Source organism: Coregonus clupeaformis, chromosome 1 (assembly GCF_020615455.1).
Source record: "Coregonus clupeaformis isolate EN_2021a chromosome 1, ASM2061545v1, whole genome shotgun sequence".
In the NCBI taxonomy this organism is placed as follows: domain Eukaryota; kingdom Metazoa; phylum Chordata; class Actinopteri; order Salmoniformes; family Salmonidae; genus Coregonus; species Coregonus clupeaformis.
This window is the reverse complement of record NC_059192.1, coordinates 84675059-84730291: the sequence shown is the minus strand read 5'-3', so window position 1 is coordinate 84730291 and position 55233 is coordinate 84675059. Positions and strand designations below refer to the sequence as shown.

General features: G+C 44.2%; 1 protein-coding gene, 1 long non-coding RNA gene and 1 pseudogene across 3 annotated transcripts; 1 reads left to right on the top strand and 2 right to left on the bottom strand.

The window, feature by feature from the left end:
* Positions 1–2742: 2742 nt before the first annotated feature.
* Positions 2743–22116, bottom strand: LOC121584270. The gene is made up of 3 exons (XR_006003691.1): positions 21890–22116; positions 4819–4892; positions 2743–2827 (listed from the first exon to the last, which is right to left on the bottom strand). It is a non-coding gene; the product is annotated as an uncharacterized LOC121584270 (long non-coding RNA).
* A 3857-nt stretch (positions 22117–25973) lies between these two features.
* Positions 25974–40813, top strand: LOC121584260 (cytochrome c oxidase assembly protein COX11, mitochondrial). Of its 2 annotated transcripts, none has more exons than XM_045225083.1 (5): positions 25974–26064; positions 31479–31733; positions 33868–34023; positions 34567–34692; positions 40259–40813. In XM_045225083.1, the coding sequence occupies exons 1-5, from the start codon at positions 26026–26028 to the stop codon at positions 40457–40459; spliced, it is 777 nt and encodes a 258-aa protein (XP_045081018.1). In that variant the 5' UTR covers positions 25974–26025; the 3' UTR covers positions 40460–40813. The 2 variants fall into 2 exon arrangements, with proteins under 2 accessions (XP_045081018.1, XP_041756024.2); XM_041900090.2 differs by having other exon boundaries at positions 25981–26064; positions 31347–31733.
* Positions 40814–48142: 7329 nt separating this feature from the next.
* The window catches only part of LOC121568023, a 15593-nt pseudogene continuing 8502 nt past the window's right edge, over positions 48143–55233 (bottom strand).

Sequence of the window (55233 nt, the reverse complement as noted above, 5' to 3'; positions counted from 1 at the left end):
CAGTTGTTTTTTTATTCAACGTGTGGCATGCAAGTAGTTTACTCCTGAGTTGAAAACATGTTTGAAAGACAAAAGCCAATGAAACATGCTTTAGAGACTAATAAGTTAAGGATCAGTAAGAATAAACAAGAAATCTAGTGCAGCGTCATTCACACCTTAGGTTCAGAGTCTACCACTGTGCACTACTGACCTACCTCTCGTTGGTTACTCGTCCTCCTAAACTCATATTATTGACTTCCAAAACGAGGTCGCCTGTTCTAAGCCGCCCTGGAACAGAGAGAGATAAAGAGCATTTTGCCATCATCAGCAATAGAGGTTGTTTATCAACTAGGGCTGTCAAACGATACAAAAAAAATATAGAGTTAATTACATGTTTTTCTGTGCAATTAATTCAATTAATCGCGCTACATTGGGTTGTAGGAATAATATATTTTGATTATAGGGGAAGAAAACACATAATAAACTCTATTCTAAGACAATAACAACAGCTCAGCCAGGTCTGAGTTGATGTAAAATATAATACAGCTATTAAATATAGCCTAGGCTACTTATCCATGTTCTTCAACATTAAGTAGTCACAAGCTGCTACTACTAGAATTGGGAGAATTTGCTTAAAGTAACTGTCCAGGGAAAATTGCACTTATAAAAGTTCATATTCTGTTAACTCATACCCAAATAATGTTGTTGACTCATCATATACTCGTGTTTGTGGCCAAAGCATAAATTGGAGAAAAAACACTTGGAACAACTCAACCTCAAACTTGTATCTCAAACAGACCGTTTAAAAAATGGTTGCTATTTCCTCATAGAGGATGACGTCTGAGGAGGATGAGCTGGCCAATCAGCGGTCTACTCACGTTAATGACCGGTATACGCCCACCCCATTCTGTTGTTGAAAAGCAGATTTTTAACATACTTAATAAATACAAAATTGGAAGGAAAACTATTTCACTCATATTTTAATTGACTATTGTATTTCATAGAAATGTGGAAACACTGGATTGTTACTTTAAATCTTTTGACCTGAGAACTACATCAAAAACAGTAGCTAAATGGAATGGATGTTCTGTTCTGATTAAATCAAGAGGCATTCAGCCATGGCATTGTAAACATTCTCGTTTGGTTAGCTAGCTAGCAAACGTTAGCATAACTAGCTGCCAGGGTTTCCTCCTGCAGTTGGACCTCTATTTTTCAACCATCAGCCCGGTTCCATTGGGTCGAGAGAAGGTGTCCGCCCTTGTCTCCTGCCTCTCGGGAAAACCCTCTTCCAGGCAATCTTTGATCACCCCCCCAAAGGAAGAGAGGCAGGCGAGCGGCTGGTCCATCTGAGGCAGGGGACGAGGACCGCGCAGGACTTTGCCCTGGAGTTTAGAACTCTAGCGGCTGGGTCCGGGTGGAATGAGCGGGCCCTCATTGACCGCTTCCGGTGCAGCCTGCGAGAGGACGTCCGAAGGGAGCTAGCCTGCCGGGATACCACGTTGACCTTCAACCAACTAGTGGACATGGCCATCCGGTTGGACAACTTACTGGCTTCGAGAGGACATCCTGGAAGGGTCCTGCCCGTTTCACCCCCCCTCAACCCGGATCACGTTACAATGGAGCTGGGTGGTGCAGCGATCTGGGAGAACAGAGGACGACAGATCCAATGTCACTCTTGTGGCAAGAGAAGACATACTGCTTCACGCTGTCGACAGAGTTCTTATGGGTCTGGAGGCGGAAGGCATGGCACTCTCGCGTCACTCCAGGTAGCACAAACCCACACTCATTCAGAGCCCTGTGCTGCGCACTTCACCAGCCACGTCCACTTCCCTGATTACACGGTAGTTCCCCAGTGTAAGGCGCTGGTCGATTCAGGCGCAGCTGGGAACTTTATGGACAGGTCTTTAGCTAATAGTCTATGTATTACATTGGTTCCCCTACCCATTCCATTGCCCATCAAAGCACTTGACAGTCGACCATTAGGGTCAGGTTTTGTTAGGGAGGTTACAGCACCAGTCACTATGATTAAGCAGGAGGCCCATAGGGAGCAAATCACCTTTATATTATTGAGTCCCCTGATTTCCCTGTTGTGTTGGGCCTTCCCTGGCTAGCACTACACGATCCCACCTTGTCATGGCCGCAGAGGGTTCTCACAGGGTGGTCGCGAGAGTGGAAAGTCCAGACACAACCTCCACCGTGTGCATTCCCCCCGAATACCTCGACTTGGCGCACGCGTTTTCCAAAACGCATACGACCAAATTACCATCCCATCGGGCGGGGGATTGCGCGACAAATCTCAGAGTCATGTACAGTGGGGAAAAAAAGTATTTAGTCAGCCACCAATTGTGCAAGTTCTCCCACTTAAAAAGATGAGAGAGGCCTGTAATTTTCATCATAGGTACACGTCAACTATGACAGACAAAATGAGGAAAAAAAATCCAGAAAACACATTGTAGGATTTTTTATGAATTTATTTGCAAATTATATATATTCACCCGTCTAATATTACACCTCAGTGAGCACAGCAAAGCGCGTGTGTGTGTTGCGCTTAAAAGGGTCCGTGCGGAAACAGACTTTTGGGTGAAGAAATGGAGATGCGATTAACTGCTTCAAAAACATATACGGCATTAAAAATGTCAAAAGTTAACTTCAATTAACACTTTAACTTTGACAGTCTTATTATCAACATAGCAGTAAATGAGACAAAACAAAAGCAAAACAAAAAAACAACAACAACCAGACATTAACGTACCATCCTGAGCAGCCAGACCTCCCGGTAACACCCGCTTGATGAAGATCCCAAACTCCTCCCGTGTTTGATCTCTGTAGCCACCTATGATTTTCACCCCTGGATGAGAAACAAGAGACAGAAGTAAGGTTAACACTTTATATGAACCACCAGTGGATAAAGTCTATAGGGCCTTCTATCAAGCAGATAGTACATTTAGGGCAATTGCGAGGTACAATATCGAAGCTGCCATTATTTAGAATGTTGCAGTGTGTTAGCTAGTTTTTGCGGGGGGAAATGTCGCCCTTAGACTTTATATAATAAACATTTATTACTAGAGCCAAGAGTTTTTCCTACATAACCTGACCAGGGAAACCACTGGGCCCCAGTTATAGCTTTATAAAACATATACAGTTGAAGTCGGAAGTTTACATACACCTTAGCCAAATACATTTAAACTCAGTTTTTCACAATTCCTGACATTTAATCCTAGTAAAAATTCCCTGTCTTAGGTCAGTTAGGATCACCACTTTATTTTAAGAATGTGAAATGTCAGAATATTAGTAGAGAGAATGATTTATTTAATTTCTTTCATCACATTCCCAGTGGGTCAGAAGTTTACATACACTCAATTAGTATTTGGTAGCATTGCCTTTAAATTGTTTAACTTGGGTCAAACGTTTCGGGTAGCCTTCCACAAGCTTCCCACAATAAGTTGGGTGAATTTTGGCCCATTCCTCCTGACAGAGCTGGTGTAACTGAGTCAGGTTTGTAGGCCTCCTTGCTCGCACACGCTTTTTCAGTTCTGCCCACATATTTTCTATAGGATTGAGGTAAGGGCTTTGTGATGGCCACTCCAATACCTTGACTTTGTTGTCCTTAAGCCATTTTGTCACAACTTTGGAAGTATGCTTGGGGTCATTGTCCATTTGGAAGACCCATTTCCGACCAAGCTTTAACTTCCTGACTGATGTCTTGAGATGTTGCTTCAATATATCCACATAATTGTCCGTCCTCATGATGCCTTCCTATTTTGTGAAGTGCACCAGTCCCTCCTGCAGCAAAGCACCCCCACAGCATGATGCTGCCACCCCCGTGCTTCACGGTTGGGATGGTGTTCTTCGGCTTGCAAGCGTTCCCCTTTTTCCTCCAAACATAACAATGGTCATTATGGCCAAATAGTTCTATTTTTGTTTTATCAGACCAGAGGACATTTCTCCAAAAAGTATGATTTTTGTCCTCATGTGCAGTTGCAAACCGTAGTCTGGCTTTTTTATGGCTGTTTTGGAGCATTGGCTTCTTCCTTGCTGAGCGGCCTTTCAGGTTATGTCGATATAGGACTCGTTTTACTGTGGATATAGATACTTTTGTACCTGTTTCCTCTAGCATCTTCACAAGGTCCTTTGCTGTTGTTCTGGGATTGATTTGCACTTTTCGCACCAAAGTACGTTCATCTCTAGGAGACAGATCCCGTCTCCTTCCTGAGCGGTATGACGGCTGCATGGTCCCATGGTGTTTATACTTGCGTACTATTGTTTGTACAGATGAATGTGGTACCTTCAGGCGTTTGGAAATTGCTCCCAAGGATGAACCAGACTTGTGGAGGTCTACAATTTCTTTTCTGAGGTCTTGGCTGATTTCTTTTCATTTTCCCACGATGTCAAACAAAGAGGCACTGAGTTTTAAGGTAGGCCTTGAAATACATCCACAGGTACACCTCCAATTGACTCAAATGATGTCAATTAGCCTATCAGAAGCTTCTAAAGCCATGACATCATTTTCTGGAATTTTCCAAGCTGTTTAAAGGCACAGTCAACTTAGTGTATGTAAACTTCTGACCCACTGGAATTGTGATACAGTGAATTATAAGTGAAATAATCTGTCTGTAAACAACTGTTGGAAAAATTACTTGTGTCATGCACAAAGTAGATGTCCTAACCGACTTGCCAAAACTATAGTTTGTTAACAAGAAATTTGTGGAGTGGTTGAAAAACGAGTTTTAATGACTCCAACCTAAGTGTATGTAAACTTCCGACTTCAAATGTATACACTCACTGTAGCTACATGTATTCATAATGCACATCACATAAGAGGTCAAGTTCTATACTGACCCAGTCCTTTCTTGCAGTCACAGAACTCCAGTCTCTCGATGGCCCGGTTGATGCCGTGAGGTCCCATGATAGTCCTGGAACACACAAACACCTCCTCTGTCACGTCATCCCAACGTTTACCATTTGACAAATAAATATTAAGCCCTTCCTCGTCGACGGAGAAAGAAGAAGACTTATGATGGATAGAGGGAGAGAATGGAAGAGTTAAAGGAAGAGATAAAGCAAGAGAGAAAGAGTGGACACCTCTCACAGTCACAGGGTTCGTCGAATGAGCTTTCATCTTCGGTCTCGAGATGTAATTGAATCATTGTCCAAAGAATTTCGTTAGAATAGGTTCCCAGAGCGACACCAATTAGTTCCATAACCAGCTGTGGACTGGCTTTAGAGACGAGCTGGGATGAGATGTGTCAGGAGCTGCCGCAAGAGTGTGCAGAGAGAGTGTGTGTAGGAAGTGTGTGTGGGCGTCCAGAGCAGCTGCAAGTGTGTGTGGAGAGTTTGAGGTGAGAGTGTGTGAGGCGGGTGTGTGTGTCGGTGCGTTGGGAGTGTATGTGGGGTCAGAAGCAGCCGCCAGACACAGACTGACAGGGTTTTAGCATCAGGGGAAAACAAAAATACACTGTCTCATCTCTTCACAGGGAATTTGACTGGCAGCATCACATCAGCTCAGGCTGTCCAGACCAATCTCCCTCTGAGCCATTCTCAGCATTAAAATGCACCATATGACAGTAATAACCAAGGACTTAGCCCAATCTGAAAAGAAGATTTGTTGTTGAGAATTAATGCCATTATGCTGGTACATTGTACAAGGTCAGAAGTTTTTCCAGGACAGCTCATGTGATCAGGGAAAAGTCTTCGTCGCCCTAATGATTTAATATAGTAAGGGCCAGGAGTTTTTTTCTGAATCCGTCAACAGGAAAAATTCCTGGCCTTATACTGTATACAGTATGAGTACTTCAGTCGATATCTCCCCCCAGGGAAAGAAAACGTGTGTGTGTGTGTGTGTGTGTGTGTGTAAGTTTCATTGCAAGCTGCGTCACCGATAGGAGTAAATAGGTTACAGCAGCAAAGAGCTTCTAGATCTTTTCAATTATGAAAAAGTAATTACAGTCTAAACAGGTGCATTAGGTATTGGAACACACTGCTGCCAATCTGCAGACCTGGGAGGACAGGACAGGGCAGGCAAGGTAATCCTCTGGACAGACACACAGGAAGAATCAGAGGACAAAGGCTTTGGGCTCAAACTAGGGCATTGGATGACTACAGTCAATACAATTGTTTCAAACGTAGTGTACACACAGACGTTGACGTCAGGTGCATTTTAGGTGCTGAATGAAGGGTGAAAATATGTATTTTCCAGACATGAAAAATACATATTTTCCGGACGTTGAAAATAAGCATTTTCCGGACTTTGAAATCAGGTGCATTTTACGTGCTAAGTGAAAATACATATTTTCCGGACATAAAAAATACGTATTTTCTGGACATTGAAAATACATCATTTACAGATGTTGAAAATACGTATTTTTCTGTCATTGATTCTATGGCCAAATTTCAACTGCACATACAGTGCATTCGGAAAGTGTTCAGACTTTTTCCACATTTTGTTAAGTTACAGCCTTATTCTAAAATGGATTAAATAAATACAAATCCTCACCAATCTACACACAATAGCCCATAATGACAAAGTAAAAACAGGTTTTTAGAATTATTTTGCCTTATTTACATAAGTGTTCAGACCCTTTGCTATGAGACTCGTAAATTGAGCTCAGGTACATCCTGTTTCCATTGATCATCCTTGAGATGTTTCTACAACTTGATTGGAGTCCACCTGTGGTAAATTCAATTAATTGGACAGGATTTGGAAAGGCACACATCTGTCTATATAAGGTCCCACAGTTGACAGTGCATGTCAGAGCAAAAACCAAGCCACGAGGTCGAAGGAATTGTCCGTAGAGCTCCGAGACAGGATTGTGTCAAGGCACAGATCTGGGAAGGTCCCCAAGAACACAGTGGCCTCCATCATTCTTAAATGGAAGAAGTTTGGAACCACCAAGACTCTTCCTAGAACTGGCCTCCCGGCCAAACTGAGCAATCGGGGGAGAAGGGCATTGGTCAGGGAGGTGACCAAGAACCGGATGGTCACTCTGACAGAGCTCCAGAGTTCCTCTGTGGAGATGGGAGAACCTTCCAGAAGGACAACCATCTCTGCAGCACTCCACCCATCAGGCCTTTATGGTAGAGTGGCCAGAAGAAAGCCACTCCTCAGTAAAAGCACATGACAGCCCGCTTGGAGTTTGCCAAAAGGCACCTAAAGGACTCAGACCATGAGAAAAAAGATTATCTGGTGTGATGAAACCAAGATTGCACTCTTTGGCCTGAATGCCAAGCATCACGTCTGGAGGAAACCTGGCACCATCCCTATGGTGAAGCATGGTGGTGGCAGTATCATGCTGAGGGGATGTTTTTCAGCGGCAGGGACTGGGAGACTAGTCAGGATCGAGGGAAATATGTCGGAGCAAAGTACAGAGAGATCCTTGATGAAAACCTGCTCCAAAGCGCTCAGGACCTCAGACTGGGACAAAGGTTCACCTTCCAACAGGACAACGACCCTATGCACATAGCCAAGACAATGCAGGAGTGGCTTCGGGACAAGTCTCTGAATGTCCTTGAGTGGCCCAGCCAGAGCCAGGACTTGAACCCGATCTAACATCTCTGGAGAGACCTGAAAATAGCTGTGCAGTGACACTCCTCATCCAACCTGACAGAGCTTAAGAGGATCTGCAGAGAAGAATGGGAGAAACTCCCCAAATAAAGGTGTGCCAAGCTTGTAGCATCATCCCCAAGAAGACTTGAGGCTGTAATCGCTGCCAAATGTGCTTCAACAAAGTAGAGTAAAGGGACTGAATACTTATGTAAATGTTTTATTAAAACATTTGCAAACATTTCTAAAAAGCTGTTTTTGCTTTGTCATTATGGGGTATTATATGTAGATGATGGGAAAAAACAATTTAATACATTTTAGATTAAGGCTGTAACGTAACAAAATGTGGAAAAAGTCAAAGGGTCTGAATACTTTCCGAATGCACTGTAAATCCTCAAGGAAGTAAGCATTATGTCACAATATATTTTTTCAAGCCTCTTAATATAGGAAAGAGGAGCCAACTGACTATTGCAACAGAATATATATTCAAATAACTCCCATCTGTCACATGCACTTAAAACTGGCAGCAATGAAGTTCAAAGTAGTCCAAACTACAGAATAAACCAACAATACCATTTCAACTAAATCAAATCAAAGTTTATTTGCCATATACACAGATTAGCAGATGTTAAAGCAGGTGCAGCAAAATGCTTGTGTTTCTAGCTCAAGCAGTGCAGTAAATGTCTAACAGTACAATACTGATACACAAAAAAAAGATGAAACAAGAAATTAAGAAATATCAGAATGAGCAATATCAGAACGAGCAATGTCAGAGTCCGGAATATGAATAGGTGGTGTGTATAGACAGTATCAACAATATATAAGTAGGAAAAATGTATGTACAGCGGTAGTTACAAAGGATGACCTATGTCGAGAATACAGCATGTATTGGGACTGGCGCCGGAGGAGATGGCTACCGTTTTATGGGCTTCTAACCAATTGTGCTATTTTGTGTGTTTTTTCACGTTGTTTGTAACTTATTTTGTACATAATGTTTCTGACACCGTCTCTTATGACCGAAAAGAGCTTCTGGATATCAGAACAGCGATTACTCAACTCGAACTGGACGAAGGTTCTTTCTTTAACGCGAAGGATTTACTCCAGATACCGGACCAGGCCCAAATCCCTGTCATTCGCATAAAGAAAAGATGCCGATACAGGGGACGCAGGTCCGGGTGCCTTGTTAGAATTCGTCGGCTAGTGGGTAACCCACCTCTACCATCAGTCCTATTGGCCAACGTGCAATTATTGGAGAATAAACTGTTCAAAACTATCCTACCAACGGGACATTAAAGTCGTGGCTGAATGATGACATGGATAATATAGACAAGAGGTGGCGGTCTGTGTCTATTTGTCAATAACAGCTGTTGCGCAAAATCAAATATTAAGGAAGTCTCAAGGTTTTGCTCGCCTGAGGTAGAGTAACTCATGATAAGCTGTAGACCACACTATTAACCAAGAGAGTGTTCATCTATATTTTTCGTAGCTGTCTATTTACCACCACAAACCGATGCTGGCACTAAGACCGCACTCAATGAGCTGTATAAAGCCATAAGCAAACAAGAAAATGCTCACCCAGAGGCGGCGCTCCTAGTGGCCGGGGACTTTTATGCAGGGAAACTTAAATCTGTTTTACCTCATGTCTACCAGCATGTTACATGTGCAACCAGAGGGAAAAAAACTTGCATACAAAGCTCTCTCTCGCCCTCCATTTGGCAAATCTGACCATAATTCTATCCTCTTGATTCCTGCTTACAAGCAGGAGGTACCAGTGACTCGCTCAATACGGAAGTGGTCATATGACGCAGATGCTAAGCTACAGGACTGTTTTGCTAGCACAGACTGGAATATGTTCCGGGACTCATCCGATGGCATTGAGGAGTATACCACATCAGTCACCAGCTTCATCAATAAGTGCATCGATGACGTTGTTCCCACAGTGACCGTACGTACATACCCCAACCAGAAGCCATGGATTACAGGCAACATCCGCACTGAGCTAAAGTGTAGAGCTTCCGCTTTCAAGGAGCGGGACTTTAACCCGAACACTTATAAGAAATCCCGCTATAACCTCAGACGAACCATCAAACAGGCAAAGTGTAAATACGGGACTAAGATTGAATCCTACTACACCGGCTCCGACGCTCGTCGGCTGTGGCAGGGCTTGCAAACTATTACGGACTTTTACATATGGTCCTCTGTAGCTCAATTGGTAGAGCATGGCGCTTGTAACGCCAGGGTAGTGGGTTCGATCCCCGGGACCACCCATACGTAAAAAATGTATGCGCACATGACTGTAAGTCGCTTTGGATAAAAGCGTCTGCTAAATGGCATATGGTCCAGACCGGACCAAATCTGAACCAAATATGTATAATTGGTTCAGATTTGGTCTGGATCGGACCAAAAATCTACATCCTTGGACGTTGAAATCAAGGCCGGGCCAGACTGCACCAAAAAAAGACATCCGAACAGGACCAAAAAAAGACGTTGTCGTCGGTAAATGCCCATCAGCTGTCGGTAAATGCACTTCAGCCGTCAGTAAATGCCCATCAGCCGTTTAATCGAATGCCCATCAGCTTGTGCAATGTACCCAGCACTTTTTCAGTATATTTGCCGACCAGACCTTTCACTCATTTGTGCTTTACTTGGATGGCATTGTCATGAAAATAAGCCACAATTGGCCACCACAGGTACTGTACTGCACTAGAATCAAGCTCCAGTCCAGTCACTGACTTATAGTTGTTGTTTTCATCAAATATCTCTATATCTGATAGGTTACATCCCACTGGGCACGGACATCAATTCAACGTCTAGTTTTGATTTACATTTAGTTGAGTTGTCAACTAACGTGAATTTAACGTGAAGTCAACAAAACGTTTCACCATGTCATTGTATTTAGGTTAAACGTTGGGTGAAAAAAATGTGAGATTGATGTGGTAAACAGCTGAGGTATGGGGCTGAAAAAAATAGCTATGGATGCAAGGACTGACCATCTATCAGATTTAAATTATATTTTTAACCATGTGTTGAGGCTATACGGCAGGGGTGTCAAACTGTATAGAAATTATAATGGACCTACATTCATACAGTTTATTGACTGTGTCCAGCTCGCTAACTCAATATACTTTAAAATGACAAAAAACAAATCGAAACTGTGTAGAAATGATAATGGACCTACATTCATACAGTTTATTGACTGTGTCCAGCTCACTAATAATCACCGAAATGAAAGCTAAACAGTCAGGGAGCATTGAAAATTCCCAAAATGATGGATAGAGGACTATATGTAGCAGATTTTGACGCAAAGAAATATAACTAATTTTCAGTGCGACCCTCCGGACCTCGTTGAAGACCGCGGTCCCCAGGGCAAAATGAGTTTGACACCCCAGCTAAACAGTGTTTGTTTACAATTACATTATTTACAAACATTGGAGTAAAAAAAGCTTATATTTTTAGTTCAGATGGGGTAAAACTAAGCTCATGAGGCATTTATAAATTATATTCTTCAAGAATCAATGGCTATATATCATTAATTTAAAAGTAAAAATGGATGTAGCAATCGCAGATTGCCCCTTTAAGTAATAAAGAAATATAGGGAAGATTTATTTATACGGCCTATGTCGGCCCTGCTCAGGACTCTGTATTGAACTGACCATGTAAGTAGCAGTAGAAAAGGGTTCAGCAAGAGGTTCGACATTCCAGATTTAGGAAGAGCTGACCTGGTTTTCTGACTTTCCTCTCCTTTCTCTCCCCCTCTCATCTGCCTCTTCTTTCCATTCCTATTGATACCCTTCCCCTCCCCTCCTCTCATTTCATCATTACCACCTCCTTTTCCTGTCTTTTATTTTCCTCTCCTGTCTTCCCTCCTCTCTCCTTATCTCCTCTTCTCTCCTTCTCTCCACCCCTACCCTTCCATCCTTTCCTCTCCTGTCATTTCTGTTCTCCTCCAGCCCCTCCCCCTTTCCCTTCCCATTGTGTCCTCTCCGCTCTCTTCTGCTGTTCCCCATCCCCTGCCCCCTTCACAACAAAAGCCCACATTTCTAAATTTAGCCCAGGAGATTACACTGACCAATAGACAATGACCAAGACGGACAGTCACTGTCTCCCAAGGCTCATAGCAAGATATCTAAAAAGATTTTGTTCCAGAAACCTACAAAAATACTATTATGAAAACACCCTATAGCCTACATTACCACATATAGAACCCTTTATCAATAAACAGTGAGTGAGTCATTACAGTGAGTGACTGGCGGAGTAGCGACGAAACAGTTAAAACAACAATTCAACTTATCACTTAATAGATCTTCCCTTCTTCCTCCTGCTGCAACGGTAATATAGTAATACAGGATAGGTCAGGACCGGTCACAGGGCTCCAGCTGCTATAGGCTATTTATGAACCTCTGTCTATAGCAGGTTTGGGCAACTGGTGGCCCGCCCCCCTTTTGTAGGCCTGCGGACCAAATTCCAACCAAAATAATAATAATAATAATAATAATAATAATAATAATAATATACAGTGAGGGAAAAAAGTATTTGATCCCCTGCTGATTTTGTACGTTTGCCCACTGACAAAGAAATGATCAGTCTATAATTTTAATGGTAGGTTTATTTGAACAGTGAGAGACAGAATAACAACAAAAAACTCCAGACAAACGCATGTCAAAAATGTTATGAATTGATTTGCATTTTAATGAGGGAAATAAGTATTTTACCCCCTCTCAATCAGAAAGATTTCTGGCTCCCAGGTGTCTTTTATACAGGTAACGAGCTGAGATTAGGAGCACACTCTTAAAGGGAGTTCTCCTAATCTCAGCTTGTTACCTGTATAAAAGACACCTGACCACAGAAGCAATCAATCAATCAGATTCCAAACTCTCCACCATGGCCAAGAACAAAGAGCTCTCCAAGGATGTCAGGGACAAGATTGTAGACCTACACAAGGCTGGAATGGGCTACAAGACCATCGCCAAGCAACTTGGTGAGAAGGTGACAACAGTTGGTGCGATTATTTGCAAATGGAAGAAACACAAAATAACTGTCAATCTCCCTCAGCCTGGGGCTCCATGCAAGATCTCACCTCGTGGAGTTGCAATGATCATGAGAACGGTGAGGAATCAGCCCAGAACTACACGGGAGGATCTTGTCAATGATCTCAAGGCAGCTGGGACCATAGTCACCAAGAAAACAATTGGTAACACACTACGCCGGACTGAAATCCTGCAGCGCCCGCAAGGTCCCCCTGCTCAAGAAAGCACATATACATGCCCGTCTGAAGTTTGCCAATGAACATCTGAATGATTCAGAGGAGAACTGGGTGAAAGTGTTGTGGTCAGATGAGACCAAAATGGAGCTCTTTGGCATCAACTCAACTCGCCGTGTTTGGAGGAGGAGGAATGCTGCCTATGACCCCAAGAACACCATCCCCACCGTCAAACATGGAGGTGGAAACATTATGCTTTGGGGGTGTTTTTCTGCTAAGGGGACAGGACAACTTCACCGCATCAAAGGGACGATGGACGGGGCCATGTACCGTCAAATCTTGGGTGAGAACCTCCTTCCCTCAGCCAGGGCATTGAAAATGGGTTGTGAATGGGTATTCCAGCATGACAATGACCCAAAACATACGGCCAAGGCAACAAAGGAGTGGCTCAAGAAGAAGCACATTAAGGTCCTGGAATGGCCTAGCCAGTCTCCAGACCTTAATCCCATAGAAAATCTGTGGAGGGAGCTGAAGGTTCGAGTTGCCAAACGTCAGCCTCAAAACCTTAATGACTTGGAGAAGATCTGCAAAGAGGAGTGGGACAAAATCCATTCTGAGATGTGTGCAAACCAGGTGACAACTACAAGAAACGTCTGACCTCTGTGATTGCCAACAAGGGTTTTGCCACCAAGTACTAAGTCATGTTTTCCCTCGTTAAAATGCAAATCAATTTATAACATTTTTGACATGCGTTTTTCTAGATTTTTTTGTTGTTATTCTGTCTCTCAGTGTTCAAATAAACCTACCATTAAAATTATAGACTGAACATTTCTTTGTCAGTGGGCAAACGTACAACATCAGCAGGGGTCTGAATGAATGAAATAATCTTATTAAATACTTTTTTCTTTACATAGTTGAATGTGTTGACAACAAAATCACACAAAAATTATCAATGGAAATCAAATGTATCAACCCATGGAGGTCACCCTCAAAATTAAAGTGGAAAACCACACTACAGGCTGATCCAACTTTGATATAATGTCCTTAAAACAAGTCAAAATGAGGCTCAGTAGTGTGTGTGGCCTCCACGTGCCTGTATGACCTCCCTACAATGCCTGGGCATGCTCCTGATGAGGTGGCGGATGGTCTCCTGAGGGATCTCCTCCCAGACCTGGACTAAAGCATCCGCCAACTCCTGGACTGTCTGTGGTGCAACGTGGCGTTGGTGGATGGAGCGAGACATGATGTCCCAGATGTGCTCAATTGGATTCAGGTCTGGGGAACGGGCGGGCCAGTCCATAGCATCAATGCCTTCCTCTTGCAAGAACTGCTGACACACTCCAGCCACATGAGGTCTAGCATTGTCTTGCATTAGGAGGAACCCAGGGCCAACCGCACCAGCATATGGTCTCACAAGGGGTCTGAGGATCTCATCTCGGTACCTAATGGCAGTCAGGCTACCTCTGGCGAGCACATGGAGGGCTGTGCGGCCCCCCAAAGAAATGCCACCCCACACCATGACTGACCCACCGCCAAACCAGTCATGCTGGAGGATGTTGCAGGCAGCAGAACGTTCTCCACGGCATCTCCAGACTCTGTCACGTCTGTCACGTGCTCAGTGTGAACCTGCTTTCATCTGTGAAGAGCACAGGGCGCCAGTGGCGAATTTGCCAATCTTGGTGTTCTCTGGCAAATGCAAATCTCCTGTCTGTCCGGTAAAGCGCTCGAGTGGGCCAACGCTGAGTGGGGAAGAATAGATGCAGCAACTGTAAGTTATGAGGAGTTTACCCGCCGCTTTAGGGCGGTATTCGATCATCCACCAGAGGGGAGAGCGGCGGGTGAGCGTCTATTCCACCTCAGACAGGGGAAGAGGAGCGCACAGGAGTTTGCACTGGACTTAAGGACTCTGGCTGCTGGCGCAGGATGGAATGAGAGGGCCCTCATCGACCACTACCGTTGCAGCTTAAGGAAGGACGTTCGTCGGGAACTGGCCTGCAGGGACACCAACCTTAACCTGGACCAACTGGTGGATATGTCAATCCGACTGGATAACCTGTTGGCCACCCGCGGACGTCTGGATCAGGGGCCGTCCATTACATCCCCTAGCACCTCCTCCGACCCTACCCCTATGGAGCTCGGAGGTGCTACTCTTAGGGAGACCGGTAGAGGGGCCGTCCCCTGCACCAACTGTGGCCGCAGAGGACTCACTGCTGGTCGGTGCTGGGGAGGGTCTTTAAGGAGTCGAGGCAGTAGGCAGAGCACTGGTGGACCGTTTCAGGTGAGTAGGCACCCAACTCACCCAGAGTTCCCTGTTGCGCATATGTGTATAGATGTTGTATTTCCAGAGTTTTCTTCTCATTCCCAGCATAAGGCGCTAGTAGAGTCAGGCGCAGCTGGGAACTTTATTGATCGTCAGTTTACCCGTAGGTTAGGGATTCCTATTGTGCCAGTTGATGTGCCCTTCCCTATCCATGCCCTAGATAGTCGCCCTTTAGGGTCAGGTCTGATTAGGGAGGTCACAGCTCCACTCTGGATGAAGACGCAGGAGGGGCATGAGGAAAAAATTAGTCTATCTGATTGATTCTCCTGCGTTTCCAGTTGTGTTCGGGCTTCCCTGGTTAACCTCTCATGACCCCACTAATTCATGGCAACAGAGGGCTCTCAAGGGATGGTCAAGTCAGTGCTCGGGGAGGTGTGTAGGTGTTTCCGTAGGGGCAACTACGGTGGAAAGTCCAAACCAGGTTTCCACCATGCACATTCCACCTGAATATGCTAATTTTGGCTCTCGCCTTCTGTAAAAGGAAGGCGACTCAATTACCACCCCATCGACAGGGGGATTGTGCGATAAACCTCCAAGTAGGCGCTGCGCTTCCCCGGAGTCACGTGTATCCTCTGTCACAGGAAGAGACGGCGGCTATGGAAACATATGTCAACGAATCTCTGAGGCAAGGATACATTCGGCCTTCCACTTCCCCTGTGTCATCGAGTTTCTTTTTTGTGAAGAAGAAGGATGGTGGCTTACGCCCGTGCATTGACTACCGTGGTCTTAATCAGATCACTGTAAAATACAGCTATCCACTGCCTCTGATTGCTAGTATGACGGAGTCATTGCATGGGGCGCGCTTCTTCACTAAATTGGATCTCAGGAGCGCGTACAACCTGGTGCGTATCCGGGAGGGAGATGAGTGGAAGACAGCATTCAGTACCACCTCTGGGCACTATGAGTACCTCGTCATGCCATACTGTTTGATGAATGCTCCATCAGTCTTCCAATCCTTTGTTGATGAGATTTTCAGGGACCTGCACGGACAGTGTGTAGTGGTGTATATTGATGACATTCTCATATACTCCGCTACACGGGCCAAGCATGTGTCCATGGTGCGTCAGGTGCTTGGTCGACTGTTGGAGCATAACCTGTATGTGAAGGCGGAGAAATGTCTGTTCTTCCAAGAGTCCATCTCCTTCCTAGGACACCGCCTGTCCACGTCAGGTGTGGAGATGGAGATTGACTGCATTTCGGCCGTGCGTAATTGGCCGACTCCAACCACGGTGAAGGAGGTGCAGCGATTCTTGGGTTTTGCCAACTACTACCGGAGGTTTATCTGGGGCTTTGGTCAGGTAGCGGCTCCCATTACCTCCTTGCTGAAGGGAGGACCGGTGCGTCTACAGTGGTCAGCTGAGGCGGACAGGGCTTTTGGTCATCTGAAGGACCTGTTTACTTCGGCTCCAGTGCTGGCTCATCCGGATCCCTCCTTGGCATTCCAGGTTGAGGTGGACGCGTCCGAGGCTGGGATAGGAGCTGTACTGTCTCAGCGCTCGGGTACGCCACCAAAACTCCGCCCCTGTACTTTCTTTTCTAAGAAGCTCAGTCCGGCGGAGCGTAACTATGATGTGGGGGACCAGGAGCTGTTAGCTGTGGTTAAAGCTCTGAAAGTGTGGAGGCATTGGCTTGAGGGTACTAAACACCCTTTTCTCATTTTGACTGACCATCGTAATCTGGAGTACATCCGGGCGGCGAGGAGGTTGAACCCTGGCCAGGCAAGGTGGGCCATGTTCTTCACTCATTTTGTGTTTACTCTGACTTACAGACCAGGTTCCCAGAACACTAAGGCAGACGCCCTGTCCCGACTGTATGACACAGAGGAGAGGTCCATTGAGCCCACTCCCATACTTCCGGCGTCGTGTCTGGTGGCACCGGTGGTGTGGGAGGTTGACGTGGACATCGAGCGGGCGTTACGTACTGAGCCCACTCCCCCCAGTGTCCAGAGGGTCGTATGTACGTGCCGCTCGAGGTTCGCGATCGATTGATCTATTGGGCTCACACGTCACCCTCCTCTGGTCATCCTGGCATCGGTCGGACAGTGCACTGTCTTAGTGGGAAGTACTGGTGGCCCACTTTAGCCAAGGACGTGAGGGTTTATGTTTCCTCCTGCTCGGCACCGGCATACTTGGTCCGTTCCATCTTGAATTCGAGGCGTCGGGTGGGGGGCCTGCAGTATCTCGTGGAGTGGTAGGGGTACGGTCCGGAGGAACGGTGCTGGGTCCCTAGGAGGGACATCCTCGATCCCTCCATGTTGAGGGATTTCCACCGTAGTCATCCGACTCGCCCTGCTCCGCGTCCTCCTGGCCGTCCCCGAGGCCGGGGTCGGCGCACGGCTGGAGCCGCGCGTGAAGTGGGGTGGGGGGGGGGGGGTACTGTCACGAATTCAGCCGAGGCTGCCCCTCCTCCTTGCTCGGGCAGGCTTCGGCGTTCGTCGTCACCGGAGTACTAGCTACTACCGATCCATGTTTCTATGTTCGACTTGTTTTGTCTTTATTGGTCACACCTGTTTCCCATCATGTAGTTATTTCTTCCCTATTTAACCCTCTGTCTCACACTGTGTGTTGTGCGTGTTTGTTCATGTTTTGGTTGTCGTAAGTGAGCGGGTTTGTTCCTCCCTGCGTGGAGGTTTGTTCTTTCTATTACCTACGAGTAAATTACGTTTTATCGATTAGCTCTGTGTCCTGCGCCTGACTTCGTCCTACCGCATTACACTGACGCCTTGACAATATTTGTCATTATGGGGTAGTGTGTGTTGATTGATGAGGGAAAAAAACAATTTAATCCATTTTAGAATAAGGCTGTAATGTAACAAAATGTGGAAAAGGTCAAGTGGTCTGAATACTTTCCGAATGCACTAATATATACATATATATACAGTACCAGTCAAAAGTGTATATATATATATATATATATATATATATATATATATATATATATATATACAGTGGGGAGAACAAGTATTTGATACACTGCCGATTTTGCAGGTTTTCCTACTTACAAAGCATGTAGAGGGCTGTAATTTTTATCATAGGTACACTTCAACTGTGAGAGACGGAATCTAAAACAAAAATCCAGAAAATCACATTGTATGATTTTTAAGTAAATAATTTGCATTTTATTGCATGACATAAGTATTTGATACATCAGAAAAGCAGAACTTAATATTTGGTACAGAAACCTTTGTTTGCAATTACAGAGATCATACGTTTCCTGTAGGTCTTGACCAGGTTTGCACACACTGCAGCAGGGATTTTGGCCCACTACTCCATACAGACCTTCTCCAGATCCTTCAGGTTTCGGGGCTGTCGCTGGGCAATACGGACTTTCAGCTCCCTCCAAAGCTTTTCTATTGGGTTCAGGTCTGGAGACTGGCTAGGCCACTCCAGGACCTTGAGATGCTTCTTACGGAGCCACTCCTTAGTTGCCCTGGCTGTGTGTTTCGGGTCGTTGTCATGCTGGAAGACCCAGCCACGACCCATCTTCAATGCTCTTACTGAGGGAAGGAGGTTGTTGGCCAAGATCTCGCAATACATGGCCCCATCCATCCTCCCCTCAATACGGTGCAGTCGTCCTGTCCCCTTTGCAGAAAAGCATCCCCAAAGAATGATGTTTCCACCTCCATGCTTCACATTGGGATGGTGTTCTTGGGGTTGTACTCATCCTTCTTCTTCCTCCAAACACAGCGAGTGGAGTTTAGACGAAAAAGCTCTATTTTTGTCTCATCAGACCACATGACCTTCTCCCATTCCTCCTCTGGATCATCCAGATGGTCATTGGCAAACTTCAGACGGGCCTGGACATGCGCTGGCTTGAGCAGGGGGCCCTTGCGTGCGCTGCAGGATTTTAATCCATGACGGTGTAGTGTGTTACTAATGGTTTTCTTTGAGACTTGGTCCCAGCTCTCTTCAGGTCATTGACCAGGTCCTGCCGTGTAGTTCTGGGCTGATCCCTCACCTTCCTCATGATCATTGATGCCCCACGAGGTGAGATCTTGCATGGAGCCCCAGACCGAGGGTGATTGACCGTCATCTTGAACTTCTTCCATTTTCTAATAATTGCGCCAACAGTTGTTGCCTTCTCACCAAGCTGCTTGCCTATTGTCCTGTAGCCCATCCCAGCCTTGTGCAGGTCTACAATTTTATCCCTGATGTCCTTACACAGCTCTCTGGTCTTGGCCATTGTGGAGAGGTTGGAGTCTGTTTGATTGAGTGTGTGGACAGGTGTCTTTTATACAGGTAACGAGTTCAAACAGGTGCAGTTAATACAGGTATTGAGTGGAGAACAGGAGGGCTTCTTAAAGAAAAACTAACAGGTCTGTGAGAGCCGGAATTCTTACTGGTTGGTAGGTGATCAAATACTTATGTCATGCAATAAAATGCAAATTAATTACTTAAAAATCATACAATGTGATTTTCTGGATTTTTGTTTTAGATTCCGTCTCTCACAGTTGAAGTGTACCTATGATAAAAATTACAGACCTCTACATGCTTTGTAAGTAGGAAAACCTGCAAAATCGGCAGTGTATCAAATACTTGTTCTCCCCACTGTATATATATATATATATATATACAGTACCAGTCAAAAGTTTGGACACACCTACTCATTTAAGGGTTTTTCTTTATTTTTACATTGTAGAATAATAGTGAAGAAATCAAAACTATGAAATAACACATATGGACTCATGTAGTAACCATAAAAGTGTTAAACAAATCAAAATATATTTCATATTTGAGATTCTTGAAATAGCCACCCTTTGCCTTGATGACAGCTTTGCACACTCTTGGCATTCTATCAACCAGCTTAACCTGGAATGCTTTTCCAACAGTCTTGAAGGAGTTCCCACATATGCTGAGCACTTGTTGGCTGCTTTTCCTTCACTCTGCGATCCGACTTATCCCAAACCATCTCAATTTGGTTGAGGTTGGGGGATTGTGGATGCCAGGTCATCTGATGCAGCACTCCATCACTCTCCTTCTTGGTAAAATAGCCCTTACACAGCCTGGAGGTGTGTTGGGTCATTGTCCTGTTGAAAAAAAAATGATAGTCCCACTAAGCCCAAACCAGATGGGATGACGTATCACTGCCGAATGCTGTGGTAGCCATGCTGGTTAAGTGTGTGTTGAATTCTAAATAAATCACAGACAGTGTCACCCCCCCCCCATACAATAACACCTCCTCCTCCACGCTTTACGGTGGGAACTACACATGCGGAGATCATCCGTTCACCCACACCGCGTCTCACAGACACAGTGGTTTGAACCAACAATCTCCAATTTGGACTCCAGACCAAAGGACAACTTTCCACCGGTCTAATGTCGATTGCTCGTGTTTCTTGGCCCAAGCAGGTCTCTTCTTATTATTGGTGTCCTTTAGTAGTGGTTTCTTTGCAGCAATTTGACTATGAAGGCCTGATTCACATAGTCCCCTATGAACAGTTGATGTTGAGATGTGTCTGTTACTTGAACTCTGAAGCATTTATTTGGGCTGCAATTTCTGAGGCTGGTAACTCTAATTAACTTCTCCTCTGCAGCAGAGGTAACTCTGGGTCTTCCATTCCTGTGGTGGTCCTCATGAGAGCCAGTTTAATCATAGGTCTTGATGTTTTTTGCGACTGCACTCAAAGAAACTTTCAAAGTTCTTGAAATGTTCTGTATTGACTGACCTTCATGTCTTAAAGTAATGACGGACTGCCGTTTCTCTTTGCTTATTTGAGCTGCTCTTGCCATAATATGGACTTGGTCTTTTACCAAATAGGGCTATCTTCTGTATACCCCCCCTACCTTGTCACACCACAACTGATAGGCTCAAACGCATTAAGAAGGAAAGAAATTCCACAAATTAACTTTTAAGAAGGCACACCTGTTAATTGAAATGCATTCCAGGAGACTACCTCATGAAGCTGGTTGAGAGAATGCCAAGAGTGTGCAAAGCTTTCATCAAGGCAAAAGGTGGCTATTTGAATAATCTCAAATATCAAATATATTTTGATTTGTTTAACACTTTCGGAGCTGTATATATATATTTTTTAATCATATCATCTTTGAGAACTAACAACCAGTCAGGGGTAATCTAAAATTCCAAAAATGTCATGGTATAATTTAGATTTTGTTATAATGTTTGAGTCACTCAGATAGCATAAGAACACGGCAAAAGCCATGGCAAAATGTGTAGAATTGCAGGAAACTAGCTTTAAAACTGTAAAATGTTCTCTCTGCCCCATGACAAAATGTGCAGAATTGCAGGAAATTAGCTTCAAAACAGAAAATGTTTGTCTACGCGGCCAAGAGGAGGGCCTATAAAATATTTGGTCGGAGACCGCACCATTGGCCATGCCCACTACCCTCCTCCCCCTACGGTAACTTTGCCACCGCTACTGAAAAAAATCATAGGGAAAACACTGGTGATTGTTTTCAATCAAAATGGTTAAAAAATATTTTTAAATGCCTTCTTAGCGAGAGCAATTTCTCAAGCAAGATTTTTGCTAGGACTGTCTGGGAGTGGTCTGAGTTGGGAAGGGAAAACTGAAAACTAGCTGTTATTGGCAGAGAGGTTTGGAACTCTTTCTTATTGGTTTATTAGCTCATTTACCGCCTGGTGATGACACCAGGCATGCCAAAACTCCATCCCACCAAAACAGGCTGAAATTGCAGGTGGTCTTTTCAAACCGCTCTTACACTAAAAGGGCATTGTCATCATTTTCACAATTTCACAGTATTATTCCAACCTCATAGTGTAGAAATATATATAAAAAAACAGGAGAATCACGTTTTTGACTGCACTGGGACTTTAAAAGAGTGAAGAAGATGAATTAAGCAATAGAGGAAGAAAATGAGAAAGAGGGACATACCAATATAGTAGAGATAGCCCATCAAATCGTTCTGCCTCCTTAGGCAGCAGTGGCATCGCAGGGAAAGAGAAACTGAATCACTCTCTCTCACAAACACACACACACACACGGACAGAGGGCGATAAACACACACCCAAACACACACACAAAAATATTACAGAGCCATGGAAGATGACAGCAGTCAGTTGTTTGGAGAGAGATGAGATGAGGCGCTAGCAGTTCAAACAGGGTCGGTGCTGTGTAGCTGCAAAGAGAGAGAGAGAGAGAGAGAGAGAGAAAGAGAGAGATTGAAATCCGCCTAGACAGGGAGAGAACAAGCCTGCCTACCTTTACCACTAATCCCTTCTGATACCCGTTCATCACTGGCTCCTCCCCTCACCTCTCCTTCCTCTGTCACTGGGCGTCAGGGAGACACACACAACACACCCACGTACACAATCTAAGAAACACAGCCACAGCCACACACGAATACACACAATCTAAGAAACACAGCCACAGCCACACACGAACACACACACACACATACTCACCTGAGCTGTACCTCTGTCCAATAAGCTATCGTGGAGAGACAGAGGGACTGAAAGGAGGGAGAACAGAAAAACTACCAACCATGCAATTAGCTATTAGGGAGATGGAATAAAAATGTGTGAAAAACAGAAAGGAAAAGAAAGACAACAATGTTAATCTGAGGTCCCTGTGGAGAGAGAGCCTAATGGGTAATGCTGAACTGCTCTAATTCCATGTGTCTCTGTTTACTACAGCTAGTCATTTACAGGGTGAGTCGATTGACGCACCCGTGGGTCAATCTAATTAACATCATTAAAAAATTCCCATCAAAATCTGTCTGTTTAAGCCTATGGTTTAAACTAGAGATACTGTGATTGGTGTTTTGTATGGGATGCGTCTCAATCCACCACATCCGCCTATGTGGGCCTTTTGCATCTGGAAAGTGGCAGAGCTACAGCGCTGTTTGTCAGACCAAGAGACATCACGAAAATCGGTCTTCTCACAAAAACGTCTGCTTGCGATGAGACTCTCATGGACATGATGGTGTTCTCCGTTTTGCTCTACGACCCCAACAAGTGTCACAGGACTCACCTGAAGATAACCAGTTTAATTCATGAAAGTATGGAAGTAGTTTGTGCCAACAAAAAAAAGGGGTTAAATATGTGCCCAAGAAACAATAATATTTCCTGAGCTTTGTTATATCTTCTATTTGTATTTGTATTTGTAATTATTATGGGTCCCCACTCTTCCTGGGGTCCAGCAAAATTAAGGCAGTTATACATTTAAAAAAATATTACAATGCATTCATAACAGATTTCACAGCACACTAAGTGTGTGCCCTCAGGCCCCTACTCCACTACCACATATCTACAACACAAAATCCATGTGTATGTTATCGTGTGTGTATGCATGTGTCTGTGCCTATGTTTGTGTTGCTTCACAGTCCTCACTGTTCCATAAGGTGTATTTTTATGTTTTTTAAAATCTGATTCTACTGCTATATAGGACAGACACTTAAAAACCTTATTCCTTATGATTTATTTTTTGACTGTCATATCACAGGATATGTATAGTCCCTGTACCCCTACCTAAATGTACAAATTACCTTGACTAACCTGTACCCCCGCACATTGACTCGGTACCGGTACCCCCTGTATATAGCCTCGTTGGTATTTTATTGTGTTTCTTTTTATTTATTTTTACTTCAGTTTATTTGGTAAATCTTTTCTTAACTCTTTCTTGAACTGCATTGTTGGTTAAGGGCTTGTAAGTACACGGTAAGTTCTATTCGGTGCATGTGACAATAAAAGTTTAATAGCTGATTAATTCTATAAAAGATTATGGATATACTGACAAGATACATGTATCTCCGCCCTAACAATGGGAGTTGTCCACAAAGCGGCACGGCGGACTGTCTAGCTCCCGCCTATCCTTTCTTTGGATTGGTGGATACATCTAATTTTTGTCATCCTATTTTGAATATTCGATGAGGGTTGTTGACGTCAACTGCCTGTATTCAATGGAGAGAGATGCTATGCTACTAGCCTCATGCCATGAATATGCATTGCCATCTTGAGATCAATAGAAACTCCAATATAAAGTGTTTTTTCTCAAAGTTGCCTGGGATGTCACGTGTCCTACTTGTATCAGTACAACATAAGCATTACAAAATGTATATTCAATCAAATAAACCTCATGTAGCAAATAAGCCATTCATTTTTTTGTTGACCAAATTTGGTCGACACTCTCATTGACCTCCAAACATCCTTGCTTGGTGGGCGAAACAACTAAAAAACGCCACCTGCTGGAGGGAGACAGCTTTTCCGCCGAGTTGGGCTTCTCTCTTCCTCTCTCATTGCATTCAAGTCAACAGTCAACTTCCCACACATTTTCTCTGAATAAATGTTCTGCAAGCAAAGGAGATACAGATTTAATATTTCAGGCCTATTCCAATAATTATCATTGTGAATATGTGTTAACGTGCAAGTTGTGAATGCGGGTGAAGACTCAAGTAGCCTACTACAGTAGCTGGCAAAGGAGAAATATAGACCATCTAATTTAGCTTTTGGTACTATTACCTGTGTTGAACGCATTTCCTCTATGTATAATCACATTTGGAATTTGGGTGTACTAATTTGCTAAATTATTGTGTGTTAACAAGCTAATTATTTGTCAAGAAAGGTTGAGGGTTCACGCGGGAAAGGGATTGGCTGCCGGTGTGGCCATGAGGTGGGGGTAAGATGGTGGACAGGAAGAAAATGAGAAAAGTGGAACATGTTTCGAGTGAATATGGAGTGGTGGATCACACAACTTTTGGAAGAGCTACAGAAGGAAATTGAACATGATGAGAGTGAGGGTGAATTAACTGTGGTGGCAGCTGCGGTGAAGACTGCTGAGTTTGAGCCTCATCTTGATGATGACAAAGATGTTCCTGGCCCAGTGGGAGTGAGATTTTTTGCCAGAAGGCAGATCCATATGTGGTGTCAGGTTGGGTGGAGAAGAGGTTGGGGAATGTTCTGCCATCCAGAGGGAGCGTGCACTCCTCACCACACGACTGGGGACAAGAACTGTGACTTGCTTTCCTCTCCGGAGCAGGGCGCCATTGAAAGGAGTGATAACTGAAGTGGCGTTAAGTGTTGGGTCAACTGAAGTTGAAGATTCCTGGTGTCTGTGCCACCCACCGTTTGGTGCGACACGGACCCGGTGGAGAGCGTGGTGAAACAGAGAAGACACTGTCTGTACTACTGAGTTTTGATGCAGAGTCTTTACCAGATAAAGTCAAGTTAGAACATGTCAGTTATCCTGTGAGAGCTTTTGTCCCGACTCCATTACTATGTTTTAGGTGTCAAGCTTATGGTCATGTGGCAGCAGTGTGTAGGAGGGAGATTCCTAGATGTGAGAAGTGTGCAGGAGGACATGAGACAAAGGAATGTTTCGTATCAGTGGAAAATGTTGTGTGTGTAAACTGTAGGGGTACCCATGGTGCTGGAGATCAGAGGTGTCCGGTGAGAGAAAGGCAGGTTGAGGTTGCCAGGATCAGAGAAGTACAGAAGGTGTCGTATGCTGAGGTAGTGAAGAGAGTAGTAGAGGAAGATGGGTCAAGGGTGAGGGATCCTAAGAGAATCCCTATGAGTAGGCCGAGGCCAATAGAGTGATCGGAATAACATGTGCTTCAGTAAGGTTGTTTTTGTTTAGTGTTCATGGCCATGGTTGTCAAGTACCGCAGGAATGGAACGTAAATCAGAGAAGATAGATGTTGTGGTGGCAGCTGCAGAGAAGTACTTGGGTGTACAAGATTTTACTGCAGAAGAATTACAAGATGTTTTGAACAGGATCAGATGGGGCTAAAGTAATGGAATAGTGTTGAGGTTTTAATGGGTGCAGGGTTAGTCTTTTTTTCACTAAGTGTAATGAATTCATACTGTACTACAGATTAGTAGGCTGATACACAGCTAATACAGCAGGTGGCGGAATGCACCTATAACATTTGTTTGCGGACCGCCATAACACCAAAGAAGAAAAAGAAGCGCTGACGGAACAATAGCACTGCCCGGAACAGATTATTATGATCCTTGTATCAAGGGGGGGACGTTAAACCGCTGGACCATGCTTTTCTTACATGTTTTGTAATGTACAATCCAAGGGTGTGTGGCAGCTTAATTTACTTGGTGAGTTATTAACACTATAATATACCTATCGTATTGACATTGGGCAGTATCAAAGCTAAACGAGACCTCGGCGTTATGAGCAGTTACGATTTATATGTAGTTTGTAGCTACCAAAGCAACTTACCCGTATCTAGCTACATTAGCTAATGTTGGACTGCGCATGTTTACTAATGAATAGTTGTTACCTAGGGAATTCTTATAAATAGTAGTTAGCTAGTATAAATTATCTCGTGTAGCTAAATTAGCGATCTAATGCTCTATCACATTGGCTGTATTGAGAATATTCTGGCCAACCATGTCTTTTTTTTTTTACAGCTCAATAGGTAACGTTACTGTATAGTTATGTCTTGCTAGCTAGCAGATTGTAACGGGCTAATGATGCTCCATTAGCCCTTACACGATAAGTACCGTTTGGCGTAGTACAGAATTTTCGAACAACCTTAACTTTGCGATACTATCTTCGTTCTCGATTCGGCCAAACATGTATTTTCTAAAATGTCCGTGTACAGTTGCCGGTGTTTCGTTTGAATTTAGAAAATGCTCTGTTATTAAATGTGTACTATGCAGAAATCGCTCTGCCATTTCCTGGTTGTTAAAATTCGAATAGTTTCAGTTTTTGACAAAACAAGTATAGTGTAGAAAATCATTGTACCATCAAACCGCTGTGAAACGTATTTTCCATAACCAACACTTTTGTATTTTCAGCTGTTTGAAGCTGGTGTACCAAACTGAAAGTTAAGAACGGGAAGTATAGAAATAATGCACATAGAACAGATCTACCGCTTCTTAGATTTACTTTCAATGAGAATGACAGATCTATAATACACATTTCTATGTGAATATGGTTGGGTCGCCCAAAAAGTTACATATTGCAGCTTTAAAGAAATCAGTGTTTTGCTCCATGAACTAATCCAACTATGTGTAAGCCACCATCTTGTCTATTTTAAATCTTCTCTCATTGATTGAGACAGTTGAGTGTCATCATGACATGCAGCACTTTGGTGTGGACCCACCCGTCTCAATCATTGGACTAGTTTGAGTGGTAAGGCGAATGCAACAGACAGTTGATGACACAGGAGGTTGGTGGTACCTTAATTGGGGAGAACAGGCTTGTGGTAATGACTGGAAATTCATCAAACACAGGGTTTCCAGGTGTTTGATGCCATTCCATTTGTTCCGTTCAAGCCATTATTATGAGCTGTTCTCCCCTCAGCAGCCTCCTGTTGTTGATAAAAGTCGAAGAGTGAAGTCAGGGGAGGTGCATATGCGACAGCCGAAAGTCGGACACTGATGTGCTTTTCCAACAGCAAGGCTCAGTGGACCATGGCAGTGTTGCCATTGTTTCTAAGTTGTTCTTTATAATGTCTAAATAAACTTATCACACACACACAAACTGAAAATACAGTTGAAGTCGGAAGTTTACATACACCTTAGCCAAATACATTTCAACTCAGTTTTTCACAATTCCTGACATTTACTCCTAGTACAAATTCCCGGTCTTAGGTCAGTTAGGATCACCACTTTATTTTAAGAATGTGAAATGTCAGAATAATAGTAGAGAGAATAATTTATTTCAGCTTTTATTTCTTTCATCACATTCCCAGTGGGTCAGAAGTTTACATACACTCAATTAGTATTTGATAGCATTGCCTTTAAATTGTTGTAACTTGGGTCAAATGTTTCGGGTAGCCTTCCACAATTTTGGCCCATTACTCCTGACAGAGCTGGTGTAAGGTTTGTAGGCCTCCTTGTTCGCACACTCTTTTTAAGTTCTGCCCACACATTTTCTATGGGATTGAGGTCAGGGCTTTGTGATGGCCACTCCAATACCTTGACTTTGTTGTCCTTAAGCCATTTTGCCACAACTTTGGAAGTATGCTTGGGGTCATTGTCCATTTGGAAGACCCATTTGCGACCAAGCTTTAACTTCCCGACTGATGTCTTGAGATGTTGCTTCAATATATCCACATAATTTTATTTCCTCATGATGCCATCTATTTTGTGAAGTGCACCAGTCCCTCTTGCAGCAAAGCACCCCCACAGCATGATGCTGCCACCCCCGTGCTTCGCGGTTGGGATGGTGTTCTTCGGTTTGCAAGCAACCCCCTTTTTCCTCCAAACATAACAATGGTCATTATGGCCAAACAGTTCTATTTTTGTTTCATCAGACCAGAGGACATTTCTCCAGAAAGTACGATCTTTGTCCCCATGTGCAGTTGCAAACCATAGTCTGGCTTTTTTATGGCGGTTTTGGAGCAGTGGCTTCTTCTTTGCTGAGCGGCCTTTCACGTTATGTCGATATAGGACTCGTTTTACTGTGGATATAGATACTTTTGTACCTGTTTCCTCCAGCATCTTCACAAGGTTCTTTGCTGCTGTTCTGGGATTGATTTGCACTTTTCGCACCAAGGTACGTTCATCTCTAGGAGACAGAACGCGTCTCCTTCCTGAGCGGTATGGTGGCTGCATGGTGTTTATACTTGCGTACTATTGTTTGTACAGATTAACGTGGTACCTTCAGGCGTTTGGAAATTGCTCCCAAGGATGAACCAGACTTGTGGAGGTCTAACATTTTTTTTCTGAGGTCTTGGCTGATTTCTTTTGATTTTCCCATGATGTCAAGCAAAGAGGCACTGAGTTTGAAGGTAGGCCTTGAAATACATCCACAGGGACACCTCCAATTGACTCAAATGATGTCAATTAGCCTATCAGAAGCTTCTAAAGCCATTACATACTTTTCTGGAATTTTCCTAGCTGTTTAAATGCACAGTCAACTTAATGTATGTAAACTTCTGACCCACTGGAATTGTGATACAGTGAATGATAAGTGAAATAATCTGTCTGTAAACAATTGTTGGAAAAATTACTTGTGTCATGCACAAAGTAGATGTCCTAACCGACTTGCCAAAACTATAGTTTGTTAACAAGACATTAGTGGAGTGGTTGAAAAACGAGTTTTAATGACTCCAACGTAAGTGTATGTAAACTTCCGACTTCAACTTTATGTGTGTACATTGTACAATCAATTAGTGAGAGAGAGCCTCATATTACATTAATTTGTACATATCCACTGTATACATGAAATGCGGCAGAGTTGGTTCCTGTTTGTCATGTTTTTGGTCACGTTCGCATCAAAAACACCCTACTGATTGGTGGACAATAGAGCCTCCCACAATGCAGGCGATGGCTGCAGGATGAATGTTTATCCCCATAATGCAACACACTTTAAAGGGCCGACTTGACAAAAGTGATCCACTCGAACGCCCAATGAGAGAAGATATAAATAGTTATACATTTACAGTGCATTCGGAAAGTATTCAGACCCCTGAATTACAGCCTTATTCTAAAATTGATTAAATTCAATGTTTTCCTCATCAATCTACACACAATACCCCATAATGACAAAGCTAAAACAGGTTTTAACAGGAAATTAATTTAAAAAACTAATACCTTATTTACATAAGTATTCAGACTCTTTGCTATGAGACTCGAAATTGAGCTCAGGTGCATCCTGTTTCCATTGATCATCCTTGAGATGTTGCTACAACTTGGAGTCAACCTGTGGTAAATTCAATTGATTGGACATGATTTGGAAAGGCACACAGCTGTCTATATAAGGTCCCACAGTTGACAGTGCATGTTAGAGCAAAGACCAAGCCATGAGGTCGAAGGAATTGTCCGTAGAGCTCCGAGACAGGATTGTGTCAAGGCACAAATCTGGGGAAGGGTACCAAAACCACCAAGACTCTTCCTAGAGCTGGCCGCCTGGCCAAACTGCGCAATCGGGGGAGAAGGGCCTTGGTCAGGGAGGTGACCAAGAACCCGATGGCCACTCTTACAGAGCTCTAGAGTTCCTCTGTGGAGATGGGAGCCTTCCAGAAGGACAACCATCTCTGCAGCACTCCGCCAATCAGGCCTTTATGCTAGAGTGCCCAGACGGAAGCTACTCCTCAGTAAAAGGCACATGACAGCCTGATTTGGAGTTTGCCAAAAGGCAACTAAAGGACTCAGACCATGAGAAACAAGATTCTCTGGTCTGATGTAATCAAGATTGAACTCTTTGGCCTGAATGCCAAGCGTCACGTCTGGGGGAAACCTGGCACCATCCCTATGGTGAAGCATGGTGGTGGTGGCAGCATCATGCCGTGGGGATGTTTTTCAGCGGCAGAGACTGAGAGACTAGTCAGAATCGAGGGAAAGATGAACGGAGCAAAGTACAGCGAGATCCTTAATGAAAACCTGCTCCAGAGCGCTCAGGACCTCAGACTGGGGCGAAGGTTCACCTTACAACAGGACAACAACCCTAAACACACAGCCAAGACAACGCAGGAGTGGCCCAGCCAGAGCCCGAACTTGAACCCTATCGAACATGGAGAGACCTGAAAATTGTTGTGCAGCGACGCTCCCCATCCAACCTGACAGAGCTTGAGAGGATCTGCAGAGAAGAATGGGGAAAACTCCCCAAATACAGGTGTGCCAAGCTTGTAGCGTCATACCCAGAAGACTCCGCTGTAATCGCTGCCAAAGGTGCTTCAACAAAGTACTGAGTAAAGGGTCTGAATACTTATGTAAATGTGATATTTCCGTCTTTATTTTTAATACATTTGCAACAGTTTCTAAAAACCTGTTTTTGCTTTGTTGTTGTGGGGTATTGTGTGTAGATTGAGGGGGGGAAATGATTTAATCAATTTTAGAAAAAGGCTGTAAGGTAACAAAGTGGAAAAAGTCAAGGGATCTGAATACTTTCTGAAAACACTGTAAATAAATACGCAAGATTGCAGCGTACACATTGTTGGATTACTTTATGGAGCAAATTTTTATTTTAATAACTGAGCATTTTCTAAATTCAAACAAACCACCTGCAACTGGACACGGACATTTTAGAAGATATGTTTGGGTGAATCGTGAACGAAGATAGTATCGGCAACTTAAGGTTGGTGGAAAATTCTGTGCTACGCCAAACGGTACTTATCCTGTAAGGGCTAATGGAGCATCAAATTAGCCTGTTACAATCTGCTAGCTAATGTCTTGTTAGCTAGCGAGGGGTTTTACTTTCTTGCTTTACCAAATATGTTTTATCTGTGCTTTTACCATAGTGACAGGTTATTGTAGTGCAGTGTGCCGGCATTAGCTAGCTAGACTGGTTGTTATGCCTTAACACTGCTGCAGTGGTGCTGTCAGCTTAGCCCAATCTATCCCTGAACCTATCAGTTCTCAACATGAAGGTTTAGCTAGTTCAGAAACATTCAAGTCAACACATTTTATGTTGTTTTCACACCCAGATAGGAGCAGCATCTGACTGGACTGAAGCTTGAACTTATAAACCCACTGCAGTCATGCTACTCCCCATCCTTGTCCGTGAGTCCCTGTGCTGCTCTAAGAACTCTGTCTTACTGACATCCTCAAACATACAGACCTGTATCAGGGGTCTTCAGGGCAAGGGAGCCAGGGGCCTCCACAGCTATGCCCAGGGGTTCCTCTGTAGGAGGGTCCCCTCACGCCTCAACCCCCAGATACGGGGGGCCAAGAGTCGGAAGAGCCAGACCAAGCAGCAGGAGGATGAGTGGAGGAAGAGGAACAAGACGGTGCTGACGTATATCGCTGCTGCGGGGGTGGGAATGATCGGCATGTCCTACGCGGCTGTACCCCTCTACAGACTTTACTGCCAGGTAGGAGCAGAACCATATATTTAGAGAGTATGGACATTAAGGTTTCTGCATTATTATGTATTTACATGACACAACACTGTAATTCAAAATGGCATCCATGTTAAAATAGATGGCTCTGGGACGGGTAGGAGAGCAGAGAGAGAGCTACAATGTTTGATACAGTAGTACTGCCACTTGAAGATTTCTAATGTATTATTTGAGATTTTGTTTGTGGAGGTAGATATACAGTGGGGAGAACAAGTATTTGATACACTGCCGATTTTGCAGGTTTTCCTACTTACAAAGCATGTAGAGGGCTGTAATTTTTATTACATTTACGTCATTTAGCAGACGCTCTTATCCAGAGCGACTTACAAATAGGTGCATTCACCTTATAGCCAGTGGGATAACCACTTTACAATTTTTTTTTGTTTTTTTGGGGGGGGTGGGTTGGAGTAAAGGGGGGGTAGAAGGATTACTTTATCCTATCCCAGGTATTCCTTAAAGAGGTGGGGTTAATCATAGGTACACTTCAACTGTGAGAAACTTAATCTAAAACAAAAATCCAGAAAATCACATTGTATGATTTTTAAGTAATTAATTTCCATTTTATTGCATGACATAAGTATTTGATCACCTACCAATCAGTAAGAATTCCGGCTCTCACAGACCTGTTAGTTTTTCTTTAAGAAGCCCTCCTGTTCTCCACCCATTACCTGTATTAACTGCACCTGTTTGAACTCGTTACCTGTATAAAAGACACCTGTCCACACACTCAATCAAACAGACTCCAACCTCTCCACAATGGCCAAGACCAGAGAGCTGTGTAAGGACATCAGGGATACAATTGTAGACCTGCACAAGGCTGGGATGGGCTACAGGACAAAAGGCAAGCATCTTGGTGAGAAGGCAACAACTGTTGGCGCAATTATTAGAAAATGGAAGAAGTTCAAGATGATGGTCAATCACCCTCGGTCTGGGGCTCCATGCAAGATCCCACCTCGTGGGGCATCAATGATCATGAGGAAGGTGAGGGATAAGCCCAGAACTACACGGCAGGACCTGGTCAATGACCTGAAGAGAGCTGGGACCACAGTCTCAAAGAAAACCATTAGTAACACACTACGCCGTGATGGATTAAAATCCTGCAGCGCACGCAAGGTCCCCCTGCTCAAGCCAACGCATGTCCAGGCCCGTCTGAAGTTTGCCAATGACCATCTGGATGATCCAGAGGAGGAATGGGAGAAGGTCATGTGGTCTGATGAGACAAAAATAGAGCTTTTTGGTCTAAACTCCACTCGCCGTGTTTGGAGGAAGAAGAAGGATGAGTACAACCCCAAGAACACCATCCCAACCGTGAAGCATGGAGGTGGAAACATCATTCTTTGGGGATGCTTTTCTGCAAAGGGGACAGGACGACTGCACCGTATTGAGGGGAGGATGGATGGGGCCATGTATCGCGAGATCTTGGCCAACAACCTCCTTCCCTCAGTAAGAGCATTGAAGATGGGTCGTGGCTGGGTCTTCCAGCATGACAACGACCGAAACACACAGCCAGGGCAACTAAGGAGTGGCTCCGTAAGAAGCATCTCAAGGTCCTGGAGTGGCCTAGCCAGTCTCCAGACCTGAACCCAATAGAAAATCTTTGGAGGGAGCTGAAAGTCCGTATTGCCCAGCGACAGCCCCGAAACCTGAAGGATCTGGAGAAGGTCTGTATGGAGGAGTGGGCCAAAATCCCTGCTGCAGTGTGTGCAAACCTGGTCAAGACCTACAGGAAACGTATGATCTCTGTAATTGCAAACAAAGGTTTCTGTACCAAATATTAAGTTCTGCTTTTCTGATGTATCAAATACTTATGTCATGCAATAAAATGCAAATTAATTACTTAAAAATCATACAGTGTGAAGTGTACCTATGATAAAAATTACAGACCTCTACATGCTTTGTAAGTAGGAAAACATGCCAAAATCGGCAGTGTATCAAATACTTGTTCTTCCCACTGTAGTAGCACATCACAAATTGTTGGTTTGCTTACCAGTCATTATAGAAGCCTTCACGAAATCTGGAGCTGTATTACAAGAAGACCTGAAAATAGTGGGTGAAAGATGGATGGATTTATTGTATAGCTGGGTGTCTCGTCTGTTGTCCCCTCTAGGCGTCCGGTCTGGGTGGGGCGGCGGTGGCAGGTCACGATGCAGAGCAGGTGGAGACGATGAAGCCAGTGAAGGACCGCATCATCAAGATCACCTTCAACGCTGACACACATGCCAGCATGCAGTGGAACTTTCGCCCACAGCAGTCTGAGATATACGTAAGACATGCTTAATACATGATGCTCTCGTTCTCTTTCTCTGTCTGTCTTTCCATCCTCCTTTCTGTGTCTGTCCCTCTCCATGTCTCTTGTCTTTCCCTCTCTTTCTCCCACTCTCTATACACCCAGTGAAGAAAAAGGATACATTAGAAGACAATGTGTGACATTAAAACCATTACTTTTAGCAGCAACCAAATCTTTATTGTGTGTGTTGTTACAATATAGGTATCTTATTGTGTGTTTTAGTTATCTTATTATTATTATTATTATTATTATTATGTTTTTTGAACAGGGACAATGAACAACAATACATAACTGTCAGTACACTTGAGAAAAGATGCGTTGTACCAGCTAATTTCCGTCGGCAGTCCCCGGGCAGGTGAACATATAAACAAGAAAAAATCAGACATAAAAAAGTATTATACAAAAAGAGGTCAGGACATACAGATATGTTTCCACAATGAAATCAAGACATTGGTCACAAGTATGTGTGTGTTGTTACAATAGAGATATTTTATTGTGTATGTGTGTGTTACGATACAGGTGGTTCCAGGAGAGACTGCCCTGGCCTTCTACAGAGCCAAGAACCCCACAGACAAACCTGTTATTGGGATCTCCACCTACAACGTAGTGCCCTTTGAGGCTGGACAGTACTTCAACAAGATACAGGTACTAATGAACATGTAGTCAATGCCATGTGTACCAAACTGTTGATGTAATGTGCCATTCTGTTAAAACCTCTTAAGGATCTGATTTATTTTTTTCAATTTTCGCCTAAAATGACATACCCAAATCTAACTGCCTGTAGCTCAGGACCTGAAGCAAGGATAAGCATATTCTTGATATCATTTGAAAGGAAACACTTTGAAGTTTGTGGAAATGTGAAACTAATGTAGGAGAATAACACATTAGATCTGGTAAAAGATAATACAAATAAAAAAACATGCGTTTTTTGTTTTTTTGCATCAGCTTTGAAATGCAAGAGAAAGGCCAGACGGTGATATAGGAATATAGGTGTAATTTAGAGTTTGTCCACAAGATGGCAAAATTGTGTGTGCAAAGTTTCAGACTGATCCAGTGAAGGATTACATCACTACCCAATATTTTGTATCAAGTTTATTAGGAGTTTTCTGAAATGTTCCCAATTGGTCAATTTATGCATTTTCAAGTACATAACTATAGAGAACATACAATAATGCTATGGTAATAAAACATTTAAGTTTACACTGAGTCCCGTGTAGCTCAGTTGGTAGAGCATGGCATTTGCAATGCCAGGGTTGTGGGTTCGTTTCCCACGGGGGACCAGTATGAAGGGAAAAAAAATGTATGCACTCACTAACTGTAAGTCGCTCTGGATAAGTGCGTCTGCTAAATGACTAAAATATAAATGTACACACTCCCAGGAATGTCATAAATGATGGATCATTAGCTTCCCTACAGAAAATACACTAACCTTCACACATCTAGATTTACATTTACATCATTTAGCAGACGCTCATCCAGAGCGACTTACAAATTGGTGCATTCAACTTATGATAGCCAGCGGGACAACCACTTTTATTTTGTTATTTTTTGGGGGGTGTGGGAGGGGGGGGGGGTAGAAGGATTACTTTATACTATTCCAGGTATTCCTTAAAGAGGTAGGGTTTCAAGTGTCTCCGGAAGGTGGTCAGTGACTCCGCTGTCCTGGCGTCGTGGGGGAGCTTGTTCCACCATTGGGGTGCAGCAGCAAATAGCTTTGACTGGGCTGAGCGGGAACTGTGCTTCCTTAGAGGTAGGGGAGCTAGCAGGCCAGAGGTGGATGAACGTAGTGCCCTCGTTTGGGTGTAGGGTCTGATCAGAGCCTGAAGATAAGGAGGTGCCGTTCCCCTCACAGCTCCGTAGGCAAGCACCATGGTCTTGTAGTAGATGCGAGCCTCAACTGGAAGCCAGTGGAGTGTGCGGAGGAGCGGGGTGACGTGAGAGAACTTGGGAAGGTCGAACACCAGACGGGCTGCAGCGTTCTGGATAAGTTGTAGGGGTTTAATGGCACAGGCAGGGAGCCCAGCCAAAAGCGAGTTGCAGTAATCCAGACGGGAGATGACAAGTGCCTGGATTAGGACCTGTGCCGCTTTCTGTGTAAGGTAGGTTCGTACTCTGCGAATGTTGTAGAGCATGAATCTGCAGGATCAGGTCACCGCTTTGATGTTAGCGGAGAACGACAGGGTGTTGTCCAGGGTCACGCCAAGGTTCTTTGCACTCTGGGAGGAGGACACAATGGAGTTGTCAACCGTGATGGCGAGATCATGGAGCGGGCAGTCCTTCCCCGGGAGGAAGAGCAGCTCCGTCTTGCTGAGGTTCAGCTTGAGGTGGTGATCCGACATCCACATATGTCTGCCAGATATGCAGAGATGCGATTCGCCACCTGGTTATCAGAAGAGGGAAAGGAGAAAATTAATTGTGTGTCGTCTGCGTAGCAATGATAGGAGAGACCATGTGAGGATATGACAGAGCCAAGTGACTTGGTGTATAGAGAGAATAGGAGAGGGCCTAGAACTGAGCCCTGGGGGACACCAGTGGTGAGAGCACGTGGTGCGGAGACAGATTCTCGCCACGCCACCTGGTAGGAGCGACCTGTCAGGTAGGACGCAATCCAAGAGTGAGCAGCGCCGGAGATGCCCAACTCGGAGAGGGTGGAGAGGAGGATCTGATGGTTCACAGTATCAAAGGCAGCGGATAGGTCTAGAAGGATAAGAGCAGAGGAGAGAGAGTTAGCTTTAGCAGTGCGGAGAGCCTCCGTGACACAGAAGAGCAGTCTCAGTTGAATGACCAGTCTTGAAACCTGACTGGTTTGGATCAAGAAGGTCATTCTGAGAGAGATAGCAGGAGAGTTGGCTAGAGACGGCACGCTCAAGAGTTTTGGAGAGAAAAGAAAGAAGGGATACTGGTCTGTAGTTGTTGACATCGGAGGGATCGAGTGTAGGTTTTTTGAAGAGGGGTGCAACTCTCGCTCTCTTGAAGACGGAAGGAACATGGCCAGCGGTCAAGGATGAGTTGATGAGCGAGGTGAGGTAATGGAGAAGGTCTCCGGAAATGGTCTGGAGAAGAGAGGAGGGGATAGGGTCAAGCTGTCAGGTTGTTGGGCGGCCGGCCGTCACAAGTCGCAAGATTTCATCTGGAGAGAGAGGGGAGAAAGAAGTCAAAGCATAGGGTAGGGCAGTGTGAGCAGGACCAGCGGTGTCATTTGACTTAATACATGAGGATTGGATGTTGTCAACCTTCTTTTCAAAATGGTTGACGAAGTCATCCACAGAGAGGGAGGAGGGAGGGGGAGGAGGAGGAGGATTCAGCAGGGAGGAGAATGTGGCAAAGAGCTTCCTAGGGTTAGAGGCAGAGGCTTGAAATTTAGAGTGGTAGAAAGTGGCTTTAGCAGCGGAAACCGAGGAAGAGAATGTAGAGAGGAGGGAGTGAAAAGATGACCGGTCCGTAGGGAGACTAGTTTTCCTCCATTTCCGCTCGGCTGCCCGGAGCCCTCTTCTGTGAGCTCGCAATGAGTCGTCAAGCCACGGAGCAGGATGGGAAGACCGACCCGGCCGGGAGGATAGGGGACATAGAGAGTCAAAAAATGCAGAGAGGAGGGTTGAGGAGGCAGAATCAGGAGATCGGAGGGAGAAGGATTTAGCAGAGGGAAGAGATGATAGGATGGAAGAGAAGAGAGTAGCGGGAGAGAGCGAAGGTTGCGACGGCACATTACCATCTGAGTAGGGGCAGAGTGAGTAGTGTTGGAGGAGAGCGAGAGAGAAAAGGATACAAAGTAGTGGTCGGAGACTTGGAGGGGAGTTGCAGTGAGATTAGTAGAAGAACAGCATCTAGTAAAGATGAGGTCAAGCGTATTGCCTGCCTTGTGAGTAGGGGGTACGGTGAGAGGGTGAGGTCAAAAGAGGAAAGGAGTGAAAGAAGGAGGCAGAGAGAAATGAGTCAAAGGCAGACGTAGGGAGGTTAAAGTCACCCAGAACTGTGAGGGGTGAGCCATCCTCAGGAAATGAACTTATCAAGGCATCAAGCTCATTGATGAACTCTCCAAGGGAACCTGGAGGGCGATAAATGACAAGGATGTTAAGCTTGAATGGGCTAGTGACTGTGACAGCATGGAATTCACATGAGAAGATAGACAGATGGGTCAGGGGAAAAAGAGAGAATGTCCACTTGGGAGAGATGAGGATTCCTGTGCCACCGCCGCGCTGACCAGATGCTCTCGGGGTATGCGAGAACACATGGTCAGACGAGGAAAGAGCAGTAGGAGTAGCAGTGTTTTCTGTGGTAATCCATGTTTCCGTCAGCGCCAAGAAGTCGAGGGACTGGAGGGTAGCATAGGCTGAGATTAACTCTGCCTTGTTGGCCGCAGAACAGCAGTTCCAGAGGCTGCCAGAGACCTGGAACTCCACGTGGGTCGTGCAGCAGCGACCACCAGATTAGAGTGGCAACAGCCACGTGGTGTGAAGCGTTTGTATGGCCTGTGCAGAGAGGAGAGAACAGGGATAGACAGACACATAGTTGACAGGCTACAGAAAAAGGCTACAATAATGCAAAGGAGATCGGAATGAAATTAACTAAACATCTGGGAAAGCGAGAGAACGGGGCCTCCCTCACTTACCTTTCACTGAAACGCTCAAATATAACTCTCCCAACTTCCACTTTAGAAATTATAATTGTTGTAAACTACAGCGGTTCAATGTTTTCTAGGAATAGACTCTAACTTAGTTTATTCAGCTAGCTAACTTGGTACAGTATTCTTCCGTGAAAACCGTCCAGGGCACCGAATCCTATGACGCTATAGCCAACTAGCATGCCAGCCTCCAATAACACGGTTTAGCACCAATACTCGGTTACAACAAACCACTAGTGTGTTAACACGCCAAGCAGATCATTCGTGTCCGTGTCTAACGTTGTGTAAAGTTTTGGGTTAGTTTTGACAGTTTGAGTGAGTACGTCGTCAACTTATTCAACCAGTTAGGGGGGGTGGAGCCAGAGACAGCAGGGGTTCAAACTGTAGAACCCAGTTCCTACATTTGAATATAAAAATGGATTTTATCAAACAAAACTATGCTACATTTTATCTCTGGGTCCCTCAGGATGACAAATCAGAGCATGATTACTGAATATAAGTACATTATTTACCTTCAGAGGTGAATGTATCAAACCAGTTGCCGTGACAAGTGTTTTGTTGTTGTGCACTATCCTCAAACAATAGCATGGTATTTTTTTGCTGTAATAGCTACTGTAAAGTTGGCTGTTGTTTACAACGCCATTCTAGTCACATATCGCATATTGAGCAGCAACCGTCCCGGTATCCTGTATTAAGAGGGACCAAATTAATATGCAGGACCAATGTGTGTTGAGTTGCCTTATGACATTGTTTGACAGAGTCACTACATTCTACATTTGAGTCATTTAGCAGACTGTCTTATCCAAAGCGACTTAAAGGAGCAATTGGGCTTAAGTGCCTTGCTCAAGGGCACATCAACAGATTTTTCACCTCGTCTGCTTGGGGATTCGAACCAGTGACCTTTCAGTTACTGGCCCAATGCTTTTAACCACTAGGCTACCTGCCGCCACTACTAGGACTATTTGCTCTAAATTACTTATTTGGATGAAGAAATGTTCTTTTAAGTAAAGTATCTTCTCACTCACTTGTCTGTCATGAAAAATATCAGTTAACTCAGTCTGTCAGGCATTGAGAAGCCTTGCATTGCCAGACATCACACTGTAAATGGCTGGGGGCAAGGCTAGACATTGAGAAGCCTTGCATTGCCAGACATCACAATGTGAAAGGCTGGGGGCAAGGCCAGACGTTGACATGCATATTGAGCCTGTGTCTGATTTTTACACACTTGTCTTGAGTCATTATCTCCAATGACAATCAAACGTCAGGCTGGCTGAACTATATTGAATTCACTAAATGTAAAATTCAACGCAAGAACAAACTTGCATGTTTTTGCGTGTGCATCTCTTCATTGATCTTCAGTCTGCAATACTTTTTCCTCGGTAAGCACTGCAGCTCACATCAGTGTTGTAGTACTCGAGACCGGTCTCGCTTTAGGTGGTCTCAGACACAACACTGGCTCACATACAGCTTCATCTACATTATTTACCTTGGTGTGGGGACTCCTGACTAAAATTGAATCTCAGATATTTACCTCCATATTGAGTCTGTCTCTCTGATGTTTTAAAACGCGTATCTCTTCTCCCCTCCCAGTGTTTCTGTTTTGAGGAGCAGCGGTTGAACCCTAAAGAGGAAGTGGACATGCCTGTGTTCTTTTACATCGACCCTGAGTTTGACGAGGACCCGCGAATGGCCCGTGTCGACACCATTACCCTCTCATACACCTTCTTCGAAGCCAAGGAGGGACAGAAACTACACCTCCCCGGATACAGTCCGATTTCCCTACACAGCTGAAGATTGGCCTCATCGTGTCAGCCATTTAAAAATACTATTTACTGTTCTCCTCAGAGCTGCTGAGTTAGTCCAATATATATATATATATACAGGCATTCAATCCATAGATTGGATTTATTGCTGAGACACATTTCATCACTACAGGATGTTTCACAAAAGGTTACGGTGTGTGTAATACACACCGATGACTGCTGTAATATCAGTCATCCATCCCTGAATCAGAGAATGCAAAGATAATATACGAAAATGATAATGTACAGAGAAGAGGTTGTGAAAAAATGTGATGAATAGTTCACTTATCAAGTGTCTAAGACTGTACAGTGTTCTTCAATCAAATAAATAATGATTAATGAGCTTTGTTGTAGTGAGGACTAATCAGACGGTTCTATTTTCCCCATTTAAAGGTACATTTATCCATCTGAACCATGTGAAAGCCTTTTGCGTGTTTGTATTGCTGTAATTTCACCACTAGAGGGCATCACTAATCATTATGGAAGCGTATATCTGCCGAATGATACATCAATATCACGTTTGCCATTTATTTTCCCATTTACGTGCACATAATCTGACAATTCAAATACAAAAATGCATTGTTTTCTGAAAATTTCCCCACAATCTCTAAAGTGTTCCCTTTCAATTGCTACCATGGTTATGCTTATTCTTTCTTTTAGAAACATTTCAATTTGGGCCTGTCCATATAATAACAATTTACTACATTTGTAAAGTGCTTTTCATTATACAAGAATAATCTGTGTATAAAAAAAATAATATATATATATACACAGTATCTCACAAAAGTGAGTACACCCCTCACATTTTTGTAAATATTTGAGTATATATTTTTATGTGACAACACTGAAGAAATGACATTTTGCTACAATGTAAAGTAGTGAGTGTACAGCTTGTATAACAGTGTACATTTGCTGTCCCCTCAAAATAACAACACACAGCCATTAATGTCTAAACCACTGGCAACAAAACATTAGAACAGCGCCGGAGAAGATGGCTGCCGTTTTACAGCCCTCTAACCAATTGTACTATTATGTGTGTTTTTCCGCGTTATTTGTTATTTATTTTGTACATAATGTTTCTGCCATCGTCTCTTATAACCAAAAAGAGCTTCTGGATATCAGGACAGCGATTACTCACCTCGTATTGGACGAAGATTTTTTCTTCAACGAGGCGGCCGCGAAGGATATCATACAGACACCCGACAAGGCCCAAATCCCCGTCATTCGCGTGAGGAAGAGACGGAGATATCGTGGAAGTAGATCGGGGTGCCTTGTAAGGATCTGACGGTGAGCGAGTAAACTGCCTCTTCCATCAATCCTATTAGCCAACATTCAATCATTTGAAAATAAATTGGATGACCTAAGATTACGGTTATCCTACCAACGGGACATTAAAAACTGTAATATCTTATGTTTCACCGAGTCGTGGCTGAACGACAACATGGATAACGTACAGCTAGCGGGCTATACGCTACATCGGCAGGATAGAACGGCTGACTCCGGTAAGACAAGGGGTGGCGGTCTGTGTATATTTGTAAACAACAGCTGGTGCACAAAATCAAATACTAAGGAAGTCTCGAGGTTTTGCTCGCCTGAGGTAGAGTATCTTATGATAAGCTGTAGACCACACTATTTACCAAGAGAGTTTTCATCTATATTTTTCATAGCTGTCTATTTACCACCACAAACCAATGCTGGCATTAAGATTGCACTGAATGAGTTGTACAAGGCCATAAATCAACAGGAAAACGCTCATCCAGATGCAGCGCTCCTAGTGGCCGGGGACTTTAATGCAGGGAAACTTAAATCCGTTCTACCTAATTTCTACCAGCATGTTAAATGTGCAACCAGAGGAAAAAAAACTCTAGACCACCTTTACTCCACACAGAGACGCATACAAAGCTCTCCCTCGCCCTCCATTTGGCAAATCTGACCATAACTCTATCCTCCTGATTCCTGCTTATAAGCAAAAACTAAAGCAGGAAGCACCAGTGACTCGGTTAATAAAAAAGTGGTCAGATGACGCAGATGCTAAGCTACAGGACTGGAACATGTTCCGGGATTCTTCAGACAGCATTGAGGAGTACACCACATCAGTCACTGGCTTCATCAATAAGTGCATCGATGATGTCGTCCCCACAGTGACCGTATGTACATACCCCAACCAGAAGCCATGGATTACAGGAAACATCCGCACTGAGCTAAAGGGTAGAGCTGCCGCTTTCAAGGAACGGGACTCTAACCCGGACGCTTATAAGAAATCCCGCTATGCCCTCCGACGAACCATCAAACAGGCAAAGAGTCAATACAGGACTAAGATTGAATCGTACTACACTGGCTCTGACGCTCGTCGGATGTGGCAGGGCTTGAAAACTTACAGACTACAAAGGGAAGCACAGCCGCGAGCTGCCCAGTGACACAAGCCTACCAGACGAGCTAAACCACTTCTATGCTCGCTTCGAGGCAAGCAACACTGAAGCATGCATGAGAGCACCAGCTGTTCCGGATGACTATGTGATCACGCTCTCCGTAGCCGATGTGAGTAAGACTTTTAAGCAGGTCAACATTCACAAGGCCGCAGGGCCAGACGGATTACCAGGACGTGTACTCCGAGCATGTGCTGACCAACTGGCAAGTGTCTTCACTGACATTTTCAACATGTCCCTGACTGAGTCTGTAATACCAACATGTTTCAAGCAGACCACCATAGTCCCCGTGCCCAAGGATTCTAAGATAACCTACCTAAATGACTACCGACCCGTAGCACTGACGTCTGTAGCCATGGAGTGCTTTGAAAGGCTGGTCATGGCTCACATCAACAGCATTATCCCAGAAACCCTAGACCCACTCCAATTTGCATACCGCCCCAACAGATCTACAGATGATGCAATCTCTATTGCACTCCACACTGCCCTTTCCCACCTGGACAAGAGGAACACCTACGTGAGAATGCTATTCATTGACTACAGCTCAGCATTCAACACCATAGTGCCCTCTAAGCTCATCACTAAGCTAAGGATCCTGGGACTAAACACCGCCCTCTGCAACTGGATCCTGGACTTCCTGACGGGCCGTCCCCAGGTGGTAAGGGTAGGTAACAACACATCTGCCACACTGATCCTCAACACGGGGGCCCCTCAGGGGTGCGTGCTCAGTCCCCTCCTGTACTCTCTGTTCACCCATGACTGCATGGCCAGGCACGACTCCAACACCATCATTAAGTTTGCCGACGACACAACAGTGGTAGGCCTGATCACCGACAACGATGAGACAGCCTATAGGGAGGAGGTCAGAGACCTGGCCGTGTGGTGCCAGGACAACAACCTCTCCCTCAACGTGACCAAGACAAAGGAGATGATTGTGGACTACAGGAAAAAAAAGAGGACTGAGCACGCCCCCATTCTCATCGACGGGGCTGTAGTGGAACAGGTTGAGAGCTTCAAGTTCCTTGGTGTCCACATCACCAACGAACTATCATGGTCCAAACACACCAAGACAGTCGTGAAGAGGGCACGACAAAGCCTATTCCCCCTCAGGAGACTAAAAAGATTTGGCATGGGTCCTCAGATCCTCAAAAAATTCTACAGCTGCACCATCGAGAGCATCCTGACTGGTTGCATCACCGCCTGGTATGGCAACTGCTTGGCCTCCGACCGCAAGGCACTACAGAGGGTAGTGCATACGGCCCAGTACATCACTGGGGCCAAGCCTCCTGCCATCCAGGACCTCTATACCAGGCGGTGTCAGAGGAAGGCCCTCAAAATTGTCAAAGACTCCAGCCACCCTAGTCATAGACTGTTCTCTCTGCTACCGCACGGCAAGCGGTACCGGAGTGCCAAGTCTAGGTCCAAAAGACTTCTCAACAGCTTCTACCCCCAAGCCATAAGACTCCTGAACAGCTAATCATGGCTACCCGGACTATTTGCACTGCCCCCCCACCCCATCCTTTTTACGCTGCTGCTACTCTGTTAATTATTTATGCATAGTCACTTTAACTCTACCCACATGTACATATTACCTCAACTACCTCAACTAGCCGGTGCCCCCGCACATTGACTCTGCAACGGTACCCCCCTGTATATATAGCCTCCCTACTGTTATTTTATTTTACTTCTGCTCTTTTTTTTCTCAACACTTTTTTTGTTGTTTTATTTTTTATTTTTTACTTTTTTTGTTAAAAATAAATGCACTGTTGGTTAAGGGCTGTAAGTAAGCATTTCACTGTAATGTCTGCACCTGTTGTATTCGGCACATGTGACCAATAAAATTTGATTTGATTTGATTTGAGTACACCCCTAAGTGAAAATGTCCAAATTGGGCCCAAAGCGTCAATATTTTGTGTGGCCACCATCATTTTCCAGCACTGCCTTAACCCTCTTGGGCATGGAGTTCACCAGAGCTTCACAGGTTGCCACTGGAGTCCTCTTCCACTCCTCCATGACGACATCACGGAGCTGGTGGATGTTAGAGACCTTACACTCCTCCACCTTCCGTTTGAGGATGCCCCACAGATGCTCAATAGGGTTAAGGTCTGGAGACATGCTTGGCCAGTCCATCACCTTTAACCTCAGCTTCTTTAGCAAGGCAGTGGTCGTCTTGGAGGTGTGTTTGGGGTCATTATCATGTTGGAATACTGCCCTGCGGCCCAGTCTCCGAAGGGAGGGGATCATGCTCTGCTTCAGTATGTCACAGTACATGTTGGCATTCCAGTAATCCATGTCCTTAGTCTGTTTATCTTCAGCAAACTGTTTGCGGGCTTTCTTGTGCATCATCTTTAGAAGAAACTTCCTTTAGGGACGACAGCTATGCAGACCAATTTGATGCAGTGTGCGGTGTATGGTCTGAGCACTGACAGGCTGACCCCCCACCCCTTCAACCTCTGCAGCAATGCTGGCAGCACTCATACGTCTATTTCCCAAAGAAAACCTCTGGATATGACGCTGAGCACATGCACTCAACTTCTTTGGTCGACCATGGCGAGGCCTGTTCTGAGTGGAACCTGTCCTGTTAAACCGCTGTATGGTCTTGGCCACTGTGCTGCAGCTCAGTTTCAGGGTCTTGGCAATCTTCTTATAGCCCAGGCCATCTTTATGTAGAGCAACACTTCTTTTTTTCAGATCCTCAGAGAGTTCTTTGCCATGAGGTGCCATGTTGAGGTGCCATGTTGAACTTCCAGTGACCAGTATGAGGGAGTGTGAGAGCGATGACACCAAATGTAACACACCTGCTCCCCATTCACACCTGATACCTTGTAACACTAACGAGTGACATGACACCGGGGAGGGAAAATGGCTAATTGGGCCCAATTTGGACATTTTCACTTAGTGGTGTACTCACTTTTGTTGCCAGCGGTTTAGACATTAATGGCTGTGTGTTGAGTTATATTGAGGGGACAGCAAATTTACACTGTTATACAAGCTGTACACTCACTACTTTACATTGTAGCAAAGTGTCATTTCTTCAGTGTTGTCACATGAAAAGATATACTCAAATATTTACAAAAATGTGAGGGGTGTACTCACTTTTGTGAGATACTGTGTGTATATATATATATTCAACTAAACTGTATGGACATTAAGTTTTGACTCAATTGATAGTGCAAGTAATTGCTGAAGAAAAATGCCTCATGCCTATATATATATATATATATATATATATATATATATATATATATATATATATATATATATATAAGCAACAATCAAAGTCTAGGAGGAAGGGTAGGCCAGCCCATAAAGATTAAGGCCTGCTTTAAAATCCCTAGCGGTCTGAACAGCCCTGAGATTGTCAGGAAAGGAGTTCCAAAGACATGGTGCAGGGGAGGAAAAGGCACAATTATATAGGAGTTATGAAGGAAGTCAGTATGCTGCTTACAGTATATCTTCCTCCACTGTCCCTGTCCCCATATCGGGCTTGAACCAGTAATCAACTAAAAAGTATTTAGTCAGCCACCAATTGTGCAAGTTCTCCCACTTAAAAAGATGAGAGAGGCCTGTAATTTTCATCATAGGTACACGTCAACTATGACAGACAAAATGAGAAAAAAAATTCCAGAAAATCACATTGTAGGATTTTTTATGAATTTATTTGCAAATTATGGTGGAAAATAAGTATTTGGTCAATAACAAAAGTTTCTCAATACTTTGTTATATACCCTTTGTTGGCAATGACACAGGTCAAACGTTTTCTGTAAGTCTTCACAAGGTTTTCACACACTGTTGCTGGTATTTTGGCCCATTCCTCCATGCAGATCTCCTCTAGAGCAGTGATGTTTTGGGGCTGTCGCTGGGCAACACGGACTTTCAACTCCCTCCAAAGATTTTCTATGGGGTTGAGATCTGGAGACTGGCTAGGCCATTCCAGGACCTTGAAATGCTTCTTACGAAGCCACTCCAAGTTGCCCGGGTGGTGTGTTTGGGATCATTGTCATGCTGAAAGACCCAGCCACGTTTCATCTTCAATGCCCTTGCTGATGGAAGGAGGTTTTCACTCAAAATCTCACGATACATGGCCCCATTCATTCTTTCCTTTACACGGAGCAGTCGTCCTGGTCCCTTTGCAGAACAACAGCCCCAAAGCATGATGTTTCCACCCCCATGCTTCACAGTAGGTATGGTGTTCTTTGGATGCAACTCAGCATTCTTTGTCCTCCAAACACGACTAGTTGAGTTTTTACCAAAAGGTTCTATTTTGGTTTCATCTGACCATATGACATTCTCCCAATCCTCTTCTGGATCATCCAAATGCACTCTAGCAAACTTCAGACGGGCCTGGACATGTACTGGCTTAAGCAGGGGGACACGTCTGGCACTGCAGGATTTGAGTCCCTGGCGGCGTAGTGTGTTACTGATGGTAGGCTTTGTTACTTTGGTCCCAGCTCTCTGCAGGTCATTCACTAGGTCCCCCCGTGTGGTTCTGGGATTTTTGCTCACCGTTCTTGTGATCATTTTGACCCCACGGGTTGAGATCTTGCGTGGAGCCCCAGATCGAGGGAGATTATTAGTGGTCTTGTATGTCTTCCATTTCCTAATAATTGCTCCCACAGTTGATTTCTTCAAACCAAGCTGCTTACCTATTGCAGATTCAGTCTTCCCAGCCTGGTGCAGGTCTACAATTTTGTTTCTGGTGTCCTTTGACAGCTCTTTGGTCTTGGCCATAGTGGAGTTTGGAGTGTGACTGTTTGAGGTTGTGGACAGGTGTCTTTTATACTGATAACAAGTTCAAACCGGTGCCATTAATACAGGTAACGAGTGGAGGACAGAGGAGCCTCTTAAAGAAGAAGTTACAGGTCTGTGAGAGCCAGAAATCTTGCTTGTTTGTAGGTGACCAAATACCTATTTTCCACCATAATTTTCAAATATATTCATTAAAAATCCTACAATGTGATTTTCTGGATTTTGTTTTCTCAATTTGTCTGTCATAGTTGACGTGTACCTATGATGAAAATTACAGGCCTCTCTTATCTTTTTAAGTGGAAGAACTTGCACAATTGGTGGCTGACTAAATACTTTTTTCCCCACTGTATGTACTTCCCCCCAAAAAATGTAAGGGGTCTGTAATTATAACTTTTCATTATCTACGTTGGTTATTGAGAGAAAAAGGCATTAGACAATGTGCCTGTGTGTTTTTACATGATCAAATACATTTCCAGCAATCAGTCTTTCAATCCACCCTAACTCACCTTGGACTCCAGTTTCTGGAACTGCTTCTTGCCTCCCTTCACGGACAGATTCTCAGCCTCAACCTGACTGTGACCTCCAGGTTCTTCTTCATTATCTCTAGATGAGAGCTGGTGTCTTGCTCCTTCAGCTCCTCCGACATCATGGCAGCCTGGAATGGTAGTTTGTTTAATTTATGCACCAATTGGCACCAATCATAACGTCCCTCTGAGATCTTTTGTTAACCAGCCAAGTTACCATTGGCCTTTGGGGACAAATCAAGTTGATGTAATTGAATAGATTATAAGGACTCAAGTCAGTGATGGCCTTCTCTATGTTCCTCACCTTCTGGACGATGTCGTCCACCTCTCCCTGCATCAGGTCAGACTCCAGCTTCTTCTTGGTGTTCAGAAGGCTGGTGTTCTGTAGTAGGAAACAACTCAATTTGTTTGACTCTCGAGAACACAAGGCAGAAATTATGAAAATCTAAAAGCAAGCACACTAGAATTCCAGGTGTGTGTAACCAGTATTCTTGGTTGGGTTTTATTAGAAATAGCTTTTGAACCGTACCTGGGAGTGCAGCAGTCCAACGCGCTCGCTGGCACCTACCAGCTCAGTCTCAGCCACTTTTCGGCCTCTCTCTGTCTGCTCCAGAGCAACTCTCAGTTCCACGATTTCAGCCACCATCAGACCGTGCTTGCGCTCCACCATGACTGCCTTGCTCCTTCGCATCCTCTGAGGCATGGACAGCGTCATCAAGGAGCAAATTGGCATCCTGGGGTTCACAATGACATAGGTTCATTAGGACTTGTGGAAGTAGGATCGGTGATCATTTTAATTGGTAAGAATTTCCCAACATCCATACCTTTCTACAATATATTAGTTCACTCTATTCCATTCCTCTGTTTTATTATTTTCTACTGATTCACAAACAAATCCCTCCACATGTTAAGGTTTTTGAGCCTGATGCCTCAAACCCTTTACCTTGAGCTGTCTCTGGACATTCCTCAGCTGTTTTTGGGCCTCAGCGGCCTACCTATTGGAGTGGCTCAGCTGGATCTCAATCTTCACCCTCAGGACGTCATTCCGGCTCCTGACCTCAGCATCCAGGTTGCTCTGCATGGAGTCAATCACCCTGTCTGGCTGTTCCTCTTGATCTGCTCCATCTCCTCGTCCTTCACTATGGTCTTCCTGTCCTCCTCACCCTTGATCTGGTTCAGCTCCAGCTGCACATGCAGAATCCTGGATTCCTCGTGCTCCAGTGTGCCCTGGACAAAGAGAAGCAGTCAGGCGAATTGTGTTCAATACATTTGGATGTGTATAACACAAGTAATTAAATATATATAACTAAACTAAACACCAATACAGGGAGCATTGAACTGTAGCTGGCATTGGATAGTGTAACACTGCTTTTCCTCCAGAGCGGTCTGGATCTCAGACTTCTCTGTCTCCACTGTCTTCTTACTCCACGGTCTTCTTCTCCAGCTCATGGAGGGCAGAGATCTCCTCTGCACACACACAATTTGTTTTTACATTTTAGTAATTTAGCAGACGCTCTTATCCAGAGTGACTTACAGTTAGTGAGTGCATACATTTTCATACTGGCCAGCAGTGGGAAACGAACCCTCAACCCTGGCGTTGCAAGCGCCATGCTCTACCAACTGAGCTACATGGAAGCCACACACAGGAACAGTTTAGACTTGGGAGATTTTCACAGTGGATATCGCCAATGCACTGAAGTTGACATTGCATAATAACAGTTCATTTATTAACAGCACTTCATACGGTCTTGCAAATCTAATTGCTCAACACTTCCTGGGTTGTTCAAATGAATACTGATTACAAGTTTTATATATATATATATATATATATATATACAGTTGAAGCTGGAAGTTTACATACACTTAGGTTGGAGTCATTTAAAACTCGTTTTTCAACCACTCCACACATTCCTTGTTAACAAACTATAGTTTTGGCAAGTCGGTTAGGACATCTACTTTGTGCATGACACAAGTAATTTTTCCAACAATTGTTTACAGACAGATTATTTCATTTATAATTCACTGTATGACAATTCCAGTGGGTCAGAAGTTTACATACACTAAGTTGACTGTGCCTTTAAACAGCTTGGAAAATTCCAGAAAATGATGTCATGGCTTTAGAAGCTTCTGATAGGCTAATTGACATCATGTGAGTCAATTGGAGGTGTCCCTGTGGATGTATTTCAAGGCCTACCTTCAAACTCAGTGCCTCTTTGCTTGACATCATGGGAAAATGAAAAGAAATCAGCCAAGACCTCAGAAAAAACATTGTAGACCTCCACAAGTCTGGTTCATCCTTGGGAGCAATTTCCAAATGCCTGAAACTACCACGTTCATCTGTACAAACAATCGTACGCAAGTATAAACACCATGGGACCACGCAGCCATCATACCGCTCAGGAAGGAGACGCGTTCTGTCTCCTAGAGATGAACGTACTTTGGTGCGAAAAGTGCAAATCAATCCCAGAACAACAGCAAAGGACTTTGTGAAGATGCTGGTGGAAACCGGTACAAAAGTATCTATATCCACAGTAAAACGAGTCCTATATCGACATAACCTGAAAGGCCGCTCAGCAAGGAAGAAGCCACTGCTCCAAAACCGCCATAAAAAAGCCAGACTACGGTTTGCAACTTCACATGGGGACAAAGATTGTACTTTTTGGAGAAATGTCCTCTGGTCTGATGAAACGAAAATAGAACTGATGCCCATAATGACCATCGTTATGTTTGGAGGAAAAAGGGGGTTGCTTGCAAGCCGAAGAACACCATCCCAACCGTGAAGCACGGGGTTGGTAGCATCATGCTGTGGGGGTGCTTTGCTGCAGCAGGGACTGGTGCACTTCACAAAATAGATGGCATCATGAAGAAGGAAAATCTTCCAAATGGACAATGACCCCAAACATACTTCCAAAGTTGTGGCAAAATGGCTTAAGGACAACAAAGTCAAGGTATTGGAGTGGCTATCACAAAGCCCTGACCTCAATCCTATAGAAAATGTGTGGGCAGAACTGAAAAAGCGTGTGCGAGCAAGGAGGCCTACAATCCTGACTCAGTTACACCATCTCTGTCAGGAGGAATGGGCCAAAATTCACCCAACTTATTGTGGGAAGCTTGTGGAATGCTACCCGAAACGTTTGACCCAAGTTAAACAATTTAAAGGCAATTCTGCCAAATACTAATTGAGTGTATGTAGATTTCTGACCCACTGGGAATGTGATGAAAGCTTAAATAAATAATTCTCTCTACTATTATTCTGACATTTCACATTCTTAAAATAAAGTGGTGATCCTAACTGACCTAAGACCGGGAATTTTTACTAGGATTAAATGTCAGGAATTGTGAAAAACTGAGTTTAAATGTATTTAGCTAAGGTGTATGTAAACTTCCGACTTCAACTGTACATACATACATACATACATACATACACACACACACTCTGAAATATATTCAGACCCCTTGACTTTTTCCACATTTTGTTACATTACAGCCTTATTCGAAACTTGATTAAATGTTTTTTTCCCCCCATTAATCAACACACAATACCCCATAATGACAAAGGGAAAACAGGTTTGTAGACATTTTTGCACATTTATTAAAAATTAAAAACAGAAATACCTTATTTACATAAGTATTCAGACCCTTTGCTATGAGATTCGAAATTGAGCTCAGGTGCATCCTGTTTCCATTGATCATCCTTGATGTTTCTACAACTTGATTGGAGTCCACCTGTGGTCAATTCAATTGATTGGACATGATTTGGAAAGGCACACACCTGTCCATACAGTGAGGGAAAAAAGTATTTGATCCCCTGCTGATTTTGTACGCTTGCCCACTGACAAAGACATGATTAGTCTATAATTTTAATGGTAGGTTTATTTGAACAGTGAGAGACAGAATAACAACAAAAAAATCCAGAAAAACACATGTCAAAAATGTTATGAATTGATTTGCATTTTAATGAGGGAAATACAGTGGGGGAAAAAAGTATTTAGTCGGCCACCAATTGTGCAAGTTCTCCCACTTAAAAAGATGAGAGAGGCCTGTAATTTTCATCATAGGTACACGTCAACTATGCCAGACAAATTGAGGAAAAAAAATCCAGAAAATCACATTGTAGGATTTTTAATTAATTTATTTGCAAATGATGGTGGAAAATAAGTATTTGGTCACCTACAAACAAGCAAGATATCTGGCTCTCACAGACCTGTAACTTCTTCTTTAAGAGGCTCCTCTGTCCTCCACTCGTTACCTGTATTAATGGCACCTGTTTGAACTTGTTATCAGTATAAAAGAAACCTGTCCACAACCTCAAACAGTCACACTCCAAACTCCACTATGGCCAAGACCAAAGAGCTGTCAAAGAACACCAGAAACAAAATTGTAGACCTGCACCAGGCTGGGAAGACTGAATCTGCAATAGGTAAGCAGCTTGGTTTGAAGAAATCAACTGTGGGAGCAATTATTAGGAAATGGAAGACATACAAGACCACTGATAATCTCCCTCGAAGCATGGGGGTGGAAACATAATGCTTTGGGGCTATTTTTCTGCAAAGAGACCAGGACGACTGATCCGTGTAAAGGAAAGAATGAATGGGGCCATGTATCATGAGATTTTGAGTGAAAACCTCCTTCCATCAGCAAGGGCATTGAAGATGAAACGTGGCTGGGTCTTTCAGCATGACAATGATCCCAAACACACCACCCGGGCAACGAAGGAGTGGCTTCGTAAGAAGCATTTCAAGGTCCTGGAGTGGCCTCGCCAGTCTCCAGATCTCAACCCCATAGAAAAACTTTGGAGGGAGTTGAAAGTCTGTGTTGCCCAGCGACAGCCCCAAAACATCACTGCTCTAGAGGAGATCTGCATGGAGGAATGGGCCAAAATACCAGCAACAGTGTGTGAAAACCTTGTGAAGACTTACAGAAAACGTTTGACCTGTGTCATTGCCAACAAAGGGTATATAACAAAGTATTGAGAAACTTTTGTTATTGACCAAATACTTATTTTCCACCATCATTTGCAAATACATTCATTAAAAATCCTACAATGTGATTTTCTGGAGAAAAAAAATCTCATTTTGACTGTCATAGCTGATGTGTACCTATGATGAAAATTACAGGCCTCTCTCATCTTTTTAAGTGGGAGAACTTGCACAATTGGTGGCTGACTAAATAAATTTTTTCTCCACTGTAAGTATTTGACCCCTCTGCAAAACATGACTTAGTACTTGGTGTTAAGACCCTTGTTGGCAATCACAGAGGTCAGACGTTTCTTTTAGTTGGCCACCAGGTTTGCACACATCTCAGGAGGGATTTTGTTCCACTCCTCTTTGCAGATCTTCTCCAAGTCATTAAGGTTTCGAGGCTGACATTTGGCAACTCGAACCTTCAGCTCCCTCCACAGATTTTCTATGGGATTAAGGTCTGGACACTGGCTAGGCCACTCCAGGACCTTAATGTGCTTCTTCTTGAGCCACTCCTTTGTTGCCTTGGCCGTGTGTTTTGGGTCATTGTCATGCTGGAATACCCATCCACAACCCATTTTCAATGCCCTGGCTGAGGGAAGGAGGTTCTCACCCAAGATTTGACAGTACATGGCCCCATCCATCGTCCCTTTGATGCAGTGAAGTTGTCCTGTCCCCTTAGCAGAAAAACACCCTCAAAGCATAATGTTTCCACTTCCATGTTTGACGGTGGGGGTGGTGTTCTTGGGGTCATAGGCAGCATTCCTCCTCCTCTAAACACGGCGAGTTGAGTTGATGCCAAAGAGCTCCATTTTGGTCTCATCTGACCACAACACTTTCACCCAGTTCTCCTCTGAATCATTCAGATGTTCATTGGCAAACTTCAGACGGCCCTGTATATGTGCTTTCTTGAGCAGGGGGACATTGCGGGCGCTGCAGGATTTCAGTCCTTCGCGGCATAGTGTGTTACCAATAGTTTTCTTGGTGACTATGGTCCCAGCTGCCTTGAGATCATTGACAAGATCCTCCCGTGTAGTTCTGGGCTGATTCCTCACCGTTCTCAGGATCATTGCAACTCCACGAGGTGAGATCTTGCATGGAGCCCCAGGCCGAGGGAGATTGACAGTTATTTTGTGTTTCTTCCATTTGCGAGTAATCGCACCAACTGTTGTCACCTTCTCACCAAGCTGCTTGGCGATGGTCTTGTAGCCCATTCCAGCCTTGTGTAGGTCTACAATCTTGTCCCTGACATCCTTGGAGAGCTCTTTGGTCTTGGCCATTGTGGAGAGTTTGGAATCTGATTGATTGATTGCTTCTGTGGACAGGTGTCTTTTATACAGGTAACAAGCTGAGATTAGGAGCACTCCCTTTAAGAGTGTGCTCCTAATCTCAGCTCGTTACCTGTATAAAAGACACCTGGGAGCCAGAAATCTTTCTGATTGAGAGGGGGTCAAATACTTATTTCCCTCATTAAAATGCAAATCAATTTATAACATTTCTGACATGCGTTTTTCTGAATTTCTTTGTTGTTATTCTGTCTCTCACTGTTCAAATAAACCTACCATTAAAATTATAGACTGATCATTTCTTTGTCAGTGGGCAAATGTACAAAATCAGCAGGGGATCAAATACTTTTTTCCCTCACTGTATAAGGTCCGACAGTTGACAGTGCATGTCAGAGCAAAAACCAAGCCTGAAGTCGAAGGAGTTGTCCGTAGAGCTCCGAGACAGGATTGTGTCAAGGCACAGATCTTGGGAAGGGTACCAGAAAAATTCACCAATAACACAGTGGCCTCCATCATTCTTAAATGGAAGAAGTTTGGAACCACCAAGACTCTTCCTAGAGCTGGCCGCCCGGCCAAACTGAGCAATCGGGGGAGAAGGGCCTTGGTCAGGGAGGTGACCAAGAACATGTTGGTCACTCTGACAGTAAAAGGCACATGACAGCCTGATTTGGAGTTTGCCAAAAGGCAACTAAAGGACTCAGACCATGAGAAACAAGATTCTCTGGTCTGAGGAAACCAAGATTGAACTCTTTGGCCTGAATGCCAAGAGTCACGTCCGGAGGAAACCTGGCACCATCCCTACGGTGAAGCATGGTGG

Excerpts from the sequence above, each read along its gene's own strand:
- LOC121584260 (XM_041900090.2), top strand. The coding sequence starts at position 31,401 with ATGCTACTCCCCATCCTTGTCCGTGAGTCCCTGTGCTGCTCTAAGAAC. Across the intron at positions 31,734-33,867 it reads TCTACAGACTTTACTGCCAG|GCGTCCGGTCTGGGTGGGGC; the intron begins GTAGGAGCAGAA and ends TGTCCCCTCTAG. Across the intron at positions 34,024-34,566 it reads CACAGCAGTCTGAGATATAC|GTGGTTCCAGGAGAGACTGC; the intron begins GTAAGACATGCT and ends GTTACGATACAG.